Source organism: Amblyomma mixtum, chromosome 3 (assembly GCF_055824585.1).
Source record: "Amblyomma mixtum isolate Tamu chromosome 3, ASM5582458v1, whole genome shotgun sequence".
Lineage (NCBI taxonomy): Eukaryota > Metazoa > Arthropoda > Arachnida > Ixodida > Ixodidae > Amblyomma > Amblyomma mixtum.
In genome coordinates this window covers 310544909-310616228 of record NC_143014.1, presented here as the reverse complement: position 1 = coordinate 310616228, position 71320 = coordinate 310544909, and the positions used below count along the sequence as shown (strand labels likewise).

The window sequence follows — 71320 nt, the reverse complement described above, 5'->3', positions numbered from 1 at the left end:
AGTTTTAAACATGTATGTTGGTCACATGACGCATTATCAGCTCTAACACTCTCCTGTCTGCGACAAGAACGAGGAGGAATGATGCATAACACAATGCGAACAGCAGAGAGTGGCCTAAATCTTTCCCGTACAAAGTAAAAAAAAGCAGCTTTAGAGTTCTACATTCTGCAAAATAAGGCAATATTTCGTTCGCCTCTTTGTTGTGAATGGTGGTACCCAAAGCGGTCCCAATCACATTTTATACCCACTGTGTCCTCATGCCTATTGCGAAGTCATACATCTAAATCCACTAATGCTTGCAGCACGACCTCTCAAATTTTGCTGCATGGTTATGGAACCTTAAAGGGGTCATGACGCGGCCTATAGTAGGATACAGCTTAAAAAAACAGCAGTTGCTAACACTGTGCCACGGTCCGCGGCGTCCTGTATTACTCCGCTGGCCAATCGCAACAGTAAACGAAATCAGCTTTTTAATATTTGACTACATCAAACAATCCGCGTATTGAAATTCTAGAGCTCATAATTTTTTTTTTCTTGAGATAAGCTGCTTGTTTAAGTAACAAGAAACGATTAAGCAGCGGACTGCTTTTTCGTCGTGGAGGAATTCTGTGCACAGAGGCTCAGTGTGGGCGGAGCTTCACTGCAGACTTAAAGGGAACCTGCATAGGTTTTAGAAATCAACGAGCTTAAGAGGGTCGAATTTGTGAAACCTGTAGGTAAAGCATGCGAAGTCTTTTTGGGCTAGCACTTGAAATAGTGAAGTAATCGCCGATTAAAATCCGGACGCCATTCCAGCTTCTCCGCAGCGCACAACGCCAAGTGGGGGGCGCATGATGACGTCATCGAAGGTATGGGTACATCTCCAACGCACAAACGCGTGCTTTGAAGGAAAAAAACCAACGCCACCGAAGGCGAACCCTGCCGAGAGTTGTTTGGCAGCGTCTAACGCGTCAAGGCAGGGTGTGGCTGACGACAGCGGTAATTTGAAATCATACCTTCCATGACGTCACGCTGAGTTTCCCTGCACTTCTCCGGTGCATTGAGGAGAAGCGCAAAATTCAATCGTCGATTACGTCACTATTTTAAATGCTAGTGAAAAACCACTTGGCATGCTTTACCTGCAGCCTATAAAGATCTGTATCCTCGAATGTCGCGAAATTCTCAAAAAAGTGCTGCAGTTGCCCTTTAAGTTGTATCCGACTATAGCAAGAAATCGGGGTTTTACTTTGCGGCTACTAAGATCGGCGTTATTAAACGAGCTTAAAGAAAGAAGTAGGCTCTATGCGCACATTTCAGCAAGAAATTCCAATGACAAGAAATGGACTCTGGGCTGCATCCCCCGGAAGCGACGGCCGTATTGGAGCAGCCTGAGCGACGTCATGGCCTGCCGCGCTCACGGTCATTGCGGAGCAGAGCGCGCGCCTACTCGAGTCAGACCGTGGCACAAAGTGAGTAAGTCACCGAGATCGGGCAGAAGATTGACAGGAAAGGGCAAGACACGGGCCACTCCCCTGCGCTGACTGCGCGCAGTTTCTTTTTTTTTTTTTTGGGGGGGGGGGGGAGTGAAAGAGGAGAGTGAGAAGGAGGTGCCATAATGGAGGACTCCAGAATAAATTCGGCCAACTCCGCCTACGCATTGCCTCCATCATAGAGGAAGCTCTGCAATATTCCACCCAACTGGCCCAATAGAACTGGGTGCAGTTCTGTGCCTCCTTGAAAGGAACCCTCAGTGCTGCTCAAACCTTGTCCAGTCGGGGACACAATTCTCCGGACCACGTGTTCCTCAAACGAAGCTTATAGCTCTACTATCAGGCAGCGGCTGGAGACCGCACTTGTGGAGATGGAAGAACAAAAATTTAACTTTTACCTCCACAAGTGTGGTCTCCAGCCGCCGAATAATAGCAGAGCTATCGGCTTCGTTAAAGGAGCACGTGGTCCGGAGACTTTTGTCCCCGACTGTCCATCTGCCGCAGTCTCACTGAACCTGAAAAAGACAAATCGGCCTCAGATCGTACACTCCAAACGATATCTCAACAATTCCATGGGACCGATACGGAACTCACGGACGCTTTGTGGACGCGTTACATTGGCGACACTCCATTACCGTCTTGTCCAACCACCTACAACGGTCTTCCAAACCCCACACTTGATGCCCTAAAAAAAAAAAAAAGCCGAGGTGCAAGCCGCAGCCCGTGCATCGCAGCGCAACACCGCTCCTGGTGCAGATAAAATCACAAACACTATTATTCGTCTTTGGTTACAGGCGCGAAAAAAGACACAACACAAGGCAAAAAGACGGGGCGAAGCACCACTCACAACAGATTTGTTCTAAGGCAACATGCACAAATATATACCGTCTTACATGCAAGGAATACTATCATCTTCAAAGTTGATATGATATCGAACGGGTCAAAAAATTGTTCTCAGCCTTGTACAAAGATATGGATGTGTCGCTGACGCACATGCTTCCTTTCTTTGCAATAAAAAAAAAAGCTTCGATTAATTTCCTAGCTTTTGTATCTTTGCTTTTTGAGAGAATTCGCACACCGCGAAAACATGGCTCACAAGAGCGTGATGGGCACGACCTTACATGCTTAGACATAGTTGGGCCTTCTTTATTTTGCTCAGCGTTTCTTTCGTGTTCCCTGATTCGCTCGTTAACGCAGCGCCCAGTTTGCCCTGTATAGGAGCGGCCGCACGAGAGGGGAATCTCATACACAGCTCCTTCGGTGCACCTCATGAACGATCGCCCATGTTTGGTGCCGCAGCCTTCCTCTTTTTTACGTCCTCTTTCAATACGAGAGCAAAGGCGTGAAAGAGGACGTATTGAAAGAGGACAAGCCGACATTCCAGAGGAACGGTTCAAAAACATTGCTCAGTGTTTCCAAGCACTGGTTCACTTCCTGTGCACTTACATTCCGGCCGAAACGTCGCGATGCCTTTAAGCTCTACAAAAAAACTGGTACGAATTCGACCCTTTTCGTTGTTGGAACGTTAGTTTGTCACACGCGGATGCTTGTATTGGCATCATAATGAGCGTAAAAGCTCAAATTATAGATGTTATCAGCCGCCGCGGTGGCTCGGTGGTTATGGTGCTCGGCTGCTGACCCGAAAGACTGGGATTCGAACCCGGCCCATGGCGGCCGAATTTCAATGGAGGAGAAATTCTACAGGCCCGTGTGCTGTGCGATGTCAGTGCACGCTAAAGAACCCCGGGTGGTCGAAATTTCCGGAGCCCTCCACTACGGCGTCTCTCATAGCCTGAGTCGCTTTGGGACGTTAAACCCCACAAATCAAATATAGATGTTATCTGGAGCAAGGGAACGGTAAAGCCGTGTAGGGATTAGTGTTTTCCTGCAGTCATTCTCGTATTTGCATTAAAATGCCTTTTTTTCCCCCACATTTGGAAACAATTATTTTTTCACAGCCCTCGGTCCTTCTCTCCTTTTTATTATAACTCCTTTCTCTTCGGCCTGGTGTTTGCACTGATTCGTCTGGCCCTTGCCAGTGGGGCTAAATTTGTAAAATTTTCGAAAAAGGGTTTTGAATTAGAAGTTTTGGTTTCGATTTCATTTCAGTGGATTGTCTTATTTGGTTTTGTGCTTACAAAGGGCATCATTTTTAAACCTCGTGGTTTCGAGGTCACTGTGAGTGCTGAATTTGTCGCCAGGAGTACTTTTCATTCACTCCGAAGAAAACAAGGTGATCGCGAGAGCGCAGGCGCCACGCGCTGCATCCCGTACCTGGCGCACGCAGCAGCAGCGGCAGCAGCAGCAACGGTGCCGGCAACTGACCGAGTCAGGGCAAGAGCAGCGGAGGCTTGAGAGGCACTTCTTGCGAGCCAGCACACTCGAGTTCGAGCAACACAGCGACAGCCATGGCCGTGCCCACCGTCGGAACAACTGGATCCTGCGACGTCGCGCCAGGCTACGACGTGCCGGGCGTTGCACGCAGTGGAACCACGACCGCTTCTTCGGAGTCTGAGTTCGAGGCCTTCTCTGGTGGCCGGGGCATCACGATGTCGCAGGAGTACCTGCCCCCTCGTCGCAGCATTCGGGAGCTCATCCGTCTCCGATGGAAGTCTTGGCTGCCTGTGGCCCGGGACGCCGTCCAGGGTGACGTCCCCGTCGCCACCGGAGCGACCGCGTCTTCATCCGCGGCGCGTGACACGGCAGACGAGGTATGGAACAGGTCGTCGCTGCTCTCGATAAGTCTAGGTTAGGGAATTGATGCTTGAGTTGGCTACGTTGTCTGTGCTCATACGGACGGCAGGCCGGCTCAAGACGCATTACGGGCGCGCTGGAGGCAACAAGTGCGCTATGGACGATACTAGGTTCGAGGAAAGTTCGCTTCATGCCCTGCCGATGCTGCAAGCATGTAATGCAGGCAAGCCTCCATTTCTAACCGCAACGAATTCCCGGTTACACAGCCTGTCGTAGTGCGCAAAATGCGGCAGGATTGCGCCTGTCCCAAAATCTCTTACTTAATGTCATGTACAATTAATCACGACACCGTATCGAGAGCTGCGTAGCGTCAATTTCACACACTTTCCGAGCGCAGAATTTTCAAACGCATTATTCAGATGTACGCTTCTCATTTGTCCGGGCCTTGCCAATTCCGTCGCGAAAGCATGCGAAGACAGTTTTCCCTCGACGAATAGAATTTCTGAGCAGAAGTGGTAATAACCGATCGGTCGAAGCCAAATGGTGGAAGCCCATTATCTGCTTCGTGCGCCTTTTGTTCGCTCATGAAAGCAAACATTTGTTTCTCTTGTGGGAGTGAGATGCAACTCTCCTCTTACAGTGTGGGATAGGTCAGTGGGATGCACCCTTTTTCGTCGGTGACTATGTGATGATGGTGTATCGTTAAAGCTGCTTGTGTGTGTGTATGCGCGCGCGCGCGCGTGTGTGTGTGTGTGTGTGTGTGTGTGTGTGCGTGTTCGTGCGTGAGCGTGTGCGTGCGTGTGCGTGTGTGTGTGTGTGCGCGCGCGCTTAAGCACGTGGTGGTCTAAGATCGTTTCGTTCTTTTTTTTTTAAAGATCCTTAGTCAACATTGGCTTCAATACGGCACCCTACCGGTCGTAATTAGACAATGGCATCTTGTGGCTCATTTGTTCATGTCGTCGATCGAATACACAATCTACGATTGCTTTCATGCCATGTGCCAGGCGTCGCGTACAGTACACCTATGGCCCTTCTCAAAAGTCTGGAGCTCAAGAAATTTCGTTTTGAGCCATGCTGTGTGGCTTGTTATGCATCGCAAGTGTTCTAAATTTTTTGAAGGTGAGGGACCATTCTGGACTCTTCTTTTGACAAAGGGTGTGCATCTACAGCGCTCGCGGTGCTACTGGATCTATTCCACCTACTGCGCTGAGTTTTTATTTCTTGCAGTATTCGCAATCAGCGTCGTGAGCAGTCATGCCGAAATGTAGCACATCTGTAGTGCTACCAGTTCTGTATTCGTATGCCTGTTTGCCAAAATGCGGCCGGTGTAGGAAGAGGTGGCAGTACCACGCGGGTGGCAGCCGTTTCAGCCTAATGGTTACCAGCACTCGCAGAAGGCAACGTTCGCTTCGATGTCATGCAGTAGTGGATCAGCAACGTTTCTTGGTCACCATTTGGAGGGAGATTTCTGCTAGTACCCTTGCCGCTCTTTTTTTTTAACCTAAAATCGGCCCGTGGTGTGCAATACACATTTAGGTAAAATGTTCAAACGCCCCTTACGCTGTTAAAGAAGCTTTGAGGTGCGATCTTTCTGTAGTCTCTCCTTTTGAGTTCGCGCATACATTTTTTTAGGCTCAGAATTTCCCCCTGTGATACTATTTGACTGTTTCTTTCAATTGGCTGTGTTATCCGTTATAGGGCAGCTCCTGAAGTACTTATGAGTTTGCATCGTTATAATTAATATACCGTTTGCAACCTCATGGCTGCACAGACCGCAGTTGACGAATCGGCGACCGGTACGCCTTTTCGGTCAAAGAGAAAATCGGCGCTGGGCCGAGAGTCTTTATAGCGTCGTTTGATTTAACTTCTTAAAAGTCAGCTTTTTGTGGGGCTTTATCCGTAGTAATAGGCGTCGTTGACGGCATTTTATGACTTAAACGAAAACTCCCGCGCTCTCACTGGCCAAAGATATTATTCACCGGGAGGTGCTGAGAATAACGAACACGTGTTCGTGCCAGTGGGTGTTTTCGGTGGGGCAGCACTTCTTCTCACGTGTCAGGGCACTCAAGACTGTTCACGCGTGATCATTAGACGAGTCTGTGCGAGCGGAAATGGTGGTGACCGCCGTCTCTCGGTAGCCTGGGGAAAGCAGGTTGCCCACAACCAGGTGGGCAAGTGACAACAGTATGCCACCTCGGATATAACGACCTTTCGGGTGTTAACCTCGGGTATAACGAACGTTTATGTGCTCACCTCGGATATAAGGAACTTTAATGTGTAAACCTCGAATATAACGAACGTTCGGCTGCTTGCGCATTCAAACGATGCACCGAGGTTCGCCTAAGAGTTTTTATTTCTAGCTCCTCCGGCGTGCATTGTGCGGTTGACCGCGAATAAGTGCCGGATCACTTCGCCCATGTAGGGATTACAAGGCGGTCCGAGTTGGGATATTTCCGAACGAGGAAAGCATGCTCGGCGACGCCCGGCAACGGATGCCGTTTTAAGCCTCAGTTTGATAGGGAACCATATCGACGGAAAGGCGGGAGGCGAAGTAACCATATCATCGCCACAGTGTAGACGTCTATGCTTTATGTTCGAAACGGAGTTGCCGACTATAGGGACGCCGTCGGAATGCCCCGGAGTGCGGAAATCTTGTGCTGTCCATATAAGCATTCAGGTTTTGTTGAATTAGAGCTTACATAGAATTATTCCTGGACTATTTTTCGAGTTTCACCAGCTTTTTTAGAACCCGGAATAGTGGACCCCAAAAACGTATAGCCTTTCGGCTCCCACTTAGTCCGGCTTTAGCAAAACGCTAGGGGTGGAATTAAGAATAGGGGGCTGAGAGGGATGAACGCTTCCCTTCCTCTCTTCAAAGCGGGAATTTTGTAAATGATAAAATCGCACTGTCCCATTTTATGGGGAAGAATATGTTTAAGAAATGCTTTGTGGAAATAGGATCATACCCTTGCCATTTGGCCCTTCGCGTCATTGTTATATTTCAAATCTTGCACAAACCGACTGAACAAGGTAGCTATAGTCGGATACAACGTAAGTCTGCAGTGAAGCTCCGCCCGCATTCAGGACCGCCGCACAGAATTCCTCCACGACAAAAAAAGTAGTCCGTTTTCAGTTTTTCTTGTTACCTAGATAAGAAGCTAAATACAAAGAAATAATCAAGCTCTAGAATTCTAACACCTAGCTTCTTTAAAAAAGTGAAACATTAAAAACCTGATTTCATTTCCTCTTCACATACAGGACGCCTCGTGCAGTGTCCAAGTGTGAAGAACTGCTGGTTTTTTTAAGTTGTGTCCTAATTTTGGGGGGGGGGGGGGGGGGGGGGGTGCAAATAATACTTTTCAACACTAAATCGAATACGAATATTATTGCTAAAAGATGTGCAGAATATGAATCGAACTTTGATCGAACCTAATAGAATACGATGCGAATATTACAAATATTCGTTACTAGTGTGTATAATCGTAAAATAAGAATAATCGTGCGAAACACCAAAGTGCTAACGGCAGCTGCGGTACGGCTCTGTAACTTGTGGAGTAGCCATAGCTGCCTAAGGTGCAAAACTGATCTCCACTTAGGGGTAGACTGCACGAAGCCAGTATAATAACTGATCGTTATGTTATACATATAGGAAAATTACCTTCTCCTACTGATGACAGCGCCACAACTCAGTAGATGAGAGGTGCAAGAGCAACGCTTGAGCCATGACCTCCGAGATCGGGCGTCAATGCAGGCCTGCCTGAGCCCTGCTGCGTCAATCAATATTGGTGGTCATGTTTGAGCATTATGAAACCGCGAATCAAATGGACCATGTCGCGATAACTCTACCTCCCGCGCAGAAAGATGGCGGCAGAACGCTGTGAGGCGCAGGAGTGGGCCCTGCCCTTAAAACAGGCGACGAATAAAACTACGGCATGCCTTATTTCACCTTCATGCCAATTATTTGGAAAGTATTCGAAAAGTTTCGAATTTATTCGGCTCTTTTAAATTATCTTGAGGATGCGCTATTTGATTCATTCGACGAATCAAATAAGAGGATATTCGATTAGTTCAAAGCTCTGGTGAGACAGGGCAGAGCATAATTTGAGGCGTTTTACTAAATCAGATAAACTGCCTCTACTGTATCGCGGGTGCTCTGATGAGGCAGTAAATATTTACGCTTTTTGTTTTTATCGTGCGCAGGATCACGCCGGTATTGAAGTATTCGCCCGCCAAGGAAACTGCGGTATAAGCTTGTGGATTAAGGTGGCCTTACTAGGAACCACACTTGTCTTCGTCGCCACTCCAATCATCTATCTGATGGTTACGCAATGGATTAGCGTCCATCACGGCGACGTTTACCGCCCCAGTACAGCAAGGCTGCGCACAAACCCCGCGGATCTGCCCACTTTCCCTGGCTGCGACAATACGGCGTGCCAGATGTACATGGCTGGCATACGATCTTCCCTCAACTGGTCTAGAGACCCATGTGACAACTTCTACCGATTTGTGTGCGACGGATGGAGGCACCACCACCATATGGTCTCCGTTCTCGATGTTGCCGAAGACGGAATGTACACGCATGCCTTGAATTCCGTCAACTGGGCTCCCCGGTTCACCAAAAGTCACAGCACCCCAACGAGGTCTCCACGGAACGCCGAAGAAAAGGTAGCCGCTTTAGTCATGTCATGCATGAGGCATTCTGAAAGCGATTTAGACGAACTCAAAACGTTCATGGCCGAACGCCACCTTCCTTGGCCGATGACATCCCGCAAAGACCTGCTGGATATTTTGTTTGACCTCTCTGGAAATTGGAACATCCACCTATGGTTCCAGCTGACTCTCGATCTTTCCCCTTATCAAGCCGGCACGGGAAACCCCTTACTTAAGATCGAAAGAAGCGCCATGTTTGGAGCCTGGGTAGCTTTAATGCGGACATTCGCCGGTCAGCGAAGGGGAACCGAGCCGTCCCTCCGCTACCAAAAGTACGTCCAGAACATGCTGGCTCTTTTCGGCGTTTCCGAGTTGCGAACCTTCGAATTGGCCACTACAATCCAGGAAATGGATATGCTTACTCTAGAAGCTTTGACACCTGCCTTTGCAGACCAAGAACAGAAAATTCTGCGGCTGTCTATTCAGAACTTCAGTGATGCCATGACTCCCGGCTTCCCCACCGACCGCTGGAGTCTCCTCATCGACGCGCACTTCCCTTGGGCTCGCCGCTATTCCGCCAACATCGAGGTGCATGCGGAGAATCCCAGCCTGCTCAGGGCTGTTGGTTACCTTCTGCGGCTCAAGTCCGAGACGCGGGAAGCACTGACCCTCAGCCTGGGGCTCCGCGTCGTCACTGAGTTAGGCTGGATGGCGCACCGGGAAATCGCTGAGGCCACACTTCAACTCCTTGGTCTTCCTTGGTCATCGCACACCCGCCGCTGCCTAATGGAGGTTGAAAGCAGGACAGGCGTGGCCTGGTTCAGCCTTTTCCCCAAAGATCCAGGAGCCGACAGTCTGATTCATGATATCCGAGACGTTCTCCTTGGTGTCGGGATGCGTCGCAGCGGTGTTATGCTCCGCATGACCGCCAGGAATGAAACCTCTCAGTCGGACGTCCAAAAATATCTTTCCACCGTACTGCCAGAGCCCACCCCCGCCACTAGCTTTTTCAACAGCTGGGTGAAACTGATGAAAGTTCAGTGGAGGCTGCAGCAGCATGACCTGACCAACATCGTAAAGCCGAGCTCCGTGCTGAGCCACAAATGGACCCTGCATGGCGCCCTAACAGCCTCCCAAGTGTACTTCGTCTACCCTCTGTACCATCCGGACCTGCCGCCGGCAGTCAACTACGGCGGTGCTGGGAGGCTGCTTGCTGATGAAGTTCTTAGGGAGCTCTTCTTCGCGCCCCCCAAAGAGCATCAGCGAGTGGCTCGTGACTATTTCCTCAGTGAAGCCAACGAGACTTACGATGCTCTGCCGGAGTGGTCCCCTCATTACGTGGACATTAAAGCCCTTTTAGCCGCCTTCAAGGCCTACAGGCTTGGCATAGTGCGACGCTCCGTTGAAACTCATTCCGTGAAATCGAGCCTCATGGAGGACAGGCTTTTCTTCGTTGCCTCCTGTTATGCCCTGTGCTCCAGCGGAAACCGCATTGGCGAGTTCTACGGAGATGCGGAACAGCGTTGCAACGTCGCTGCGAGGGCACTCGTGGAGTTCAGGAGAACCTTCCGGTGTTACGGTGATAAGGGTTAGCCCCTGACACTGTGTTCTTTTTTTTTTGCAGCGGGCAGCTGTTTGGTGTCTTCGAACTAATGCACACGCCGATGTTTTTTTTTTTTTTACTACGTCATTTGTACATGTCGAGCTTCAGGGCTGGAAAACTGCAGTTTCGTGTACGCGCAAAAATTGCCTTGTGGACATATGCAGTGCCCGTCGACACATATGTGTGTGAATGCTGCAGGTGAAATGGACAGCGGTCGTCGGGGGTATTCCGCCCACGGGAGCTTCTCGCTCTCCCAACGCACTTTCCATGTGTAACGTGTAACGGTTTCACGCAGGCTGTACAGTGGCTGCCGACTGTACGGCATGCGTGATCCGCGTTTAGGGTAAACTCATGTGTGCGCGGATGTGGTCTTCGGAGCACAAGTGTGTCCGTCACAGCAGCGCGTTGACATGGTAGACTACGCAAAGTAGCACTTCCGTGTCCCTTTGAGCATGTTAGTTTCCTTGATTGCGCTTCATTTTAGAACGCACTGGCGCTTCGAAGCGCGCGGCCATGCATTCGCGTGTTCAACTTAAGAGTGTACCACCCTCTGCAGTGTGCTGTGTTTGCGCTTACCGCTAGTACTTGCTTTGTTTAGGGCATCAGTGATTTGCTGAAATTCCTGCCTTGAGTATCAGGTAACGGTCATCAGTAAACTGGAGATTCGTGAGGCGTTCTTGATTATCTCTGATACATAGCTGCTTTTCTGGTTAGCCCCCGTAACGTGTACCCGCGCTTGACACTATACGCCTCGACACGTTCTCGGAGCCTTCTGACACAACATCCAATTAGGGCTCAAGTGCACGAAATACAAAGACAAAGCACAGATTACACGAGCGCTTACACTCACGTGTTATCCAAGAAAGCAACTGCTTGACAACACGAGAGGGGTTCCTCGCACATCTCACCCGAGTTGTCTATATAGGAGCCATTAGTGTTTCGCGTGTCACCAAGTCACGATATTTGAAAAATACAGCTGTCTCTTCAGAAACCGGTACGCAAGACATCTCAGTGACTGGACAAGGGAGAACGTCTCGGTTACCAAAGCGTTCTTGCATGCTCCCGTAGTAGAGTAGCCTTTGGCGCAAAATGACCATGAATATACATACCAACAATCCCGACTGGTTACTTTAGCACATTAATGTATGAGAGCTTCACGAAGAGATCAGCTAGGCTAGCCTAACCGAACAAAGTCCTTGCGTTAAACGTAGCAGGTCCAGTTTCCAATACCGGTCTGTCCAGATGCAGATATTCTTGCACCTTTCGCCGTACTACATGTGTGGCAATGTAATACGACATGATCCTTTCGGCCCTCGTCGTGTCATTTGACTCCACTACACAAATGTACCGCTAGTGCCTTAGTAAAGGGCTAAAATGCTCTTAGTTCTCCTGGGATAGTTCCTCCATGATGCCTGTGTCTATCGGCATCACTGTTCTGTGACTGTTCTGGCATCACTGTGTCTATCGGCATCACTTCCACTGAGCTCTGTGATCTAAGGAAGAAGCAGCAGCCGCATGGTAGGCATGGCTGAAGAAGCCGAGGTGTACCAAAATGGTTGATTTTGTATTTAATAATCATTCCTTCTTTTCCGCTGAAATCTTTGCATGCTTTGTGAGACGCCTTTCCAAGCTCATATCCGCGTAGCAAAAATTATTGAGTTGTATATGTCTAGAGGCCCCGCCGCACCACGGCTTATATATGTGCCATTTTGACACCACCGGGGCTCTGCGGTTGCAAGCGCCGGCTACTCATCATCATCAACCTGACTACACCCACCTCAGGACAAAGGTCTCTACTATATCTCTCCACCCCGTCCTATGCCAGCTCCGTCAACCCTGTCCCCGCAAACTTCTGAATCTCATCCGCCCATCTAACTTTCTTCCGCTCCCTGCTACGCTTGCCTTCTCGTGGAATCCAGTATGTTAGCCTTAAGGACCCTCGGTTATCTTGCCTACGCATTACATGCCCTGCCCACGCCCGTTTCTTCCTCTTGATTTCCACTAGGATGTCATTAACACGCGTCGTTTGTTCCCTCCTCAAAAAAGGCTGTGAATACCATTAGCGAGATCGTGTTCCCTTGCCTTTCGCCCTTTCTGTTTTGGAATTTGATTGGGGACTTTAAGGAGGACTATGGTAGCTGCGGAACCATTATAGCTATCTTCAAGTATTTTTATATCAGGATCTTCTACACCCCGATTCCGCAATGACTGCATGACTGCTGCGGTTTCAACTGAGTCAAATGGTTTCTCCTAATCTATGAGCGATGCATATAGGTCTAGGAGCTGTTTATATTGTGCCCATTTCTCTGTCACCTGGTTGATAGTGTAAATATCTGTGTATCGTGACTATGGTCTATTGTCGAGAATCCGCTACGAAGGTCTGCCTGGTCATTTGGTTGATTGAAGTCTAAAGTTGTTGCCACTCTATTAGCGATTACCTTAGTAAATACCTTATAGATAACAGACAGTAAGCTGATTTGTCTGTAATTGTTGGAGTCCTTGATGTCTCCTCTCTGATGTATTAACATGATGTTAGCGTTATTCCAAGCTTCTGGTACGCGCGAGTTCATAAGGAGTTGTTTACGGGGTGGCTAATATTTCTAGCACAACCTCTCCTTCGTCCTTCAACAAATCTGCTGTTACCTGATCCGCACTAGCTGCTCCCCCCCCCCCCCCCCCCCCCCCGGCATTGCTCCTTAGGCTTTCTTTACTTTCTCTTTCGTTACTGGCGGGAGGTCCCATTGCTGTGCGCTATTGTCTCGCTCATTAACGTTCTGATTACATTGGCTACTGTGTAGATTTGTGTAGAGCTCTTCGGCTATGTTAACTGCCTTATCCATATCGCTAATCTCATTGCCCTCTTTGTCTCTTAAAGCATACATCCGATTTTTGCCTATGCCTAGTTTATTCTTCAGCGCTTTTAGGCAACCTCCGTTCTTTGGTGCATGCTCGATTCTTTCCATATTAAAGTTCCTTATGTCGGTTACCTTGCGCCTATTGGTTAACTTTGATAGCTCTGCCAGTTGTATTCTGTCTGTGGGGTTTGAGCTTTCTTGCTTTCGCGTTTCTTGATCAGATCATTCGTATCCTGAGAGCTTATCGGTATCCTGTCGAGCCATCCTACCGCCTACTTCTACTCTGCACTCCGTAATGATGGCTGTGAGGTTATCGTTCATTTGTCATACATCAAAGTCAGCCTCCTCAGTTAAAGCTGGAAACCTGTTCTGCAGCGAGATCCTGAATTCCTGTGCTTTCCCTCTCACCTTTAACTCGTTGATTGGCTTCTGCCTCAGTAGTTTTATTCCATGATCTCTTGAGGTCTAGGCTAATTCGAGAGCTTACCGTCCTGTGGTCGCAACAACGCACCTCTCCGGGGACCTCCCTATCCTGCACAATGCCAGGGTGAGCGCATAGTACGAAGTCTATTTCATTTTTACTTCCACCACTGGGGTTTTTACACGTCCACTTCCGCTTCTCTCGTTTGAGAAAGATTCATGATCGGTAAATTATTTCTTTCTGAGGACTCCACTAATAACTGGCCCATGCTGTTTCACGAACCTGTGCCATGGTCGCCTACTGCCTGGTCTCCAACCTACTTCTTTCCTGCCTTAGCATTGAAATAACTCATCAATTTTGCTTACTGTGTTTTTTCTTTGCTCATTCCTGATTCCACGTCTTCGTAATAGCTTTCTACATCCAGTCATCATGGCTGGATGTAAGCGCGTAGGCCTGTACCACCATCAGTTTGTACTTTTTGTTAAGCCCAATTACAATAACTGCCGCCCTCATGTTAATACTATAGAATTCCTCGATGAAGCCAGCTATATGCCGATTGATGAGGAATCCCACGCCTAGTTCTCTTCTGTCCGTTAATCCACGATAGCATAATGCGTATTCGCCGTTTAGATAGACAGATAGTACATATGCCCTCACTAAACCCTAGGACAGCCTCACTGGATAAGGTTCTAGCGTTAAACGGTGCCAGGTTTAGCTTCCAATGACGGCCTGTCCGGAGCCGGAGATTCTTACCACCCTCCGCGGCGTCGCAGCTCCGCCGCTTTGATCCATTGCTTCGCAGCCGCTGGGGACTTAGAGCGGAGCGATAATTTGGTTTGGTTTATTGGGGTTTAACGTCCCCAAGCGACTGAGGCTATGAGAGACGCCGTAGTGGAGGGCTCCGGAAATTTCGACCACCTGGGGTGCTTTAACGTGCACTGACATCGCACAGTACACGGGCCTCTAGAATTTCTCCTCCAAAGAAATTTAGCCGCCGCGGCCGGGATCGAACCCGCGTCTTTCGGGTCAGCAGCCGAGCACCGTAACCACTTAGCCACCGCGACGGGGCGAGCGATAATTTATTTAGTCATATAGATTTAGTCATTTAGTTATGATATAGGTATACTCTCTATAGAATAACCTGCTTGTCTTTTTTTGCGGACGCACCCCTGATTAGGTTTTTTAGACTGGCGCCATGATAATCCATAGTTAGACAATTAGTGTTTTGATTTACTGGAAAATGGAAATTTTCGCTATCATAGAAGGTGAATGTTGCGATGGAGCCAGGCAATGACAATGTGGATGTTGGCGAAAAGCAACCGGAGCAGAGGGACGGTAAGAATAAATGAACCCCTGACCTCGCGCTTTCATCTCTTTTTTTACCGCTCCCTTCCTCCTGTGAGCATCAGGAGCGAGCAGCTAGAAGCGACCGGGGCGTGCACACTGCAACTCGCGCACCAGCCTACGTGCAACACATGTGGCGCACCGTCAACTCTGGCAACAATGCAGTGTGTTCGGCTGCTTTTTCTAGAGAACGCTTATTCGGTGCAGCTCTCACAAACAAGTTCTGCTTTCTGCTTGGCCGATAGATATCCACGCCGCTTAGAGCTGTGGATGAGGTGGTACCTCTTGTCGCCTGTGCGGTATAGCATTTGTTCCAGATGCAGAGACTACAGGTTATACTCCAATTTACGAACTCGTCAACTGTGAACTCCTTGTTTGTAAACAGGCCCGAGCCAGGTGCACTGTGCCTCGTGCCTGATAAGCACATTGATGGGCTGCAATCCGCGCTAATCTTTACTGAAGCGCTTTATGAAGCTCGCCAGTAGAAAGAGTTACAGATACGTGGAAAGCTTTCATTTTGACTACAGTCGCCTTTCAGGAAGGCTCTGCAAGTTTTAAACATGCATGTTGGTCACATGACGCATTATCAGCTCTAACACTCTCCTGTCTGCGACAAGAACGAGGAGGAATGATGCATAACACAATGCGAACAGCAGAGAGCGGCCTAAATCTTTCCCGTACAAAGTAAAAAAAAGCAGCTTTAGAGTTCTACATTCTGCAAAATAAGGCAATATTTCGTTCGCCTCTTTGTTGTGAATGGCGGTACCCAAAGCGGTCCCAATCGCATTTTATATACCCACTGTGTCGTCATGCCTATTGCGAAGTCATACATCTAAATCCACTAATGCTTGCAGCACGACCTCTCAAATTTTGCTGCATGGTTATGGAACCTTAAAGGGGTCATGACGCGGCCTATAGTAGGATACAGCTTAAAAAAACAGCAGTTGCTAACACTGTGCCACGGTCCGCGGCGTCCTGTATTACTCCGCTGGCCAATCGCAAGTAAACGAAATCAGATTTTTAATATTTGACTACATCAAACAGTCCGCGTATTAAAATTCTAGAGCTCATAATTTTTTTTTTCTTGAGATAAGCTGCTTGTTTAAGTAATAAGAAACGATTAAGCAGCGGACTGCTTTTTCGTCGTGGAGGAATTCTGTGCACAGAGGCTCAGTGTGGGCGGAGCTTCACTGCAGACTTAAGTTGTATCCGACTATAGCAAGAAATCGGGGTTTTACTTTGCGGCTACTAAGATCGGCGTTATTAAACGAGCTTAAAGAAAGAAGTAGGCTCTATGCGCACATTTCAGCAAGAAATTCCAATGACAAGAAATGGACTCTGGGCTGCATCCCCCGGAAGCGACGGCCGTATTGGAGCAGCCTGAGCGACGTCATGGCCTGCCGCGCTCACGGTCATTGCGGAGCAGAGCGCGCGCCTACTCGAGTCAGACCGTGGCACAAAGTGAGTAAGTCACCGAGATCGGGCAGAAGATTGACAGGAAAGGGCAAGACACGGGCCACTCCCCTGCGCTGACTGCGCGCAGTTTCTTTTTTTTTTTGGGGGGGGGGGGAGTGAAAGAGGAGAGTGAGAAGGAGGTGCCATAATGGAGGACTCCAGAATAAATTCGGCCAACTCCGCCTACGCATTGCCTCCATCATAGAGGAAGCTCTGCAATATTCCACCCAACTGGCCCAATAGAACTGGGTGCAGTTCTGTGCCTCCTTGAAAGGAACCCTCAGTGCTGCTCAAACCTTGTCCAGTCGGGGACACAATTCTCCGGACCACGTGTTCCTCAAACGAAGCTTATAGCTCTACTATCAGGCAGCGGCTGGAGACCGCACTTGTGGAGATGGAAGAACAAAAATTTAACTTTTACCTCCACAACTGTGGTCTCCAGCCGCCGAATAATAGCAGAGCTATCGGCTTCGTTAAAGGAGCACGTGGTCCGGAGACTTTTGTCCCCGACTGTCCATCTGCCGCAGTCTCACTGAACCTGAAAAAGACAAATCGGCCTCAGATCGTACACTCCAAACGATATCTCAACAATTCCATGGGACCGATACGGAACTCACGGACGCTTTGTGGACGCGTTACATTGGCGACACTCCATTACCGTCTTGTCCAACCACCTACAACGGTCTTCCAAACCCCACACTTGATGCCCTAAAAAAAAAAAAAGCCGAGGTGCAAGCCGCAGCCCGTGCATCGCAGCGCAACACCGCTCCTGGTGCAGATAAAATCACAAACACTATTATTCGTCTTTGGTTACAGGCGCGAAAAAAGACACAACACAAGGCAAAAAGACGGGGCGAAGCACCACTCACAACAGATTTGTTCTAAGGCAACATGCACAAATATATACCGTCTTACATGCAAGGAATACTATCATCTTCAAAGTTGATATGATATCGAACGGGTCAAAAAATTGTTCTCAGCCTTGCACAAAGATATGGATGTGTCGCTGACGCACATGCTTCCTTTCTTTGCAATAAAAAAAAAGCTTCGATTAATTTCCTAGGTTTTGTATCTTTGCTTTTTGAGAGAATTCGCACACCGGGAAAACATGGCTCACAAGAGCGTGATGGGCACGACCTTACATGCTTAGACATAGTTGGGCCTTCTATATTTTGCTCAACGTTTCTTTCGTGTTCCCTGATTCGCTCGTTAACGCAGCGCCCAGTTTGCCCTGTATAGGAGTGGCCGCACGAGAGGGGAATCTCATACACAACTCCTTCGGTGCACCTCATGAACGATCGCCCATGTTTGGTGCCGCAGCCTCTCTCTTTTCTACGTCCTCTTTCAATACGAGAGCAAAGGCGTGAAAGAGGACGTATTGAAAGAGGACAAGCCGACATTCCAGAGGAACGGTTCAAAAACATTGCTCAGTGTTTCCAAGCACTGGTTCACTTCCTGTGCACTTACATTCCGGCCGAAACGTCGCGATGCCTTTAAGCTATACAAATAAACTGGTACGAATTCGACCCTTTTCGTTGCTGGAACGCTAGTTTGTCACACGCGGATGCTTGTATTGTCATCATAATGAGCGTAAAAGCTCAAATTATAGATGTTATCAGCCGCCGCGGTGGCTCGGTGGTTATGGTGCTCGGCTGCTGACCCGAAAGACTGGGATTCGAACCCGGCCCGTGGCGGCCGAATTTCAATGGAGGAGAAATTCTAGAGGCCCGTGTGCTGTGCGATGTCAGTGCACGCTAAAGAACCCCGGGTGGTCGAAATTTCCGGAGCCCTCCACTACGGCGTCTCTCATAGCCTGAGTCGCTTTGGGACGTTAAACCCCACAAATCAAATATAGATGTTATCTGGAGCAAGGGAACGGTAAAGCCGTGTAGGGATTAGTGTTTTCCTGCAGTCATTCTCGTATTTGCATTAAAATGCCTTTTTTTTCCCCCACATTTGGAAACAATTATTTTTTCACAGCCCTCGGTCCTTCTCTCCTTTTTATTATAACTCCTTTCTCTTCGGCCTGGTGTTTGCACTGATTCGTCTGGCCCTTGCCAGTGGGGCTAAATTTGTAAAATTTTCGAAAAAGGGTTTTGAATTAGAAGTTTTGGTTTCGATTTCATTTCAGTGGATTGTCTTATTTGGTTTTGTGCTTACAAAGGGCATCACTTTTAAACCTCGTGGTTTCGAGGTCACTGTGAGTGCTGAATTTGTCGCCAGGAGTACTTTTCATTCACTCCGAAGAAAACAAGGTGATCGCGAGAGCGCAGGCGCCACGCGCTGCATCCCGTACCTGGCGCACGCAGCAGCAGCGGCAGCAGCAGCAACGGACCGAGTCAGGGCAAGAGCAGCGGAGGCTTGAGAGGCACTTCTTGCGAGCCAGCACACTCGAGTTCGAGCAACACAGCGACAGCCATGGCCGTGCCCACCGTCGGAACGACTGGATCCTGCGACGTCGCGCCAGGCAACGAGGTGCCGGGCGTTGCACGCAGTGGAACCACGACCGCTTCTTCGGAGTCTGAGTTCGAGGCCTTCTCTGGTGGCCGGGGCTTCACGATGTCGCAGGAGTACCTGCCCCCTCGTCGCAGCATCCGGGAGCTCATCCGTCTCCGATGGAAGTCTTGGCTGCCTGTGGGCCGGGACGCTGTCCAGGTTGACGTCCCCGTCGCCACCGGAGCGACCGCGTCTTCATCCGCGGCGCGTGACACGGCTGACGAGGTATGGAACAGGTCGTCGCTGCTCTCGATAAGTCTAGGTTAGGGAATTGATGCTTGTGTTGGCTACATTGTCTGTGCTCATACGGACGGCAGGCCGGCTCAAGACGCATTACGAGGGCGCTGGAGGCAACAAGTGCGCTATGGACGACACTAGGTTCGAGGAAACTTCGCTTCATGCCCTGCCGATGCTGCAAGCATGTAATGCAGGCAAGCCTCCATTTCTAACCGCAACGAATTCCCGGTTACACAGCCTTTCGTAGTGCGCAAAATGCGGCAGGATTGCGCCTGTCCCAAAATCTCTTACTTAACGTCATGTGCGATTAATCAGGATACCGTATCCAGAGCTGCGTAGCGTAAATTTCACAGACTTTCCGAGCGCAGAATTTTCCAACGCTTTATTCAGATGTACGCTTCTCATTTGTCCGGGCCCTGCCAATTCCGTCGCGAAGGCATGCGAAGACAGTTTTCCCTCGACGAATAGAATTTCTGAGCACAAGTGGTAATAACCGATCGGTCGAAGCCAACAAAAGGCGTGGGCCTTTTGTTCACCCATGAAAGCAAACATTTGTTTCTCTTGTGGGAGTGTGATGCAGCTCTCCTCTTACAGTGTGGGATAGGTCAGTGGGATGCACCCTTTTTCGTCGGTGACTATGTGATGATGGTGTATCGTTAAAGCTGCTTGTGTGTGTGTGTGTGCGCGCGCGCGCGCGTGTGTGTGTGCGTGCGTGTGCGTGCGTGTGCGTGCGTGTGCGTGTGTGTGTGTGCGCGCGCGCGCTTAAGCACGTGGTGGTCTAAGATCGTTTCGTTCTTTTTTTTTAAAGATCCTTAGTCAACATTGGCTTCAATACGGCTCCCTACCGGTCGTAATTAGACAATGGCATCTTGTGGCTCATTTGTTCATGTCATCGATCGAATACACAATCTACGATTGCTTTCATGCCATGTGCCAGGCGTCGCGTACAGTACACCTATGGCCCTTCTCAAAAGTCTGGAGCTCAAGAAATTTCGTTTTGAGCCATGCTGTGTGGCTTGTTATGCATCGCAAGTGTTCTAAATCTTTTGAAGGTGAGGGACCATTCTGGACTCTTCTTTTGACAATGGGTGTGCATCTACAGCGCTCGGGGTACTACTGGATCTCTTCCACCTACTGCGCTGAGTTTTTATTTCTTGCAGTATTCGCAATCAGCGTCGTGAGCAGTCATGCCGAAATGTAGCACATCTGTAGTGCTACCAGTGGTGTATTCGTATGACTGTTTGCCAAAATGCGGCCGGTGTGGGAAGAGGCGGCAGTACAACGCGTGTGGCAGCCGTTTCAGCCTAATGGTTACCAGCACTCGCAGAAGGCAACGTTCGCTTCGATGTCGTGCAGTAGTGGATCAGCAACGTTTCTTGGTCACCATTTGGAGGGAGATTTCTGCTAGTACCCTTGCCGCTCTCTTTTTTTTTACCTAAAATCGGCCCGTGGTGTGCAATACACATTTAGGTAAAATGTTCAAACGCCCCTTAAGCTGTTAAAGAAGCTTTGAGGTGCGATCTTTCTGTAGCCTCTCCTTTTGAGTTCGCGCATACATTTTTTTTTTAGGCTCAGAATTTCCCCCTGTGATACTATTTGACTGTTTCTTTCAATTGGCTGTGTTATCCGTTATAGGGCAGCTCCTGAAGTACTTATGAGTTTGCATCGTTATAATTAATATACCGTTTGCAACCTCATGGCTGCACAGACCGCAGTTGACGAATCGGCGACCGGTACGCCTGTTCGGTCAAAGAGAAAATCGGCGCTGGGCCGAGAGTCTTTATAGCGTCGTTTGATGTAACTTCTTAAAAGTCAGCTTTTTGAGGGGCTTTATCCGTAGTAATAGGCGTCGTTGACGGCATTTTATGACTTAAACGAAAACTCCCGCGCTCTCACTGGCCAAAGATATTATTCACCGGCAGGTGCCGAGAATAACGAACACGTGTTCGTGCCAGTGGGTGTTTTCGGTGGTGCAGCATTTCTTATCACGTGTCAGGGCACTCAAGACTGTTGATGCGTGAGCATTAGACTAGTCTTGGCGACCGTCGTCTCTCGGTAGCCTGGGGAAAGCAGGTTGCCCACAACCAGGTGGGCAAGTGACAACAGTATGCCACCTCGGATATAACGACCTTTCGTGTGTTAACCTCGGGTATAACGAACGTTAATGTGCTCACCTCGGATATAACGGACTTTAGTGTGTAAACCTCGAATATAACGAATGTTCGGCTGCTTGCGCATTCAAACGATGCACCGAGGTTCGCCTAAGAGTTTTTATTTCTAGCTCCTCCGGCGTGCATTGTGCGGTTGACCGCGAATAAGTGACGGATCACTTCGCCCATGTAGGGATTACAAGACGGTCCGAGTTGGGATATTTCCGAACGAGGAAAGCATGCTCGGCGACGCCCGGCAACGGATGCCGTTTTAAGCCTTCGTTTGGTAGGGAACCATATCGACGAAAAGGCGGGAGGCGAAGTAACCATATCATCGCCACAGTGTAGTCGTGTATGCTTTATGTTCGAAACGTAGTTGCCGACTATAGGGACGCCGTCGGAATGCCCCGGAGTGCGGAAATCTTGTGCTGTCCATATAAGCATTCAGGTTTTGTTGAATTAGAGCTTACATAGAATTATTCCTGGACTATTTTTCGAGTTTCACCAGCTTTTTTATAACCCGGAATAGTGGACCCCAAAAACGTATAGTCTTTCGATTCCCACTGAGTCCGGCTTTAGCAAAACGCTAGGGGTGGAATTAAGAAGAGGGGGCTGGGAGGGGTGACGGCTTCCCTTCCCCTCTTCAAAGCGGGAAATCTTGTAAATGATAAAATCGCACTGTCCCATTTTATGGGGAAGAATATGTTTAAGAAATGCTTTGTGGGAATAGGATCATACCCTTCCCGTTTGACCCTTCGCGCCATTGTTATATTTCAAATCTTGCACAAACCGACTAAATAAGGAAGCTATAGTCGGATACAACTTAAGTCTGCAGTGAAGCTCCGCCCACATTCAGCCTCTGCGCACAGAATTCCTTCACGACAAAAAAAGTATTCCGTTGTTAAAGTTTTTCTTGTTACCTAGATAAGACGCTAATCACAAAAATAATCAAGCTCTAGAATTCTAACATCTAGCTTCTTTAATGAAGTCAAACTTTAAGAACCTGATTTAATTTGCTGTTGCAACACAGGACGCCTCATATACAGTGGCCCAGTGTCAACAACTGCTGCTTTTTAAAAGTTCTATTCTACTATGAGGAAGGGGGGGGGAGGTGCAAATAATACTTTTCAAAACTAAATCGAATGCGAATATTATTACTAAAAGATGTGCAGAATATGAATCGAACTTTGATAGAACCTAATGGAATACGATTCGAGTATTACAAATATTCATTCAAAAATATTCAAAAATTACAAATACTCATAACTGTAAAATAAGAATAATCGTGCGAAACACCAAAGTGCTAACGGCAGCTGCGGTACGGCTCTGTAACTTGTGGAGTAGTCATAGCTGCCCAAGGTGCAAAACTGATCTCCACTTAGGGGTAGACTGCACGAAGTCGGTATAATAACTGATCGTTATGTTATACATATAGACAGCGCCACAACTCAGTAGATGAGAGGAGCAAGACCAACGCTTGAGCCGTGACCTCCGAGATCGGGTGTCAATGCATGATTTGTAAGCCTGCCTGAGCCCTGCTACTTCACCCAATATTGGTGGCCATGTATGAATATCATGAAACCGCGAATCAAATGGACCATGTCGCGATAACTCTGGCTCCCGGGCAGAAAGATGGCGGCAGAGCGCTGTGAGGAGTAGGAGTGGGCTCTTCCTTTGAAACAGGCGACGAATAAAACTACGGCTTGCCTTATTTCACGTTCATGACAATTATTTGGAATGTATTCGAAAAATTCCGTATTTATTCGGCTCTTTTAAATAACCTTGAGCATGCGCTATAAGATTCATTCGACGAATCAAATAAGAGGATATTCGATTAGTTCCAAGCTGTGATGAGACAGGGCAGAGCATAATTTGAGGAGTTTTACTAAATCAGATAAACTGCCTCTACTGTATCGCGGGTGCTCTGATGAGGCAGTAAAAATTTACGCTTTTTGTTTTTCTCATGCGCAGGATCACGCCGGTATTGAAGTATTCGCCCGCCAAGGAAACTGCGGTATAAACTTGTGGATTAAGGTGGCAATACTAGGAACCGCACTTGTCTTCGTCGCCACTCCAATCATCTATCTGATGGTCAGGCAGTGGATTAGCGTACATCACGGCGACTTTTACCGCCCCACTACCCCAAGGCTGCGCACCAACCCCGCGGATCTGCCCTCTTTCCCTGGCTGCGACAATACGGCGTGCCAGATATACATGACTGGCATACGATCTTCCCTCAACTGGTCTAGAGACCCATGTGACAACTTCTACCGATTTGTGTGTGACGGATGGAGGCACCACCACCATATGGTCTCCGTTCTCGATGTCGCCGAAGAGGGAATGTACACCCACGCATTAAATTCCGTTAATTGGGCTCCTCCGTACGCCAGAAGTCACGGCATTTCACGGAACGCCGAAGAAAAGGTAGCCGGTTTGGTCATGTCATGCATGAGGCTTACTAAAAGCGGGTTCGACGAACTCAAAACGTTCATGGCCGAACGCCACCTTCCTTGGCCGATGACATCCCGCAAAGACCTGCTAGATATTTTATTTGACCTCTCTGGAAATTGGAACATCCACCTATGGTTCCAGCTGACTCTCGATCTTTCCCCTTATCTTGCCGGGACGGGGAACCCCTTACTGAAGATCGGAGGCAGCGCCATGTTTGGAGCCTGGATGGCGTTAATGCGGACATTCGCAGGTCAGCGAAGGGGGACCGAGCCGTCCCTCCGCTACCAAAAGTACGTCCAGAACATGCTGGCTCTTTTCGGCGTTTCCGAGTTGCGAGCCTTCGAATTGGCCTCTACAATCCAGGAAATGGATATGCTTACTCTAGAAGTGTTGACACCTGCCATTGCAGACCCAGAACAGAAAATTCTGCGGCTGTCGATTCAGAACTTCAGTGATGCCGTGACTCCCGGTTTCTCCAACGACCGCTGGGCCCTCCTCGTCGACGCTCACTTCCCTTGGGCTCGCCGCTATTCCGCCAACATCGAGGTACACGCGGAGAAGCCCAACCTGCTCAGGGCTGTTGGGTACCTTCTGGGGCTCAAGTCCGAGACGCGGGAAGCACTGACCCTCAGCCTGGGGCTCCGCGTAGTCACTGAGCTAGGCTGGATGGCGCATCGGGAAATCGCTGAGGCCACACTTCAACTCCTAGGTCTTCCTTTGTCATCGCACTCCCGCCGCTGCCTAATGGAGGTTGAAAGCAGGACAGGCGTGGCCTGGTTCAGCCTTTTCCCCAAAGATCTAGGAGCCGACACACTGATTCAAGATATCCGAGACGTTCTTCTTGGCGTTGTGATGCGTCGCAGCGGTGCTACGCTCCGCATGACCGCCAGGAATGAAACCTCTCAGTCGGACGTCCAAAAATATCTTTCCACCGTACTGCCAGAGCCCGCCCCCGGGACGAGCTTCTTCACCAGCTGGGTGAAACTCATGAAAGTTCAGTGGCGGCTGCAGCAGCATGACCTGACCAACATCGTGAAGCCGAGCTCCGTGCTGAGCCACAAATGGACTCTGCATGGCGCCCTAACAGCCTCCCAAGTGTACTTCGTGTACCCTCTGTACCATCCGGACCTGCCGCCGGCAGTCAACTACGGCGGTGCTGGGAGGCTGCTTGCTGATGAAGTTCTTAGGGAGCTCTTCTTCGCGCCCCCCAAAGACCATCAGCGAGTGGCTCGTGACTATTTCCTCAGTGAAGCCAACGAGACTGACGGTGACCTGCAGGAGTGGTCCCCTCATTACGTGGACATTAAAGCCCTTTTAGCCGCCTTCAAGGCCTACAGGCTTGGCTTAGTGCGACGCTCCGTTGAAACTCATTCCGTGAAATCGAGCTTCATGGAGGACAGGCTTTTTTTCGTGGCCTCCTGTTATGCCCTGTGCTCCAGCGGAAACCGCATTGGCGAGTTCTACGGAGATGCGGAACAGCGTTGCAACGTCGCTGCGATGGCACTCGTGGAGTTCAGGAGAACCTTCCGGTGTTACGGTGATAAGGGTTAGCCGCTGACACTGTCTTTTTTTTTTTTTTGCAGCGGGCAGCTGTTTGGTGTGTTCGAACTAATGCACACGTCGATGTTTTTTTTTTACTACGTCATTTGTACATGTCGAGCTTCAGGGCTGGAAAACTTCTGCAGTTTCGTGTACGCGCAAAAATTGCCTTGTGGACATTTGCACTGCCCGTCGACACATGTGTGTGAATGCTGCAGGTGAAGTGGACAGCGGTGGTCGGGGGTATTCTGCCCATGGAACCTTCACACTCTCCCAACGCGCTTTCGATGTGATGCGGGTAGCGGTTTCCCACGTGCTTGACAGTGGCTACCGACTGTACAGCATGCATAATCCGCGTTTAGGGTAAACTCATGTGTGCGCAAATGTGGTCTTCAGAGCACAAATGTGTCCGTCACAGCAGCGCGTTGACGTGGTAGACTACTGAAAGTAGCACTTCTGTGTCTCTTGGAGAATGTTCAACTTTCCTTCAAATCGCGGCATTTTAGAACGCATTGGCGCTTCGACGCCCGCGGCCATGCATTCGCGTGTTCACCTTAAGAGTGTACCACCCTCTGCAGTGTGCAAAGTTTGCGCTTACCGCTAGTACTTTCCTTTTTTATGGCATCAGTAATTTGCTGAGATTCCTCCATTGAGTTATGAGGTAAAGGTCATCAATAAACTGGAGATTCCTGAGGCGTTCTCTTATACATAGGTGTTTTTTTGGTCAGCCCCCGTAACGTGTACCCGCGCTTAACACTATACCTCTCGACACGTTCTCGGAGCCCTCTGACACCACATCCAATTTGGGCTGAAGTGCATAAAAAACAAAGAAAGCACAGATTACACGAGAGCTTACACTCAACTTAGGTTTTCATCAGAAATTAAAAAAATATGCTACACGAAACACACACGCACACACGCAAGTCACGTGTTATCCAAGAAAGCAACTGCTTGCCAATACGAGAGGGGTTCCTCGCACATGCCCAAGAACTCTAGTTTGGGCTAGTTGGTTCATGATTCAGGAGGAAAACGGCGCAAAAAAACGTGGACAAAAGAGACAAGCACGACAGGACCAGCGCCATATCCTGGCGCTGGTCCTGTGGTGTTTGTCTCTTTTGTCCACGTTTTTTTGCGCCGTTTTCCTCCTCGCACATCTCACCCGAGTTGTCGATCTGGTAGCCATTAGTGTTTCGCGTGTCACCAAGTCACGATATTTGAAAAATACAGCTGTCTCTTCAGAAACCGGCACGCAACACATCTCAATGACTGGACAAGGGAGAACGTTTCGGTTACCAGAGCGTTCTTGCATGCTCCCGTAGTAGAGTAGCCTTTGGCGCTAAATGACAATGAATGCACATACCAACTGTCTCGACTACTTTACTTTAGCACATTAAGTAATGTCTAAGAGCTTCACAAAGAGATCAGCTGGGCTAGCCTAACCGAACAAAGTCTTTGCGTTAAACGTAGCAGGCCCAGTTTGCAATACCGGTCTGTCCAGATCCAGATATTATTGCACCTTCCGCCGTGCTACATGTGTGGCAATGTAATACGACATAACCCTTACGGCCCTTGTTACGTCATTTGACTCCACAACACAAATGTACCGCTAGTGCCTCAGAAAAGGACGAAAATGCTCTTATTTCTGCTAGGATATTTCCTCAATGATCCCTGTTTCTATCGGCATTACTGTTCTCTCATTTGCACTGAGCTCTGTGATCTAAGGAAGAAGCAGCAGCACCATGGTAGGCATGGCTGAAGAAGCCGAGGTGTAGCAAGTTGGTTGATTTTCTATCTTACTAATAATTTCTTCTTCCTCGCTCACATCTTTGCATGTTTAGTGAGACGCCTTTCCAAGCTCATATCCGCGTAGCAAATATTATTGAGTTGTATGCGTAGAGGTCCCGCTGCCTCATGTTTTATGCATGTGCCATTTTGACACCACCGGGTCTCAACGGTTGCAAGCGGCGGCTATTTATCATCATCATCAGCCGGACTACGCCCACTACAGGGCAAAGGTCTCTACCATACCTTTCTAATTAACCCCGTCCTATGCCAGCTGCGTCAACCCTGTCCCCGCAAACTTCTGAACCTCATCCTATAGTGACGCAAAACTATCGAAAAATTGACTATCGATAGTATAGTTTTTTGAAACTATCGATATTGTAAAAAAAACTATCGATAGTATTACTATCGATAGTATTACTATCGATAGTATTGCTATCGATAGTGTTGCTATCGATAGTACTACTAGCAATAGTACCGCTATCGATAGTGAAACTGTCGATGGTAAGACTATTGACAGTAACAATATTGATATGATGCATTTGTTGGCCAGCGATATATCCAAAACATTTGCGATACCTGTTTGGTTTGACGGTCTCATGTGGCTTAATGTCCAAAAGAGACGCAAGCTATGAGGGATGCCGGAGTGGGGGTCTCCGGGTAAATTTCGACCAGCTGTGGTTCTTTAACCTGCACTGGGACAGTTCGGAAAAATACCTGGAACTGCATCCGATGAAAGAACAAACAGCCCAATTTGTGCTGGCTTGCTGATGTAACCGCTGCAGAAATGGTTTTCGTACACATGCTTCGCAACGACATTCTCACGCTAACATTTTACCCGGCCAGCAACTTTACGTATAGGGAACGTTTGCAGAGCTCGGTGTCGCGTAAGCGGCGAAAATGGGCGAGTCCTATCAGTTACTCATGCCATCACCTCCATACCACACACTCGGGAAGCCAAGTTTAGGATGCAGTAGGCACGCGTGGTTGATTTTATAGTATCGATAGTACTATGTATAACAAGTAGTATCGATACGACTATCGATAGTACTATCGATAGTCATTTTTACCATCGATAGTTCGATAGTTGCTCAACTATCGATAGTTCGATAGTTGCTCAACTATCGATAGTATCGATAGTATTATCGATGTTTTTGCATCACTACCTCATCCGCCTCCTGCTACGCTTGCCTTCTCGTGGAATCCAGCACGTTACCCTTAACGACCATTGGTTATCTTGCCTACGCATTACATGCCCTGCCCAAGCCCGTTTCTTCCTCTTGATTTCCACTAGGATGTCATTAACACGCGTCGTTTGTTCCCTCCTCTAAAAAGCCAGTGAATACCATTGGCGAGATCGTGTTCCCTGCTTTTCGCCCTTTATGGAATTTGATTGTTGAGTTTATAGAGGACTATGGTAGCTGTGGAGCCATTATAGATGTCTTCCAGTACTTTTATATGAGGCTCTTTTACACCCTGATTCCGCAATGACTGCATGACTGCTGAGGTCTCAACTGAGCCAAATGCTTTCTCATAATCTATTAACGCTATATATAGGAGCTGTTCGTATTCTGCCCATTTCTCTATTACCTGACTGATAGCGTGAATATCTGTATGGTGTTACTATAGTCTATTGTCGAGTATCCGTTACGAAAGTCTGCCCGATCATTTGGTTGATTGAAGTCTAAAGTTGTCTTGGCTCTATTATCGATGACATTAGTAAATTCCTTATAGACAACACACAGTAAGCTGATCGGTCTGTCATTTTTAAACTCCTTGGTGTCTCCTGTCTTATGGACTAATATGATGTTAGCGTTATTCCAAGATTCTGGTACGCTCGAAGTCATAAGGAGTTGCACATACAGGGCGGCTAATATTTTTAGCACCATCCCTCCTCCGTCCTTCAATAAATCTCCTGTTACCTCATCCACACTAGCTGCTTTCCCCCTTGGCATTGCTCCTTAGGCTTTCTTTACTTCCTCCTTCGTTACTTGCGGGAGGTCCGATTGCTGTGCGCTGTTGTCTCGCTCATTAACGATCTGTTTGGATTGGCTACTGTATAGATGTGTGTAGAACTCTTCGGCTATTTTAACTATCTTATCTATATTGCTAATGACATTGCCCTCTTTGTCTCTTGAAGCATACATCTGATTTTTGCCTATGTCTAGTTTATTCTTCACCGCTTTTAGGCCACCTCAGTTCTTTCGTGCATGCTCGATTCTCTCCATATCAGACTTCCTTACGCCTATTGTTACCTTGCGCCTATTGGTTAACTTTGATAGCTGTGCCAGTTATATTGTGACTGTGGGGTTTGAACTTTCATGCTTTGGCGTTTCTTGATCATCGTTCGTATCCTGAGAGAGCTTGCCGAATATGTCGCCGCTGCTCTCGGCTCTATTTGGTGGACGCAGTGCATGGTTGCAGCCTTTATCGTTTGCTCGATGATGCGCTGTCTTCTTTCGTGGGGTACAACTTTCGTTTCACCTGTCCTATAGGCCGGACAGGACGAGGCTGCTTGCAATTGATTTCGTCTTCGTCCGTGGCCAGTGTCTGCGCTGCAAATGATCCGACACGAATACCTACTCGTCCAAACTGTAGCGCTTACCAACTTCCGTGTCTACAGCAGCGTTCCGGAAACGTTTCAGTGTGGGCACCGAAAAACTGGCTTTCTTTCGATCCTCTGCTTTTTGCAGGAATCTGGCATGTGTGCGTGAAAACGGCTCTTCTGCAGACATTTTCTAGAGCATACACGTGTAATAGCAGCTTTATTCCCTTCCTTTTCTCAAGTCTGGAATGACACGTAGCTGCTAGCCAGCAGTGCCTCTCTTCTTAGTTTGTGGGGCGCAGATCCGACAAAGGTGTTATAATTGTTGTACTGAGGCCAGAAGATCAGAACAGTGGACACCTATGTTGGCTGCCAAAGGGTTTATGTGGACTCATTTTCCACGTACATGAATTCGAAATTCCTGCGCCCACCTGCGTTGCTGCGTGTCCTCATTCGGTTTCTTGCAGGATCATCTAGCAAGAGAACTAATTTCCCGCCCTTTAGACGGATGCTTATTGTAGCGTGCGCGCTATAAAAAAGTCGGGTAGCAAAACAAGCACGCGTTTTGACATATCTAATATAAAAATAATCCACTGAGTTGTCCGTGACAAAAATGCAAAAGGATGGTATGCCAAAGGCATTCGATCGTGTCTGGCAGAATTAAGGCGGGAGCCGTGCGCGCGGATGCAACGCAGCTCTGAATTGTGTAACAACCTTAATATAAATGAATGCTACGGGGCCATGAAATTTCAAATGAAGAGTTCAGCAAAGACGAGACATATATACGCAGTTGTTTTAAAACGCAGTGTTTGACCGGGACAGAGTCGTTTATTGGCACTCTCTCTGCACGCACAATCTACGTAAAAAAAAAGCCTGTGGGCTCCGAGGCCCGACAGATTGCTTGAAGGGAGGAGGGAGTGCCGCGGGTGGCCGCCCCGGGTGCCACCCGCAACCGGGTGCGTGCAACCTGCAACCCGGGTTGCACGAGTGCCGCTTCTGGTTGGAGCGTTCGATACGGGCTTCTTTTTGCCGTACCGGGTGCGTGCAAAGGCATAGCGAAAGGGCGAAGCAGTAAAGCTTTGGGAGAATCACAGTTCTCTTTGTCTCAAAAAGAGCGCGCACCACCGTGAAAAGCTGGGCACCGCTCGGTGACTGGCCGGCGGAAGACAAGTCCGAGAGCGCGCGTGCGTCCCCTCATCCCAGGTTCACGTCCCCCGTGGTGAACTTGCAGACTAGAGTCTTGATCTCGTCCCCTTCCAGTTCCAGCGACGGGTGGAACCGGATCGTCAGGCTGTTGGTGAAGCTGCCCGCCGCATCCTGCGAAGCAGAGAGAGCCGCACTGCCTCAGGTGCACCCAGCCCGTCAGCCATTTTGCAATGTCTTGCAGCGTGTTTTCTTTTTATTCCGCACAAATACGCAAGATGTCTATTAAACGGGTGTATATTAAAAGCATTATGAAACACAGCAATCAGCTTATCGTAAGCCCGGGAGTTTTCACTTTCGATAATCCAACGGCTAATCTTTTTATCGTTAAAGGCTCGAAAAACATTGCATATTTCTGCAGTATCGTAAGAAGCGGCCTGTGGTGCCGCGGGCAGCTTCTTGCGATGCTTGCTTCTATTTTCATACTTCATGACGTCCAGCTTAAGAATAGCCCAGTCCCGATCTATAAGTACGGTGCAGCATACCCAGACATGATTGGGCCATTAAGGAAGCAGGTTCACAAAGCACCACCAAACGAAGACGCCGCAGCTCAACACTGAACTCAGCAAAAAGCAAAAGCTCTCGTATCACTCACAAGCAGCGTATGCTCCGCTATCACCGGTCTTTGCACGTCTGTTGAAGGACCTACACATGACCGTTATTGTGCAGCCTATTCTGTGTCGCGAACAGCTCGCGGCGAGGCTTAGGGAAAGGAGAATGCCTGACTTTGCTTGATAACCTTTCCCTCACCTTGAGCTTTATTCTCGGTCCCTTTAGTCTCGGGATAATACAGGGTTGCCGCGGAGGTGCATGCTGCTGGCCGCCAAATCTGAGAATGAATAGGGTCTGTACACCCTAAATTTGCCTATGACGATGTGGCACAGGCGGAACAACTGCAGACGTATTAGCCGTAAGACTATCCCGCTTGCCTCTCAGCGTCCTCGCCACACGATTTACAAGTCCGTAAACAGGGAGTTGCACCGCCGTGAAAGGCCGAGTGGCGTATGGGGAACTTAGCTGTGAATACTAATTGCGAGGCATGTAATGCGAAGGCAAGATAACCGCTGGTCGTTAAGGGTAACGATGGTGGATTCCAGGAGAAGGCAAGCGTAGCAGGGGGCGGCAGAAAGTTAGGTGGGCGGATGAGATTAATGAGTTTGCGGAGATACAGTGGCCGCAGCTGGCAAAGGACAGGGTTAATCGGAGAGACATGGGAGAGGCCATTGCCCTGCAGTGGGAGCACTCAGGCTGATGATGATGAAGCAGGGAGTGGGTGTAAGGTGCACAGGCCACTGACGTTGTGCGTCGTGCTGCAGTCGTTGAGCGGCACAGGCAGCGTGTAGCGGCGCGAGCCGTCTCCCCGGATGCGGCAGCTGTCTCGCTTGTCGCCCGCGTGCACCACGCCGCGGAAGGGCTGCGTGAAGTTGATGCGCACCAGGAACCGCTCCGGCTCGCACGTCAGCACCACTGCGAGAGGGACACACGGCGGCGGTGAATTATTCTCGGCACTGCTTCTCAAGTGGGAAAGATACGATTGTATGGGGCGACCGCCTGTCAGCGGACGCTGCCCAAATTTTTTTTTTAGGAGAAATTTTATTGAGTTAAAACAAGAAAAATGTAGAACACTGTTTGGACCGATCGCTTCAAAGGCTACTGGCCGGTCCAATGAGAGAATTACCAACAGGCTCAGCGGTAGAGGGTGAAGGGCTGAATAAATAAATGACAAAGTACACGCAGCAGTACTACATTAATAGTGCGGTTTTACAAAATACGCAGCAAAAATTTAAAAAATACAGGAGACTCCAAAATAAAAAAATCACATGCGCGCAAAGAATAACTCTGCCATAGAAAAAAAAATACGCAACAAAAATACGAACACAAAAAAAAATCAAGCTATCAAAGCAGAATTCACAAAGTGAGAGTTTCAGGCAAAATTTGATTAGACTTGTAATACAATTCACAGCCCAATTTAAAGTTCCTGGCTATTTTTACCTTGATCGGCAATTCGTTCCATATTTTGACTCCATTGAACTCAATCAGGCGTTCAGTATATACACTGCTACATTTGGAAAGGTTAAAATTACAATTAGACCCTTGCCTTGTACTGCGAAAAGCCTAGGGCGAAGAGGCGCAACGCGATTGGAGAATTAGTTCTTATTGTGCTTATCAAAAGTGAAATTTTGTAGTTGCGTTAGGAGAGCAACGATAGCACATGATTAACACAAATATATTGCTCCTAGAATCATCGAACTCAGAAGTTATCACAGTTAAGAAGGCACTGCCATGTTTTATACCGCCCTGCCATCCATAAGCGTGACGCACTCAGCAGGCCTCAAAAGTCGTGTACACGGTAAAAGGACGAGCTAAGATTACGCTTTAGTGCACCTTTAACAAATAGTGCCATGTTTATGCAAGGATGCCTCAATATCTGTGCACGCCGACTTGTTTACTTCGGACTTTTGGGAGCCAAACCCGCCCTCGTCAACGCAGCAGAGATCCGCAGGTAAGTGGATGTTGCATGTTCGATCATTTGCTATGCATGTAAACTTTTGAGTTGCTTGCGGTGTTGTCATACTCCCGTCCTGGTATCAGCTTCAATGACGGCGTTTGTTTCTCTTGCATTAAACTGCGCATCTTGTTTCAATCTTCAAACCTATTGCTTAGCTTCCATTTCTCTGGCACCAGTACTATAGTTTGAATGCAGCCTGCATCGTATGAACCAAGTTTTTATGTTTCAGCCAAGTTGTTGATATTTAGGCACTCTGACAGCAAAGCTGAGGGCAGTGAAAATATAGCTTTCAGCAAAACTGAGCCACATGTTCTCTTATTCTGTCTATACACCTAGCCTGGCGCCTTTGTAGCTGGCACCATTGATATTGAGCAACTAATGGAAAGACGGATTCAGAGTTGCGTGACTAACAGGGTTCTTTTACGTTTTCCACGTAACCATCATAACGTAGCGAGTATATTTTGCAGTCGTTACAGGTACACTGCGCACCGACACTTTGTGCGGGTGGATTTGATGTCGCCTTGGGAGAAAGAATGGTAGGGTTGTGTCAAGCTGTGTGGTGGCTGATATCAGAAATGCTATCCCCGAACAGCGATACTGTGGGTTTTAGGTTGGTTTAATATTACGGGGTTTAACGTCCTAAAGCGACCCAGGCTATGAGGGAGGCCATTGTGGAGGCCTTCGGGTAATTTCGACCTCCTGGTGTTCTTTAACGTGCACTGATATCGCACAGCACACGGGCCTCTAGAATTTCGCCTCCATCGAAATTATACCGCCGCGGCCAGGATCGAACCTGCGTATTTCGGGTTAGCAACTGTGGGTCTTTTACCCTGAATAAATCACTATATGTCATCAGATTGGCTATACATGTTGAACTGGGTCGAGTGATGGTAACAAGCTGTACAGTCAGTTATTGCACATCAGAATGCAGAGCAGGACAACGAAAATACCAAAGTAGAAGCCTGGGCTAGTTGGTAGGTACTCATTGTAAAACAGCGAGAACAGGAAACGCACAACAAGAGCGCAGTTGTACATTTTCTTCTTCGTCCGTGTCCCGTTTCGCTGTTTTAGAATGAATCAGGACAATGGACTACAGGTAAAAAAGAGGAAGAAAGAAACTACGCACTTGTGTGAATTATCATTGATATTTTGGACAAATGTGTACTTCTTATACATACATGTATGCATTGGGCTGGCCTAGCTATACATTTAACATATGCCTGAAATGCTGCCTCCAGCAATACAGCTGCCTGTACTCCACACCAAATAATGGGTTTTGTGCATGTGTTACGATATCAGATCGCTCTGTAATGACTAGGAATTAACATACGCATTTGCTTATGCAAAAATGAAATGGCAGAACAGTTGTACTTGCATTAACTACCATGCATAAATACAGAGACCCTGGCTAAGCCAGTTTGCACCATGCTTGTATTGGTACAGTAAGAGACGTCGCCATAAATGGAGTGCAATTTTTGCACTAATTCCTTGGAAGTGCTGCCCTAGTTAAGCCCGTGTATGTGCAGCAAATATTCACTGCTCCTAATTGAATGAAATAAAGCCCACAAACTGTGTCATGCCTTGCTTTCTGTACAGCACAGATTGTTAGCCCTGTCAGCATCTCCCTAATACCAATGCTACCTAAAGGAACCAGTTTTACTGAATAAAACGTACCCTGTTCTATTACCATTCCTCCCCCTCCCATTTACTCACCTTTGAGCCTGTTGTGCACATGCAGTGAAAGAGAGAACCCGCTACCAGCAAAGAATAGAGAACTAGCGAATCGCACATTCTTTTTCTGCGACGCACGGTTTTGTTGGGACCATTCACCTGAGGTGTCAGTGGATTGTTCTAGGATGTATGCCACTGCTAGTGCAATAGCGGAACAAACCCAGAGTCCGAACAATGGAATGATTCCAAAGCCAATCCCTTCCGTTTCAGAAGTTCCTGTCCACCACTGGCTGTAGCGATTCCCCGCCCCACTTTTGCTCTGAAGCCCAGGGCATGGCGTCACTTAAGAATGACAGAAGGCTGGGGATTCAAAGATGGAACACATTTCTGAAGTAATTTTTATATCATACCGACACAGATATCAAAAGGGATCCCAAAACAAAGTGCGATGCATTCAGCACTGACACAAAGGAACTGCTAGCTATATACTTGTGGCACTTATCCACGGCCTGCACTGGAATACTGACGTTGTCTTTCTGCTGCCTTCGGTCTGTAAATTGAAAAGCACTCACAGAAAGCGGTAAGCACCCGGTGGCCATCTGTTGCAGGTTCATTACACGACAAGGAATTCGCAACGTAACGAGTTCATAAGTCTGCTGCAGTGCAGGTGTTGGGAGCTGTGCCACCAAATAAAGTTGTCAAGTTTTAATAGAGTAATCGCTCCTTGACATCCACCTGAGCGCAGCCATACAGCTACACACTGGATACAATTAACAATGTTCCCACTTCGAGTTTATCCATTCGGCCTCACCCCACCGTCTGCTATAGCTAGCCCCGTTGGTAGGGGGAGAAGAGGGAAGGCAGGTACGTTAGCCAGGCAACGGCTACCCTATACATGGGGATGAAGAGAGAGGAAGAAGGACAGGAGGCTGGGAAGAGCAGAGCAGACCACGGCGCGGAACGCTTTGTGTCCGTGCAGCTATCAATTAGACAGAGCAGAGATCATCCATCTAAAGTTGTTTGCTCTAGCATGTGTCCTTTGAGTATCACAAGAGCGCCCAGTAGCTTTTTTACTCTAAAGATAAACTGGACCAAGGGCAGTTGAAGCGCTCCGACGGAGACCCATGCATGTGCGAAGGGTATGCTAACGATGGTGCCCCAGATTTCGAGAATGAGCATTTGCGCAAACTTTAAAATAATATTAAATATATTCTAGACCTCATTTGAGTAACCTTACAATTTGGTATATCTACCTCTTCAAAGGGCGACTCCGGCAGTCTTCTGAGCAAACTAAATTGATCGTCAATCTATAATGCTGAAGGTTTCCTCATCAGAGTAGGCGACTTTACTTTTTTAAATACTAAAACAATAATTTTAAGTAAACAAAAAACTTTGAACCGAAACTCCCGCGTGGGGCCTGAGGTCTGCGTTGCGTGACATCAGAGATGACACCAACCTTGATAAGCGAACTCTCCCGAAAGCGAATCGGCGACATAACTGCACGTGCAAAGACAGAACTACGTATAATATGGCATCCCTACTCCTCTGCTGTCCACATGGGCACCCACAGAAGCCCAGAGCGCTATCTGCGCAAGGGCCCGATTAACGACGTTCGGCGTCCCCACCAGTACGCAGACAGGCGGCAGACTGACCCTTACACAGGTACACCGTAGTGGACGGGTGGATAGAAACGAGCAGGCACGGGAGACTGGTTGCGGAAGAGAGAATGTAACTGTAGAGTGAAATTCATTTCACGGTTACATCTTGTTTCGCATCGTATGGCTTAAATTTTGTGTCATAATAGTGTTACATGTCCTGCTTCCAGTGTGCCTCCTAACTGGAAATAGTTGGTGCACGGTAAGAAGAGAACAATGAGAAACACGGGGGGAGCAGGCGCGGCCAGCACCGCGTACTGTCCTGGCTCTTTCGTCTGTTGTCCCGTGTTTCACTCGGCTGGCATTCAGCCATGGATACCTCATAGCGACACTGCATGTGAAATGAAAAAACTCATAAGCATCGGCTGGAACTGGCTGGAAAAGAATAATTTTTAGTTGCAGGCGCCAGTAGAATCAAATTCATTCTTCTCCCTTCTTTTACTGTTTGTGTCACACTGCAGTAATCCAGTCTTCATAGCATTAACCGTTCTTGCTAGCTTTTTTTCTAAAAATCACCGAAGTGCGTCAGCTTTGAAGCGGGATGGATTGTTCCACCTCAAGTTCCAATTTTTTTTTTGTGGTGCTGTAGGATACTCACGCGAAGTTAAACGACTTATTTCCATGGGCTGTGACTCGAGAGCACGTGCATTACAAAAATCGGCCGTAAACCGAGGAAAAACAAAACGGAGGATGGTCCACGGTGATAGCTCTGCCCTGTAGAGATATGAAAGCACGTGGGAGTGAGTTGGTCTTTCGGGGCCTCGTTATCGGTAGCCAAGGACCTGGAACCGACAGCGCGGAGCGGTGACTGAAATATGAGCACGACTGGCACTGGACGTGGGCGACGGAGCGACACGCGGTAGGTCGCCGGGGGAAGGAGCCGCCGAAATCCGGCGTGGCTGACTGCGGCGCAGTGCGCGAGACTACTACATCTCGCTCTGCGCCCTGCTAGCGACAGGCGAATGCTGCAGCAAGTGCATCACTGTGTCCTCCAGACCACCCAGCTCATGGGGCCCTATTCTGCAAGGTTTCACTTTGGCCTTCCGCCATTGGCTGTTGCTGGTGACGTAGGGTGTGCGAGATTTTTTTTTTCTTTAAGAGTAAACTGGCGGCGCTGCATTTCATGGAACGAGGGCGTGCCGACAAGATGAGATTTATATTTGGCTTGGTTGGGCCGAAAACGTGGATTCAGTCGTAACAATATAACTTTTCCCGAGGCAAATCTCATAAATTTACTGATGCTAAATTTATGAAATAAGTAAATAAATTAAAGGGGACACTTAAGCTCCCCCGTAATGACATGATATGATAGCTAATGGGTTAATGCCCATATATGCACAATTGGACGCTCTCTACTTTGCGTTAATAGATCCCAGGGAGTCGCCATACCATTCCTGGTGCGGTGGTGCAGCGGTTAAGGTGGCGGTTCCACTGCCGCCATCTTGCGAGTAGTTCATATTCTGCCACCAGGCTACGACACTGATCCATCACTGAGAAAGTGTGTACCCGTCTTGGCCCCAGCGACCCGAGACTGGTTTTGGTTGAGATGTTGAGATACGTGTCCGGTCCTTTCTTGACCCGTGCACCCGTGCTGCTTGAAGGCTTTTCTTTTGTTGCTGCGCCTGCCTTCAGAGGATTACAAACGAACCATGGCAAGCCCGGCTGCTAGTCCCCGTCGTGCGTGGGGGGAGGTGTTGGCTGGGGTGGTTCCCCATGCTTCTTTCTCTGCCTGTCCCTCGCCAAAGCCAAAGAGAGTGGGGCTTCCTTTATTCGGTCTATGGTTCCGGAAGGGTGAAGGGAAAAAGTTGGAGAGCCGGGGCAAAGAGGGTACCGTCTTTGTCCAAACGGCGTCAGAGGTGAGGTGATCCTTGTTCGGGATAAGGATGCCAGCACGGGAACAGAGGACCGTTTCCTTCTCTCTCTTGTTTAGCCTTGGCTAAATAGCCGCAGAAAGCTGTACCGTCGATGTTACTATCTGGAGGGCCTCCTTTGAGGGAATGTGCCGTTTCGTTCTTGAGTTTTACGCGACTACAGACTTTCCTGTTTTCAATGTCGTGACATATATTAGTGGGAGCAAAGAAAAAGAAAAAAATAATGCTGCCCAGCCCGCATCGCAAAAGGCACAACGTCGACACAGTGGAAACTTGGGAGAGTTAGTGATAATTGTCGACATAATTGCACAGAGCAAATTAGTAAGTAAGCGAAAAGAGGAAGCGGACGCCAAAAATAAGGGAGGTGTGAAATAAAGAAAATTAATTATGTTTATGTCCCATGTATATATTGTAACGTAGCAGTTGGTACAGGTAGCGCCGCGTCCAGACGGCAGAGGAACGCCAACACCGAGATGATGCCAGCGCACACCGAGACGGCCAGGATGGAACGTCGAGCTTCGTCTTCTTCAGCAGCGAACCGCGTGGCGCACGAGCTGCGTGCCGAACAGCCGCCGAGCGGCTATTGTTGTAGACGCGGCATTACCCTCCCTCTCGGAAAGAGCATCGGCCCGATGCTTTAACAAGAAAATAGGGAGAAAGAAACAAAAAAAAAACAGAGTAACGCACAGCACGTAGTCACTGAATGTCTCGCGAAAAATAGGGCTTCATCCGCACTACATGAACAATCTCTGGTCTCTGCTGACGGCGAGTAGTCCGGGAAGCCCCGTCAGGGAGGACTTCATAGGTTACGTCGCTTAGCTGACGGAGAACTCGGTAGGGGCCGAAATACTGCTTGAGCAGTTTTTCGGAAAGGCCACGGCGTCGAATGGGGGTCCATACCCACACTTTGTCGTCCGGGGCGAACGTCATCAGTCTGTGGCGGCGGTTGTAACGTCGGGCGTCACGGTCTTGTTGGTTCAGGATGCGCACTCTTGCAAGTTGTCGAGCTTCTTCTGCGCGAAGCGTGAACTCCTCGGCGCCAACGTCGGGGTCGCGGCCATCATGGGGCAGCATTGCTTCCAACATTGTGGACACTTCGCGGCCGTACAACAGACAGAAGGGCGTCCTCCGCGTGGTTTCCTGTTGAGCCGTGTTATACGCGAAAGTAATATATGGCAGGATATTGTCCCAAGATCGATGCTCAACGTCAACATACATGGACAGCATGTCGACGAGAGTTTTGTTGAGGCGCTCGGTCAGGCCATTCGTCTGGGGATGGTAGGCGCTCGAAGCTCGACGTTCCATCCTGGCCGTCTCGGTGTGCGCTGGCATCATCTCGGTGTTGGCGTTCCTCTGCCGTCTGGACGCGGCGCTACCTGTACCAACTGCTACGTTACAATATTTCTAGCGTTTTTTTTTTCAATGAACCTTATAGTTGAAATCGGTGCCTTTCTTGTGTCCTTCCTTCTGCCCTCGTCTTTTGCGCGTTCAATCACTTCGTCACTGTTGATGCATAGTAATATTAGTAGTAGTCGGAACACTCCTGGTCTAGAGTGTAACCTGCTAACTATAGCGCTGAAAAAAAATATTTTTTTATCAAATGATATTGCATCTATGATAAGAAAACTATAACAAAGACAGCTATACAATTTAGTCAACGCTCAGCGTATGCCTGTCCAACCTTATAAACTATGGTTGGTAAAGAAAAAGGCAGAGAGAAGTGGGCAATTGTCAATTTCTGTTTACCCTTGAGATGAATCGACATTGCGCAAGAGACGTGAAATTGCTATTGAGAGGGTTAGCACCGCAGGGTGTCGGAATGTGTTTTCCTCAGAAGCAAATATTCGTCGTACATGCGGCGGCACCTTGCAACCAATTCTGATCAACTTCGACGGAATTTTGCCAAGGCTCACAAAAATGCAGTATACAGATGCATACCATTCACGAGGCGGACTCGAGACTTTTTTATAGACATTGTACGAAGAAGAACGGGGGGGGGGGGGGGGAGGTGTGCAGGAATGCTGCCAAAAAAAAGGGGTCGGCTACAAAGCGATAGTTCTGCAGGCACTTAGGGCGACCCCCTCCCCTCTCTCGTTTGGACCCTCAACTGCGTGCTCTTATTCATTTTAGACGTACGTCTTTCTTGTATCCAGTTTGCATCATTAGGTTGCTTATTCCCTCCAGAATTTTCCATCGCGTGCTGAAATGTATATCTTTCTAACCTTGCGTCGATTTGCCTCGATTTGGTTGGATCAAAGATTGAAAAAGTGCGCCCGCGTATGTGTGTGTGTGTATGCGTGCGTGTCCACGCGCGCGTACCTGGAAACTGTAGGAACAGCTGCTATTTTCACACCGTCTATTGTCAGGAAACTATAGCCTCGTTTACATGAACCCGACTTCGGCGGGTCGAGCCAGGAGATCGAGTTGAGCAAGGTCAGCCCAACTTGACTGCATGTTTACATGAACTCGATTTTAGCGAGTCGCGACCGGTTCAACAGCAGCGGCACCAAGCGTCGAACGGCGCAGCGGGAAAGGGCAGTGGCAGCCGGGAAGATTGCGGCATGCACGGCTGCCTCGCAGGCGCTACGGCGCAAGCGAATAACAGGTTCGCATTTATCACCCCTCCTTCCACTAACCCGACTCAGACCGGTTTACGTGCTATCTGCTGTTGGGGTCGAGTGAGTCAACCCACCCCCTGCAGCGGAGTTGACTGGACTCGCTCCCTCGACTCCCGGACCCGACTCGTTTACATGAACCCATTAACCGGTTTTCAGCTCAAATCCTCCACTCAACCCGTCATGTAAACACCGCTTATAACGTGCTTGTAATCATTTTCCGAGAATTCCTTTTCCTGCGGCGCTAGTCTACCCCGCCTGCAGGAGGGGCACGCAGCAAGGGGAGGGGGCGGTCCTTTGTGCCAGTTCCCGAAAAGGGGACTTCTCAGCACTATAGTCGGTTACAACAAAACAACAAAGCGGCACACGCAACTCAGACGGAACTCTCCAGCCAATCACGTCGACTTGTGTGGCTGTGCATGCAGCCAAGCCTGCGAAAGAGAACGAAGGAGTCGGCGCTTTGTCCCCGTGTCGCCGACGGTGGATGTCCTTTGTTCGGGATAAGGCTAAAAGAATAATAACGCAAAAAGAAAGGAAGAGATTTTGCTGCCCCGGCATCCGCCATCGTCTCTAGGAGCACCTGAGCAGGAGCAGGGGAAAAGACAGGGAGAAAGGCGAAGGTACTAGTAGGTGTGGTGCCCCCGTTTATTGTCTCAGCTGCACTGGCCACTAAAGGGGGAGGGGGCGGGGAGAGAGGGCTGGGCTGCTCACCTTTCGCATAGATCCGCGCGAGAGCGTCTTTTTCGCAAAAGCGCTGAATGTTACAGGTGGGGTCATATTCGGCAACAGACGGTCGTGGCAGCTTCAGTCTCCACTGCTGTCGCGGCGCACCTGTGGAGACCGAACAGAAAACTGTTCGGTCGACGCGCTTGGCTGGGCGGTCTCCTTTGATGGGCATGTGCTGCTTCGTTCTTGAGTTGTACCCGACTTATATACCACATGGATTCATTTCAGCGGTGGAACATGGCGCCCTCTGAACCACGGCATTCGTTTGAAAGAAGTGCGAGTCTAGTTCAGGAAAACTGCACCTGCTCCATGGTTAGTGCTGAAATAGTGCAGCTGCAGCCGTCATGGAAGCAGATGATGGTTTGCGGGTTGTGATAAACGGCGGAGACTCAAGTAACTTTCACTCGTCGACAAGCTAGAACGCTGCTCGAGTTCTCCAAAGAAACGGATCGAGGCTGGTTCATGGCAACATGATATTGTGATGTGCGGTTTGCACATTTCTTCATGAGATACGAGAGGTTGGCTGCCGCTGGTGTAGGCTGTAAACAGCTGGCTGCAATTCATTGGCATCGCAAAGGCTAGCGACGACCAGGCCTGCACTCGACCATCCGTTTTGGAAGCAGACAGTGCCAAACTGCGCTCAAAGTGCCGGAACTAGCGGTACACACCCGCCGCACCGCCGCTGCCGCAGAACTTTGCCGAACTGGTGCATTGAGTGCAGGCGAATCGAGCGCTCTCCAACTTCCCCTCCACAGCGCTAGCCGGAACAACGAACAACCGGCAGCACGAAGCGAAATCCTGCCTCTTCCCTTTTCTGTCGCTTTAGCAATGCCAAAGCTGTCCTCGAAAAATAATACGACGCCCAGAATGCGTTTCGTAGCGTCAGGTGAAAAAAATTGGCAGTGGCTTAGCTCTGCTATGCCTGGATATACGTAGCGTAAAGTGATCCGGTGTTTCGGCCGCACGTTTCGCCTTGGCTGCTCGACGGCAAACTGCCAGGCGACAACCTCGGGATCGGAAGAATTTACATTTTCCAGTCTTCTGCGCCGTTTGGCAGCGGCTCGACTCTCTTTAGCTTACCAGAGATTACATGTTGAGCGCGACCGTCATTTCTCCGCGCACCCTCCTCGCGCATGCGCAGTAGCGCGCGGCGCAACTGTCGTAAACACGAGGTCACGCTAAAGTGAGCTAGAAGGGGGTTCTAGCTCACTTTAGTCACGCGTCGGAGAGGTGCGCACGCGGCGCCGGCAGCGAAGAGCTCGCACCGGCTGTGGCGAGGAGGCGACGCACCTGCGCATGCACCTGCGCCTCTCGTGACGTCACGCGGTTCTCGCGCATGCGCATAACAGCACAGGCGGCGCACACTCGCGCAAAACTCGGCTCTGACCCGCGTAGTGTGGCTTTACTAGCTTTACGCTACAAAACAATCCAGCAAAGCAATATGGCGGAAATCTGCTTGGAAGTTCGACACACTCTACATAGGGCAAAATCGAGGGAAACGTGCGAACATCGTAGAGGTATCGTTCCCTCTCGTGAACACCTCCTGATTGTAAATATTTAGCAGCGCCACACTCGTTATTTTTTTGAACTGTGATTATTTAGTACACGTGCATGTGTGTAGATGGCGCTACTTACTAAATTTATCTACATTTATCGCATGTCGTTGCGTTATTGCTATTATTGTTTGTATTCTGTGGACTTTGCTCTTGGCAATTGTTACAAGTTGATTAAAGGAATGAGAGACCGACATTTTAAGAGTATATTTGCCAGAAAAAAAGAAGCCGCCGAACGTTTCAAGAGCTTGTGTCCTTCATGAGGAGAACAAAAAAGGTAGCTAAAATCAACTAGACATTGCGCATTCCCCAAAAGGCGTAGAGTAAAGGCGATGCTTAGCCGCGTAGAGCGAAGTATTAAGTTTCTTCACGCAAAATCTCAAAACTGCCACGCGCTGGTTACCTGAACAATTTTGCATTCCGTTTTTAACTATTTCGAAAAAACGCTAATTTTGATCAGGAATAACTTTTAAACTAAACAAGGCAGACGGATGAAATTTTCAGAATGGAAGGGCGATTAGACGATCTCAAACTGTACAAGAAGGCGCCGCAGTGCAATGCATATCCAAAAAGTTATTGCAGATTACATTGTTCTGTTTTCTATGCTTTTCAAACATGCGTGGCTAATAAACTAATCTATACACGTACTTCTAAATGCTTAAATATGTTGATTAGCATCCGATCTCAAAGTATCTCGAAAGATATTTCTCTAGGTGCAAGAGGTTTTTCACAATTTTGCATTTCCTGAGACAAGTTGAGCTCAACTGCCAGTTTTCATCTTTGCGTTTTCTTTTACAGTTGAAACAAATTTGCAGCTACCGTTAAACAAAATGCATCTTTTGAAAGCAGAGAAAAGTAGCTTTTCAGAGATATCTGAACCATATTTATGAAGCGAACGAGCGAGGTACAGTCGACGTACAAATATCACCAAAAATGGTTCCCGCTCACCGTCAGAGTGGGACCGCCACCTTAAGCGATGCGCACAGTCCTGCGGGGGCAGGTTGCTGCCACCGGTGGGGCTTGTGCGACCCAGGTTGATTTTCCCGAGCGACCAGTCATTAATTTAACTGCCACCTGCCACGGCGGGAAGTTCGCTCACAATTCGGTGGGCAGGTTGTGATGACACCGCAAGGTCACGTAACCCAGGTGGCCCACCTGCCTCCCAGGTTGCTTCCCTGGGGATTTTGTGTGGATTTTTCGCTCCCGGTCAACGACGCCGACGAAGGCGACGCCAGATTTTCCGCGACATGACTTCCTTAACGCTATCGCGTTAAAACGCTGTATTAAAACACTTTGGCCTGCACAGGGTTGACAGCATCGCGGCTACGGTGGTTAGATCCAGCGTAGACGCAGCGTATCGAGACGCAGCCATGATTCTGATTAAGTAGTAGCTGTAGTATAAAACTTTATTCCGTAAAATGGGACGGGGTTTAGGGGTTGGGGTCTTGAGCAGCAGGTGACGTTCCTAGGTACAGGATCCCATTGGTTCTTTCTGCCTCCTCGGCCCGCTCAACCAGCGCAAGCTGATCTTGCGGGTCGGAGCTGGACAGAAGCTCCTCCCACTGCTCCACTGACGGGTTTGTAATGTTGGGCTCTATCGGGCTCGCCCGACAGCCCCGTGCTTGTTTAAGAATCCACCTTTTCGGCCCAACGCTATAGCCAAGACAAATAGCAAACCTCATCTTTCTGACATTCCCGCCGTGGATATAGCGCTCTTTACGAAACACGCAGAGACGGCAGCGCCACTTTTTCCCCTGGGTAATTTTGAGGAACTCTGTCCGTCCTGGAAGAAACACGCCCTTGATGCCACATGCCTGAGCGTAGCACGCGCCCGTGTCGCGCTGACGGGCGTCGACGCTGACGAATGGAAGAGCACGACGACGCGTTTGACACACTTGACGAAATTTTTTCGGACCTCTTCCATCTCGGGAGGGAAACTGCATGGTTGTTGCGTGACGAATCGGCGCAGCACGGCGGGACTGGATGTGGCGCCAGGGCTTTGGCTAGCGGCGGCGCCGTGTCCAGACCGACCGAGACTGTGACTGGTCGTTTGCTTCTCACGTCTGTCGTCACAGTAGACGTCACGCCCAAACAAAACGTGAATGGAATAGGCCCGTGGTCTCGATTTAATTGGTGCGGCAGTAATTTCGATGAGGACGCCAGAGTGGGGTCAACACAGATATGCGGCGTCAGAGCTAGCAGTAGCGACAACAGTGGCGCGAAGGCGTATGCTTCGAGATGGGTCTCCCAGCTCCATCTATTCCAGTTTTGATTGTAGCGTTTTCGGGTTGCTTTCGGATCATACTCGCCGACGAGAAGGCACGTGCGAAACATGTGTACACCGTAGTCACATTTCAAGCGACCAAACAGATAAGTAACTCCCTTCTCATGCGCATTTAGGCTCAGTGGGTGCGAGCCATCACCAGGAAACAGTCTGTATCAGGTTCAGCGGAACGGCGCAGTCTGGGGCCAGTGGGGAGGCATAGCTGTCGTCTGAGATTCGAGGAAGCGGGGCGAAACCGCATTCATTTCATTTGCCAGGTTACAGGAACAGTGTGGTGAGAAGAAAGCTGCTGTGCCAAGCAATGGAACAGTGACTGACTAATGCGGGAAGTTAACAACGGTGCCGACAAGGGGCCTCGGGTCACGGCTTACATGGGCTGTCCACTTCGCGCCAGTCCTGTCCACTTCTTCGTTTCTCCTTGTCTTTTCACGCTGCATTCTTTAACCATGATCACTGACCAACAAGCCCAAGCAGCCACTTTAGTAGATCATAAAGTCAGCAGAAGCTGACCGAAAGGGCAAGAGCGGCTGCAAGATCCAACGACTGCCGCAATAGCGGGACCGACCACCAATTTTAAGCCCGATTAAAAATCTTTTTGTCATCATAATTCGAGTTCCGTCTAATAATATTAACTTTCACAGGAAGAAGAGGGGGCATCGATGTCTCAGAAATGAGCAGGACGTAAAACACTTTGTGACGTCGTCAGAAGTGCGCTTTCAAGGTCATAGTTGAGCTTTTAGAGCCAACAGTTTACATTCGCGCTCGTTGTGCGTACACACTCGCGCAGACTTCAATGCAGCCCTAGTTCGCCACCATGATCCAAAAGAAGGTTGATTAGAGAGAAAAAAATGTGCCTCTACGACTATGCTTTCTCATAAATGCTTTCGACCAGCTCAGCTTCTTGGGCTTTCTCGATTTCTGCGGTGCACTTCTCCAACACCTGTAGAGACCGTGTTCGGACGACTCCTCGTTGCCGGTGACGTCACCTGTCACGCCACGTCACATGGCCGGCAGCATGGCGGTGACCTCACAGTCACGTTATAGTGACGTCACATCACGTGAAAATGTGATCAATGGCTGGGCTGCGTCTACGACGACGCTGTAAAATGAAAAAAAAAATCCACAGCGAGTAATAAGAAGTCTACATAGAAAGAAAGGTTCCCCAGGAAGGCCCCATCGTTTCTGCCTACGTCTGTTTGCATCTGCCAGTTTAACTTTCACAACTTGTGACCGGTTAGCATGAGAGGTCACAACGCAACCATCGCAGCCGCACCCATGAATCCGTCCGTCATCTTTGCGCAGGTTCCTATCAGAGACGCGCCGAGCTGCTTTCGCCAGTGATAACAGATGTGTGTGATGCTGCTCGAGGAAGCGTAAGCAATCGCCCCGCTCTTCAGTGCGGGCGGTCTCGAGCGCAACCCTGGATCGTCCAATGACAAGCCGGCTTCAGTGGAAAAGGTTTCTTCTTCACAATCGGAAGAATGAACACAATATTTCTCGAGTTGAATGAACTGTGTTCCATTCAACTCGAGGAACCTTCTTCTGGGTTCTATACTACGCACGGTTTCTCGAATATCACACGACACTAAGAACCCATACATCAGCTCTCTTCAGTACCCATCGCAGAAAAGAAATTCGAATTTCTAGTTACTAATAAAATTAATTGAGATTAGCACATTCAGAATGTATTCACGGAGGTTTATAACAACTTATGTTTCTTGCCTAGGAAGCAAAAAAAAAAAGCGCCCGCTCCAGCTCAAAGATTTTCGCACCTTGTTTCGTCCGGCTCTCGAGGAGTGGGCGGGTGTGTGAGATATTTGTGTTAGAGATGCTGCCAGAAAGGAAAGGAGCTAGCAACTTTAGCCCATTTAATGTTACTACCGGTGTTTAGGATGTTGAAGCAGCTTGCACCGGAGCCGCTCCACTTACGAAGGCAGATAACAAATTTAAAGTTCACTCCACGACCTCGAAAAAGATTTACAAAGTGGTAAATACTTGTATTTTCTTCAGAAAACACCGTCGTGACTTAACCAACCGTAAGCAGCGCGCCTGTACCTTGCAAGAACTAACCTCTTTCAAAAAGTCGACTTTTTTTTTACACCACTGAACATACGAGTTCTTTGCCTACAGCCACTGCTGAATGCGCGGTCGTCTCAGTTCGGAGAATCGCAATGACGCTCTGGGTGTAACCTTTCTTGCCTGGGCTACGCAAGGTATGAAAAAATTCTGAGGGCACTGCAGTCTGCTTACCTGGACGAATTTGAAAGCAAGTGTTTGAGGAAAGGAAACGTTTGTGAGGAAAGGAAAGGATGCTGTAGAAATGAGTTCTCGGCATCTCGGTGGACACCTCGACCGCACCTTAAACTTTTGGTAACCCATTTTGTGACTCATGACTCATGACTTTGGTGACATATGACTGCACTCTTCGTGAGCATGACTCAGCATCTTTTCTATGACCACGCCTGTGAGTCATGACGCATGAAACATGACTCATGACTCACATGACGATGACACTGTACTCATACACCATTTTCATTCGAAGTGTCACACGCATTCCGTCATGACTGCTGATGCCACCACCTGATGACTTCACATCAAACGACACATTGCGGACACTTCCGCTGCCGACATAGCCTAGTAATGCTTTCGCATAAATAAATATTTAAATAAACAATGGGAAGCAGTGCATATCTGCCATTTACTGTTTGGGGGAGTTTATTTTACGGGCACAACACACGGAGAAGAAAAGCGAGAAGGAATGAGGACCACTCGTACCTCTTGTCCTGTCCGTGGTGAAGTGGTTCTTGATCACGGGTCTCGTGGGACCTCGCAGGATCTCCCTCCCGCCCGGGTTGCAGACCGCCGTGGACGCCATCAGCTGCGCTCAGAGGCAGAAGAGGCCGCGTGAGCCTACAAAGGTTGCGACGTTGCGCTGTTTTCCCGCGACTGCCTCATTGCATATTCCAAGAGGAAGTCCACGTAAACCCCGCCCATCAGCAATACTCGCACGTAAGTTTCGCTCAGAGTTGTTGAAATATCGAGGAAGGAAAAAAAATGTGCACTTATTTTTTTATAAGTATTACCACACGTTTTGGGGCCAGGTCCTTTAGAAGGCCCTGGCGATCGACAACGTGCTTGGTTGCAGACGGGCTAAGCTGCGCTGCATAATTTGCGGACACGATTTCTCCAAGGCGGTTGAAAAATGACGAAACGTGAAACGTGTTCCAGCGGTGCACATTCAAAACACGTGAAAAGAGGCCTGGCTTTTCAGCTGCCCTGAAGAAATCTTGTGCGCACCGTGTACACACAGGCAAGTTTCAAAAAATGACCTTCTCTGGTTATCCTGAGCACTCAGCCGAGGAAGTTGCGCCGAAGGATAGCGAAATGGGAAGTTGCTAAGACTAGAAAGAAGCAGGACAAAAAAGGAAGCTCCTAAACGTCCCGCGTTGGACCTTTGGGTTGTAGTGCACACATCGTGCAGGCCTGCTTTGCTGGGAGATAGCGCAGGCATCCCAGTGTGCGAATAATGCTCGGACGGTGCAGGTAACAAGATTGGACCTTCTCCAACCTCCTAAATCTAGCACTCTGCCGCATACACTACAGCAGTCTGAACGGGGTAGGCCTATGTGTAAACGCTAGTGCGGGGGAGTTGACAGGGTGACAAATTAAACTGTCAATGCGAAAAACACTGCAATATACGGGGCAAGTGCTGACTTGCGTGATTTCTTTTTACTTCGTCCGTGTGCTTTTGCGTCGCCCCTTTGAAACGTCCGTGTAGCCTTTCCATCGTTGTGCAAGCAGTCGAATCTTTTGTTGTAAAGTTAATCGTGCAATGCTTGAACTGTAAATTGTGGGGCTTAACGTCCTGAAGCGATGCACGGGCTATGGGGACGCTTTAGTGGAGAGCTCCGGATTGATCTTCACCGCCTGGCGCTGAAAGAGGCCGACACGCGGGCGGTTTTGCATTTCGCTTCCATCGAAATACGGCCGTCGCTGCCGGGGGACTTTGGAATCGGCAGCCGAACGCCAAAGCCACTCAGCCACTGCGGCGGGTCACGTGCAGTTCATAATGCGGACAAGGCGGTTTTAAATGCGGTCAGGAGCGACTGAAGCAAGTGAGTGGGGACCGAACACTAATACAATGAAATCTAATCTATGTTTCTGACTTTCCCAAATGAAGAGCTCGGTTAGCATTTCGTTTACTCCTTGTTTTGCTCATATTCTATTGCCAAAAGAACAAGTGTTTTGAAATTATTTGCTATCTTCATTCTGTACACTGATGTTATTTGTATGCCCCTCCTGCTTGGGCCGTAAAGGCCTGCAGTATTAAATGAATAAATAAATAAATAAATAAATAAATAAATAAATAAATAAATAAATAAATAAATAAATAAATAAATAAATATTTCGAAAAATCAATAACCAATAAAAACCAAAAACCAATAAAACAAGAATAAATATTTTGATTTATAAGTCAAGCGCAGTATTTTATTAAAAACAATATGCTAAATTTTCTAATTTTATAGCAACTTGCTAGTTGCGCCCTCTGTTCATGACTGTGGCTGCTTTGGCAGCGTAACTTTGCAGGCCTTGTTGCAGTTTCCGGTCACAGTGGCGGGAGCTTACGAAGCAAGTTACGAAGCCGTTTCTTGTCGCTGCCGTCCCGCTGTCTGCACTGGTGTTCCCGTGAAAGTGTATAGCGTTATTATAAAGTAGGAAATATGAGAAGGACAGGAGACATAGGAACGAAAACGACACCACCCACCCCATGTGATCATCGCAACGTGTGAAAGTTTATTACTGAAGTTACGAGGCCGCGAACCGACAAAAAAAAATTTTCTGCCGACACTGCCTCAGTGTTCAACTTCAGAGCGTTAGCTACGGGAGCTTCAAATGTTTACATGGGTGTGCTCAGCAAACGTGGAGAAGACCAAATCCAAACATTCGCGGAGGTTTTCTTTTCGGAAACATCCCTTCTAAGACACAAGCAGAGCTATCTACCTCGTGGATTTTGCACTACTATTACGATTTACAGCCATCTTCGCTATATCTGGTATACTTCCTTGTTATATCAGTTGATGAATTTTAAAAACGTGTGCATCACAACACGACGAATCGTTTGACACTATCCAGAACCCCCTGCGACAAACGGTTCGGCCGTAATAGTCGGCTGAAGGCCCTTGGAATCCATAGTTTGGGGGCGGAAAGGTCGTCGTTTGGAATCCCACACATATTTGGGCTTCATCTCAATTAGTAATTTTATCCTCAGGAGCATGGTCATTTGGCACACTTGGAACATTCTGCGTCAAAAGGGTGGCCCCCAAATTTTAAGCAAATGGGTCCCAGGGGGAGTCCAGTTCGATGGCGGCTATACTGGCACATATATAATGGATCGAAAGTGTACGTATCAACTGGGGCGCTACACGCCCACTGATGCTATGTGATATAGTGTGGTTACGTAGTTGCTGTTTTGGGCTATTTGATTTTCATTGCAGACAGACGTGTTCTTGACAGACGTCAACGGTAAGAGTTAACGCTCGTGGCGTCGTTTTCGTTCCAATGTCTTCTGTACTTGTCTTATTCGCGCGGCCCTATGTTATAATGAAATGAACCAGCTAGCCCGCAGAAACGTTCTACTGCAGTACAGAGTACGCTCACAGGTCTCAAAATGCTCAGGTTGCGAAGTTTTCGTCTCGCACGCTGTTTTCTCCTCTAACATTGCCGTGTGGCATGGATTAATACCCCGCTGCTGCCGAATTTTCCATCGTTTTCTTGCTCTGCGGGCTGCCAGTGCAAAGTATTTTTTAGATCTGCCTTGGCCATTGTAGCGCACTTCTCGTTATTTCTTTAAAGCGCTCAGCGCTCTATGACACGATGAACTTCCGGCACGTAAAGAAGCGGTGCTTCGTGGCAATTGCGGCAGCGTGGACTCCACCTTCGGTGTCACATTACATCGCTTCCCGCTGGACTTTAACAAATTGTGTGTATTCGCTTGCAGTGGTAAGCGTAGCTTTTTTCTTGCTGCTGAACAAATACAGATGTGAAGAGTGATACGACCGCTCTATGCTCCATGTATAAATCAATATAAGTAAATAAATAAATAAAAATAAATAAATATTGCCGTTAAATGAAACATAAATAAAATGATGAGTTGATTCATTCGTCTTTGAATTCCACTTTATCTAGTAAATAATATCCGCCTTGGTGTACAGTCCACCTGCATAGACCACAACGACGCATCTGTCACGGCTTTCCAAAGAAAAATGAAAGACCCGGTATATGTGACGCTGTGAGTTTTTATGTATGCATGCGCAAAAAAATCAGCAGGTTTTCACTCCGCCGAAGCCTACTGATGCATAAATGTAGTGTGGAGGCATCTTGCACAAGACTAACTAAGAAAAAGAATAATTGAGTTCGTTACCCAAATCTGCATAAGTCGCGAATCTCAGCGAGAGCCAACATAAGCTGTGTTTACGTGTCTGTATCTATGTCCATTTTATTTCTCCTTTAACGGCTTCTTTGAAAGATGCACCCCAGGTGAGTACCCCCAATGACGCCTACTGTTATCGCACATTTGCCAATTACATAGGACGCCTACACAGCGGTGCACAGGGCGTTCGAGAGACATTTCGAGACGCTTGGCGGTGTCTTGCGATCGCGCGTGCCATTGGACGCGGCTAACATTGAAACCTGCCACTTTTTGCAAGCTCCGGAAGTATGAGGCGGACGCTAGCAATTCATTTCGGCATTAATAAAGCACTTTTGAGGACAAGGGAAATGACGCGAAACTCGGACCGTTGATTATAAAGCTGTTCTGTTGCCAACCGCAGCGAGTGAAAATTTACAGGGTGCAGCAGCTGTGCCAAAGAAAGAAAGGAGGCGCTGTAGTGGAGGGCTTTGGAATCGAACACTTTTGAAGCGAAAAGCTTCACTACCCGCAACACAGCCGTGCTTCGCGTGAGCCGTCGGAGCCAAGATTTGCCACAGCTGCGCATGCGCGAAACCGAGTGACGTCACACGCGGTACAAATAAAAAAATAAGCAAAAGACAAACAGTGCGCCAGAAAACTCTCATATCTCGGTGGACACCCGAACCGCGCCGTAAGGGAAGGAAAATGAAAAGAAAATTGCTTTTAAGGAAAGCAAACGACGCCTGTCTCTCTCATATCTCGGTGCATACCTTGAACCGCGCCGTAAGGCCTTAAGGAAAATGAAATGAAATGTTAAGGAAAGCAAATGTCTGTCTCTCATATCTTGGTGTACACTCGAAAGGAATGGACACCACAGTGCGTGTCTCTAAAGCACCCTTCTAAGAAAGCACCGTATTCACTACACGCGCGTCTCCTCCTCCGCCTCCGCACAGGCAGTGTGTGGACGGCCGAACGCCTCCACCGTTATCGTGGTGCTCCCAGTGCATTGTGCGCCAACTGCGCCAGCCATGACGTCGAACAAAGCACAACTGCAGCTTTTCGCTTGTATATCCAGGCTTAACCAGAGCTAAGCCACTGCCTAGTTTTTTTCTTTTGCCAGCTCAGCAACCGATTTATCAAGAGGCGCGTATCTGTACAGATAGAAAAGGAAATGAGAGGAAACTGCATGGGCCTGTAGACTGGCACCAAATGGGCCGCCATCACTGCCTCGTGCTGACAGAAGGCTGAAAGAATCAAGATGCGAGAGAACGAGAGATAATACGGACACGCAGCGCAGCCACTTGCCGTTGTCGGATGGGAAGGAGACTTGGCGCCCGAAAGCGCCGACGACGACTGCGGCCAAATCAAGATATCCTGTTGTGCTCTCTCTAACCGCTGAGCCACCGTGGCAGGCACACCATTCTGGGCCAGGGGCTCAACTTAGCAACACCGAAACACCATCGCAGACAGCAGCATTTTCGCAACTTCGGGGCTTCAAAACGTTCAATACTGCTGTCGAAGCCTTATTCAAGATCGTAATTTAAAAGCGACGCTGGCATCGAGGTACCCTTTAGCGGGCACGGATTAATGGGAGGGGCTGAGAATCATTCGGACGCCCGACGTGGAAAGTGCAAGGCGTAGCCCAATAATCCCACTGGCTGCCATGTATCTTCGTTTGAGTGGGTACTGGGAAAAGACTGGCTGCATTTCGGAAGCTGGCCGAAGGAAACGGAGTTGTATTGCAATGCCTGTATCTGCATCTCGGGCTTGCCACCATTGTTTGTTTAATCTTCGCAGTAAACCTTCTTCTCCAGGCTGGTTGGCTGGAAGAGCTAAACCAGGGGTCCAGGCGAGAGACTGCAATGATGCCTTGACTCTTTCGTTGCCCAAAGCACTGGTCATCAAAACGAATTGATGGAGAAAATACCGAAGGAACTGACGTCATATACGACCTCGCACTGCCAGCATCCTGAAAACGATACCAAATCTCTCATCTCATGGCGAAGACCTTTGCCAGCATGTTGTAACAGCATGCGCAGTCCGATATTTTCTTATTGATTCGTGGAATGGACGGCCAGAGCATTAAGTTACGGCTCAACAGCTTAAGTGTTTAAAGGAATAACGGAACGACCTAGTGAAACCTGCTATGTACCTGAATCCTCGAGGTCGTGGGTTCGGATCCCACCAGCGGCATGTGACTGTTTTTCTTCTGCTTTGCAATCAATTACCTTTAAAATAATTACCCTACTGACCTTTCATTGAAACACCACAAATTAAAAATAAAGAAATCCCCTATGCATCTTGGTTTCGGTGACTGTTGGCGTCCTTCATCTAATGCGATAGTTCAGTCAGGAGTTTCTAAGGGAACCATGTTGGGAGCCCTGCTATATGACCCCCCCTCCAAACTCCCTTCAACAATGCGTCTTTTTTTGCGAACGACTGCATTTTACATAAAACTGCAAAAACTCTATTAGACAGGAAATGTATTTAAAATGACCTCGACAGGTTACCTTCATGTTGCTGTGAATGGTTAATGGTTGTTGATAAATCCAAAAGCATGCGCATGACCAGTTATACTTGCATCCGCCGCGGTGGCTCAGTGGTTATGGTGCTCGGCTGCTGACCCAAAAGACGCGGGTTCGATCCCGGCCGCGGTGGTTGAATTTCGATGGAGGCGAAATTCTAGAGGCCCGTGTACTGTGCGATGTCAGCGCACGTTAAAGAACACCAGGTGGTCGAAATTTCCGGAGCCCTCCGCTACGGCGTCTCTCATAGCCTTGAGTCGCTTTGGGACGTTAAACCCCATAAACCAAACCAACCAACCAGTTATACTTGCAGAATGCCTATTGCATACAATTACACCCTCGATGAAACGGAAGTGATGTTCACAGTCTCGGAAAGGCGGAACAGTTTACGATTGCCAGCAAAGCACTGGAAGTGCTGAGGGCAGGTAGTGACCACAGATGAGAAGGACCTTGAGAAGGAAATATCTCGGAGACTAAGAATGGGGTGGAGTGCATTTGGCAAGCACTCTGAGGTCATGAAGAGTAGCTAACCAGTATCCCTCAAGAAGTAAGTATACAGCGGTTGTATCTTGCCAGTATTCACCTATGCGGCAGAAACTTGTATGGAACAAAATGGCTTGAAATTAAGTTGAGCACAACGCAGCGAGGTATGGTAAGGAAAATGATAAGTGGAAAGGGCCTCCTATGAGGCACATCTGCCACTTCGTTCTTGAGTTGCATCCCACTACAGCTCAAATCCAGAATAGAAAATGAGCATGGGGAGGGCATCTAATGAGAAGGGAAAATAATCGAGTGTGCATTAGCAGAGATGCACGAAAATATTAAACATTTTCGAATACCGAGTCGAATATCCTCGCATTCGATTCGTCACACGAGTTAATTTGTGCAAGATCAAAATTAATCGAAACGAATCAAATATCTTCTCAAGCTTTCAAAAACTTTTCGAACAATTGGCACCAAGTTTCAATAACTCATGTCGTAGTTTTCTTCGACGTCTGTTTTAAAAGCAGGGCCCATTCCGACGCCGTACACCATGCTGCCGCAATCGGTCTGTGCAGGGTTCAGCGCCACGAAGTGGTCGATTTCAGTAGTCCAAGATTGGGCGATGTGGCAGGGCTCAGGCAGGTCCAGCAAACCCTGCTTTGATGCCCGATCTCTGAGGCCATGGCACATAGGCAGCTCTCCTGTACTGATATGTGGTGCTAGATTATTCACTGCCATCGGCAGTAGCAAAAGGTAAGGTAACATGCATAGAATAAACAGAGGCTTTTAGCATACCGGAGACGTATTATCGTATGCGTATCAAGGCATTTGCAAGGAGGGGGCCAGGCGGGGCCACGGAGCGTGCGTAGCTGGCATCCGGTCAACCGTTACACGTCTGCGCTGATGCGTCTCTGGTATGCCAAATGCCCGCAGGCTTTCAGCATAGCGGAGACGTACGCGCAGTGGCCCCGCCTGGCCGCGACCTCCCCTGCACGTGCGCAGCCAGCGTACGGTAAACCGGTATATGCCTACGCTATAGTCGGATACAACTCAAATGCCCCTCAAAGGCGGACCTCCGGCCAATGGCGTTGACCGATTGTCGTGACGTCTCTGTTAATCCCCTTAAGCCATGGTTACTCCCCTTGCACCTGAAAGCTCCCGCGGCGTCATGCTAGCCAGTGCAAGGGGATTAAGCACGACGCCATTAGCTGGAGGGCCTCCTTTGCAGGGCATTGGCCGTTTCATTCTTGAGCTGTATTCGACTATAGTACGTATCCGCTATGTTAGAAGTCTCTAATATACTGACTTCGTGTTGCGTACCCCTAGTGGGCATCACTGTTGCGTCTTTTGAATGCTACAGAAATAGGTGCATAAGTGATATAGCCATACCGCAGTGTTGCCACCAGCGCCTCGCTGTTTTGCACGATTATTCGTTTTGTACGGATATTTGGACAAGTGGTGAGTATTTGTATAAATATTCGATTCGTATTCCGGTAGTTTTTTAGCAGCCTTATCCTTACTAGATTCTGCAGCCAAGCTACGCTATTCATATACGACTCTGTTTTCAAAGAGTACTACTATTCGCATGCTGCTATCCCTTATGGCAATGGAGTGGATTCCATGAGATAGCAAGCGCAGCAGGAGGCGGCAGAGAACCATGTGGGCGGACCACCCTTTCTCTCTTTCTTCTTTCACTCCCACCTTCCCCCCTTTCCTTACGGCACAGTTCGGGTAGTTCGGGTGTCCACCGAGATGTGAGGATTACTGCGCCATTTCCTTTCCTAAAAAAAAAAAAAAAAACATATGGACACCAGCGCACTAGTCCGTTTAGAGGAACGAGGGCGCAGACGCCGCAGCCCAAGCACTCCAACATGCGCTTTGCTCGCATGCATTTCGGCTTCCATGGTGTCCTTCAGGATCTTAGCGTCTGTCTGCCCTCTCCTGCCATTGATGTAGTTTCAGCATGCTTCTTGCGATTCCGTTATTATATTCGTATGTTTCTGTGTGGTTATTACGAGCGCAATGGATGCCTCTTCTGCACCTGGTTGATGCGCTCTTTCTGAGGTCGCCATTGCCATCCGAGTCTGGCTGCTATCGTCCTGATGCCTTTAACCCGCCCTACCCTGTCTGTGTATAGTGTGTGTTGTTCTTTGATTGTTTTTCTATGGCTTGAGCTCTGGCCTCTCCTCTTCCTCCGTGATGTATCGGGTGCATGTTACTTGCAAGAGGTTGTTGGGCTCTTTGGGGGCTTCATATCGGGCTTTATATTGTGCTTATGTATGAAAGTTTGAGTCTAACACTGCTCTGTCTGTGCTGCTGTTGGCGGCAACATTTCTGCGATATTGGGTGAACTTGGTGGGCGATAACTCTTACAAAGCCTTTCTTCCAATCATTTTCATCGTCTACATTTTTTGTAGCCACCCGATCTTGGAGCAAACGCAGCTGTTGCCATAATTTATACCGAAAAATTTCGCTTTGAAGTCACCAACATTTTCAAATGCTTCTAGTTTTTGTGTTTGTTGTATTACTTGTTACGTTATCTTGTAAGCTACATTGTGCGAAATTTAGCGAAACATTTCCTGCGTTTTAACGCCCTCCAGCCCCTGAAAGGGCTTTAAGGACATCTCCGTCGTTCTGGTGTTCTCGGTGAAAATCGATTATGCGGCTCTTGCCGGTTACGTTGATGTTTGCCTGCCTGCAGAGCACTCATTTGTTGCCGAGAAAATTTGATTTACAATCCCTGGTGTCAAGACCGAAAATGACTCTGCGAACACCTTTAGGAAATAAGTGCTTGTGTAACCTATAGCCTCAGCAACCTGCTGTTGGTCTATTGGTCTATTGGGGTTTAACATCCCAAAGCGACTCAGGCTATGAGAGACGCCGTAGTGGAGGGCTCCGGAAATTTCGACCACCTGGGGCTGTTTAACGTGCACTGACATCGCACAGTACACGGGCCTCTAGAATTTCTCCTCCAAAGAAATTCCAGCCGCCGCGGCCGGGAAAGAAGCCGCGCCTTCCGGGTCAGCAGCCGAGCGCCATAACCAATAATTAGGGCGCCCGTCCGAGATGGCTTCATGTAAGTGGTCCCTAAGCACAGTTACAACGCAGCCCGAGCGCTCCTCACGTTGTTGCGGCCGCTTCGCCTTCTTTGCGGCTCAAAGCGGACGTCGTGCGGGGGGCTCATATATAATGCTAGCGTAGGAACGCCTTACATATGCTTGATGTGGAGGTGCCTGATGACTTCGTGAATGACACTGTGGAACGCTTGAGATAGGAGTTTATATAGAGCCCTAAATGTTCCTTATGGATCAGCCGCAGACGGCAGCCGTGACCCGGCAAGCTCGTGAGCGTTAGAAACTGCAAAATCCGGCATTATATACGTGAGGCGGAGCGCGAAGCCGCCAGGCGTCGCCGTCCACCCGAACATCGTCCCCTGAAGTTCGCAGCATACGTTCGGGAGAGTGAGTGAAGCCCCCTTGGCCGTGCATGGCCTTGCATGGTCGTGCCCGGACTGTCGGTGGAGCCGCCGTTTGCGAAACTTTGCTGACGGATGAACAGCGTGCTTGCAAAGAGATACAGCAGCGGGAACGCCGCCACGGAGACAGCCTTTCGCTAATCTGTTCGTGTTAAGCAATAACAAAGGTGTTTTCTTTTTTTTTCAAGTGCAGTCAACCAGTCACATGTACTAAAAATTTTCACGCGTGTGCGCTGGAGGAAAGGGGGAGAAGGTTGAGCCACATCACGTGCTTTCTACCTGTACGACCGGGTTAAAACAGCATAAAATATGCGTGAACAGGTTCCGAAGGTGTCGGTACGAAGCTTCATAGTATATATATTTGTTTTTCCGTGTCCTCTTTTTACTGACGCTGCCTTATCACTTTGTATTTGCAACAGCGCGAAACGCAACCAGTGCGCTCTGGAACGACCGTGATAACGTGCGCGGCAGTTTCTGCGATGTTCGAGATTGCGTTCGGCGTCTTAGGCGCCCCGTGCCGAAAGTTCGCTATCACATTCAAATGGATCGCAGCTGAGAGCGACGGGCTCTTTGACTTGGGACAGGCCTCGTTCTCTTGGGGGCACGTGTTTGAAGAGCAGAGTTCGTTCTATAGCTCCCAGACAGCCTAGCTTGCTTGTCTGCCATTCACGCCGGCGTCAATGCCGGTCGGTACCACCACGTAGCAGTGTGCTACCGCAGGCTAGGCCAACGTGAGTCAGCTAGGCTAGGCTAGCGTCCAGTCAACCCTTTAACACCCAGTGTCGCGCACATGCATACCAAAGCAAACTTGGGCTCAAAAGATTTAGCTCAGCCAGTCAACATTTTATGCCAGAATGTAGGCCGAACTTTCTGGTAAAAATGTATGAGCTGGGTGAAGGAAAGTCGGGAACCATTAAGCAAATATAATTCCATCCGATTTAGGCTCAGAAGCAGGAGCGCCCAACGATGCGTCCTCGGCAGCTGGGGAGCCCTATCGACAGCGCCGGCCGTAGCTGTTGCCATGGCACAACTAGGACCTTCGTGGTACTCTGAATAGTTTGTCCAGTGGCTCTATGGAGGGTACAGTCGCGAGTAAAAAAGATTAGCACTAGTGTCGTGCCACCGGAGCGGCAGATAGCAACGCTCGGCGCTGCAGTTACGAGCACGCCGATAATTAAAGTGCCAGGTGCGTTCGCAAAGCACGGCGCCGCGTCAGGTGCGCGGTGCGATTTTCGCCGCTCCGATGACGTCATCGCAACTACACATCTGCATCTGCAACTATACATCTGATCTGTACATCCTGCCGATGTACGGATCAAAACGAGCCATATACACTCGTGAGAGCCTTCTTTGTTAGCTTGACCCACATAAGGCGGGCGGTTTCGAGCATATACTTCCTCATCAACCGCGAAGTATATAAAGAGATCGGCGGAAGATCTGGACCGACGACAACAATGGGACCATTAGCCCCGTCGCCGATGAATCAAGGATGCAACTCTGCTACAGTGTACGTTAAAGCGTTTAGTTGGGATAGTTGGCAGTGGCTTTCTCAATTCATTACTACAAGCGAAATAGCAGAGGCAGACAGGAAACGACAATACTATAGCCGCTGTCTGGTCGCTTTTGTGACCTGTACGCGTCTCCCATTTCGCTACTACTCATGAATTTAGTATGCTACAGTGAAGGAAAATATATTCTAGGTCACATACATTCTAGCTAGTTCACTTTTTCGCTTCCGAAGTGTGAACCCTCAGAAAAGAAGGCTGTCACGTAAGTGCGTGCGACAAAGTCTGCTTTCACATTTACTTGCTTGTGTTGAAGCACAGTAGTTCCCCTGATTGCACACAATGAATGTTGCAATTGTTTCTCTACTGCATTCTCAGCATAACCATTTTTAAACATTACGTGCGTATACTGAGCTCAAAAGCAAATGTAGGAAAAGTTTTCTGAAAAAATCTGGTTCAGATCCAGCGTTCCACATCAAATGAAGTCGAATCCAAAGTTAACATGCTGATATGGACTAAATTATTTGCATAACTTCTCATTACATGGTGGTGTAAAGTGGCCCTAGCTAGCATGTAAAGCCTATTATATGAAAGCTTGCATAGCGCTGCGGTTTGCGCAGATTTATCAAACTTTTGCGTTTAGATGGATTTGGCTCATTTCGAAAAAAAAAAGCAGCTCTTCAACTGTTTCTGCGATTTTTATTAGATATCTTCGAACCGGCATTCAAAATAGCTGCTGAAAAAGGACCAAATGCCGATTGTCGCGCAGTTGTAGAAACAAATTACTGAATAAATTCTTGGTTAGTTTTCAGTGTGGGTACATCAGTTCTCATAATAACAGTTAGGGTTTTTTTTCGTTGATTCGTTCATAATTTGGTCGGGAAAGGGTTGAGATGCTGCGTATTTCAGCGGTATTTTTAAATTAAACCTTCTTTCAACTAATCATGATAATGATAATGTTCAGTGAGCTACGGTCGCAACGCTGAGGAGCAGATAAAGTAACGCCCAGTACATGACTGCACAGGTTTCTAGAAAAGTTATTCAGCGCTACTTTATTTTTTCCAGACGATCACACATACGGACATGAAGAGACGGGCACTGTCCCGTCATGTCTGTCTTTGTGCTCGTCTGAAAACAAAAAAAAAAAGTACCGCTGAATAAGTTTTCTAGAAACAATGCATAGCCAACTATTCTCGCAACGTGTTTTAATAAACTGCACAGTTAATCTACGCTTATTCCAGGATGACTATTCATGGCTTTACTATCAGAGGAGCGAGCGGATTCGCAGGATTTTTTTCGTACTCTAGCGTGGATGCTTGAGAGAGGAATGATAGCGCCTCCGCTGTTTTCCTCGCACGGTGTTTGGGGTGGTATGCAGCATTATCACAACAGTCCATGGGTGCCACGCTATTCTCTGCAGGACGACTTTTACCCGCTGGGGAACCGGATATTCGGAAGGGCACTTTGCGCTCTCATCTAAGATGCCCGGAGGACACTGAACTCGCGATGACAGACTCCTCTCTGAGCGAGTGGCGACCGAGGACTGCTAGATCAGAGAACTGTGACACAGGTTGTGAACCCTAATCCTTATCTGAGCGTCATTGCGGTGGAGTAAAATAGCCAGCAGAATTACGCGAGGCTACTGTTCCACATGCAGCTTACAATAACCTCAACAACGGCGTTAAGAAAGGGCTGATTCGCCTGCTTTTTTTAACGTCAGCAAATGACATTGCACCTTTTTATATTCGAATTCAAACTTTATTAAATTTTTGTACATGGCCATTGCGTGACCTAAATACGAGGCGAAAATTTGCACGCATTTAGGGACTCATTTGTTCACAGGAATGTGAAATTTAGCCTACTATATATAACGACTGGACACTAGCCAGCAGTGATGCAAAACTATCGGGATATTGACTATCGATAGTATCGATAGTTTTTGAAACTATCGATAGTACTGCTATCGATAGGCTATCGATAGTAGAATTGATAGCATGACTATCGATAGTATTGCCCTTACAAAAATGCTTCTTGAGACAGTGTTGAAGTTCTCATGAGCAGACTCAACACGCCATGTTGAATTTTTGTTGTGACCAGGATGGGCTAGTGTTGGTGAATTACTGAGGCCAAGTTGAAACTCTTTGGAAAAGTGGCCACCGTGCTAGAGTTGAGCATTTTCAATGAAATTTCTGCATTGCGTTCATGTTGAAATTACGGGGGTGAATCAACACATCATTCTGAATCTTGGCTGGGGTAAAAAAGCAAAAAATCCTGGGAATACATTCGTATTGCGCCAGATGGACCGACTACCAATGTAATTTTCGGTGGTATATTCATATCTATTGCTGCAATTTCTCGTTAACGTGAAGCCGTCATCCCCTGTGAGGGCCGCAGTGAATCCGAATGTAAATTGAGGCTCAGAATATATATATATATAGACTCAAGAGCTTGAGTTCTTTCAGTCGAGCAAGACTAAGCAAATCTGGAATAACAAATGCAAGAAATTCTCGCGAGATAACATCCAGCTTGAGGAAGGAAGAGAGAGCGCCGTGGCATCGCAACAAAGAGAGGACAAAATACAACCTATATACACCCGCATTCTTGCAAGCGATCATGCAACCCCATTTAGTCAAACATTGGAGGGTTCGGATGTACAGGAGAACATTATTAATCTCTCAAACGCACCCCTTAGCAAAGAGGAAAAATCGGTATTGTCACGTGGACTGAAATTCTGTCCAAATACTGGCCGATATGACGAATACAAATTACTAAAGGATCTCGACAATTTTTCTCGAAATCTGAGACTCCAGGAGTACTTTTCTGATAAGCCGAACCAAAATTGCAACTCATTCCCTCCCTCTCAGGAACAGTGGACACCGAGATCCGGTAGGGATAAACATCTGGACATGTATCTAAAAGCGATTCAACGAGACATCATTCAGGCCTTCGAGGCACACAAACCGGGACCACCGAATCTTTCCAGGGAAGAGCGTGACGCCTTGGAATCACTCAGCAAGCGAACGGACGTTGTTATCAAACCCGCTGACAAAGGAGGCGGATTAGTAATTTTAGATAAAGAAAAGTATATCGAGGAGGGATACCGCCAACTCAATAACTCCAATTTCTATCGCTTGCTTTCATCAGACCCCACCACTGAGCACAGCAAAATTATAGAAAAAACCTTGAAACAACTCACCAACGAAGGTGAATTACCGCCACGAGTAAGAAAGGCGCTGACGCCATTAAATGCGTCTCCAGGGCGCTTTTACATGCTCCCAAAAATACATAAAGAAAATCATCCGGGCCGACCGATCGTTTCCGGCATTGGCACACTCATGGAACCAATCTCCAGCTACATTGATTCTCTGATCAGGCATATCCCTCCTAAACACACATCTTACATTCGTGACACTACTCATTTTCTAAAGGAATTAAGTCAATTTACTGCTCCAGAAGGAGCTTTTCTGGTAACCCTGGACGTGGTATCCCTGTGCACTAATATACCGCATGATGACGGCATCCGGGCTCTGATCACATCGTATGAGAAATACAAAAGCCTGGATTCTCCCAGCAAAAGTACCCTCGCAGAACTGACTAATCTGGTTCTCAAACTCAACTCCTTCGAATTCAACAACTCGTTCTACCTACAAAGGAGTGGCACCGCTATGGGCACAAAGATGGCGCCAAACTATGCCAACATATTCATGAACAGCATTGAATCGGACTTTCTCCGGTCATATCCAACAAAACCGGCTTTCTACAGACGCTTCCTAGACGATATATTCATGGTATGGACCGGCACTGAGGACCAGCTCATCCAGTTTATCTCATCATTTAACAACATACATCCAAACCTCTCTTTTACGCACACCTATTCAACCAATCAAATTAACTTTTTGGACGTCTTGATTCGAATAGAAGAGGGCATCTTAATCACCAGTGTCTACAGGAAGCCCACTGATAGACAACAGTACCTCCATTACAAGAGCTGCCACCCACGCCACTGCAAAACCTCTATTCCATACTCTCAGGCCATCAGATTCAAACGAGTGTGCTCACGCTCAGAAGATTTTAAGGATAATTCTAATCGTATGCGGGAGGTTTTGAATCATCAGCGCTATCCGCTCTCTATTGTCCACAATGCAATTAGAAAAGCGGAAGAGAGAAATCGTAACGAACTGTTTGGGGATCCCGCGTCAGCAGCTCCCAATGAACACCGCTCTAATCTAGTCTTAACCTTTGCGAACAACCTTCCGAATGTAAACAAAATTCTAAGAAAACATTTTAACATCATCGAACAAAGCGACCGACTCTCAAAGATTTTCCCAATGGCTCCACGGGTCACCTACCGACGACCAAAAAATTTGCAAAATTATGTGGTTCACTCTACTATCAGTAAACAAGAGCCTGTAGGTTGCGTGCCTTGCGGGAAGAATCGGTGTCAAGTTTCCAAGCACATGCAGAGAACGACGTTGGCTCAGAGCACACATTCTAATTTCAAACACTCCATTCGAGAGAACTTGAATTGTGACAGTAGTAAAGTACTGTACATGCTCGAGTGCAGCAACTGTCAAATGCAATACATTGGCCAGACCGAGAATCCCTTCCGAATTCGATTCAATAATCACCGCGCGCATGCCAAATCACTTCCTCTCCTCCCCCTGTCGAAACACGTCCGTCAAGAAAATCATGATTTCGACAAAATTAAAGTCACTCTGCTACAGAGCGGTTTCAAAAATACCCGTGAGCGGGAACAACGGGAGTCATACTTTATTTTCAAATTTAATACGGTGCAGGCCGGTATAAATGAGAACCCCGGAGCTCTCTCCGCACTTCAGAAATCAGAGGCCCAGTGAGATTCACAGCCTCTTCGACTGAATCGCCTGAGGTCATGCCATTTTGAGTGTTTGCGTCTACATGCCGCCTGTCTCCTACCCCAACCTTTCTTTTCTTCCTTATGCCCAAACATTGCTGCTGAAACGACTTCTGCAGTAAACCATAAGGGGGCCTTCCATCCCCCCCTTTTTTTAAATGCCATTTCAAATAGAACGAAAAGAATGATACTCAATACATTACATTGGTTTGCGAACGAGGATTAGGAGTGTTGCTATACACTAATATGGTTGTGGATCACTGTGAATCCCGTTCGTCGGTCGTCCAGCTAGATAGCCCAATTTTCTACTTGCCTGCCTTACGAAGGCGCAGGGCGCTAACAAGGGGCCGTAAGTGAATTTGGGCTACTTCGTGTTTTTCAAAAAGGTGAGGTAGATGAGGGAGGTACTTAGCAAGCCACCCTTTCCGCCCCCCCCCCTCCCCTTTTTTCACTTTATTTGCAAGTTCTCATGCCTCCTTTTCTTTCCTTTTTTTTCTTTTTTTCTTCTTTTGTGTTCTTGTTTTTTTTCTTGTTTTTTCTTTTAATTTTTCCTGCTCTGCGTACGCACTCTCTTTCTCTCGTTTTTTCGTTGCTCTGCCCCCCACTTCGCTCCTTAGAAAGGGCACCTCGTCGGCGGCGCTGTGTCTTTGCAAGGGGGCGCGCGGCTGACGAGTGGCGGCCGGGGGCTGGCGCTGGGTCTCCGCGGGGCCCAGCCACGGGATCAGGTTTCCGTCCGGCGTCTGGCCGGTTAACTCTCCGTCGATGTGATCGCGCCGCCGCCGTAACTCACATTCAAACAGCCAGTAACCACACTTCTGTCGGGCGGTTGGCACTGTGATGCAACGGGCGCGATAATGTTTTCTTCCCGCGTGTTCGAACGTACCGCTCCCGCCGAAGGAAGCCTCCGCCCACAATATTTCTTCTCAACGGTTTTCCTCGCAGACAGCTCACTCCTCTCCACTTCCGCTACAACCTTTTGCCTCCTTCCCTTCCCCCCCCCCTCTTTTCCCCTTTCTTGAATTCGTTCTTTTCTTTTTTGTCTGCTCGCTTTGCAGCCCTCATTTCCCCCTTAATCGGCAGGAACACCCTTGTCCGCCACTGTCTTGCTTTTCGTGTTTTGTTTTGTTTCCTCAAAGGAGAGCGTCTTTCCCTCTCCATCTGTGTGCGGTGCCGTGAGCAAGTGGATCGTTTTTGTTCACAAACAACCTTACCCTGATGAAGGACGGTCCACCGTCCGAAACCGTCGGTAAATAAATGTTTCTCTAAGAAGTGTACTTCAACTCTTTTCTTATGTTATCAGCAGTCGAGCAAGTGTTTTCATCGTAGTATATATATATATATATATATATATATATATATATATATATATATATATATAAGAGTCTGTTTACACGATGCATGTCGAAATGATTTCATTTAGTCAGGCTTAGAAACGGCTGCCTTGAGAATTCAACAGAAATTGCTCAACAGTTAATCTCTTGACTAAGCTCAACAAACATTTTGTGTAGCAGGTGTTGAGTAGGCTCAACATACATTGAGTTCATGTTGGTTTCCAGTTGATTCAATATATATATATATATATATATATATATATATATATATATATATATATATATATATATATATATATATATATATATACACATACAATCTAGCCTTACACATTCATCAGATAAGAGCATGGAACATTACTGCACACGGGGCTATAACAGGAACTAAGAGTTCATCTTACGATCTTACGGGCAATCTCGGCTTCGCCCTTGTATAGTCCTACTCAGGGGTGTCCGGATCTGCGCAGGCTGTGGCCTGCCGATCAGCAAAGTTATGTCAGTTATTAATTTTAATATTTATTTATTACATGTGTAGTAGAAGTGATCAAGTTCACATGCAACGATTTATTTTTTGACGACATTGATTCATTCATAAACAACATAAATAAAACACTAATTAAGCGCCCTTTTTCATGAGCGCACATACGAATCCTCCAAAGTAGGTATGCCTGAATGAGCATATTGCACCACTAGCATTTTTTTCTACGCAAGAAAATGACTGAGCGGTTTATGAGAGTTTTAACGGGTGCTGCATGCGTTCTTAATATGTGTAATGTGATCAGGTTCTGTTTACACGATTCATGTCGAAATGATTTCATTTAGTTAGGCTTAGAAACGGCTGCCTTGAGATGATTCAACTTAAATTCAACAGAAATTGCTCAACAGTTAATCTCTTGACTACGCTCAACAAAAATTTTATGTAGCAGATGTTTAGTAGGCTCAACATGCATTGAGTTCATGTTGGTTTCCAGTTGATTCAACAGGAGCTCAACAAGGCGTGAACTGAAGCTCAAAAGTCATTTTTGTAAGGGTAATATCGATAGTATTGATATCGATAGTATTGCTACAATGGTACCGCTATCGATAGCAAGACTATCGATAGTGAGACTGTCGATAGTAAAACTATCGATAGTAACACTGTTGATATTACGCATTTGTTGGCCAGCGATATAGCCAAAACATTTGCGATACCTGATTGGTTTCACGGCCTTACGAGGCTTAACGTCCCATAGAGACTCAAGCTATGACGGATGCCGTAGTGGAGGTCTCCGGATAACTTTCGACCAGCTGTAGTTCTTTAACGTACACTGGGACAGTTCGGAAAAAGCAGCTGGAACTGCATCCGATGAAAGAACAAACAGCACAACAACTTCTGCTGGCTAACACGACACCATCTTGCATTGCAGACTTCTTGCTGATGTAACTGCTGCAGAAATGCTTTTCGCACACATGCTTCGCAGCTAGGACATTCGCATGCTAACATTTTATCCAGCAACTTTACGTCGGGAACGTCTGCAGAGCTCGGTGACGCGTAGGCTGCGAAAACGGGCGAGTCCTGTCAGTTACTCATACCATCACCTATGTACCACACACTCGGAAAACCAAGTTTAGGATGCAGTGGGTACGCGTGGTTGATTTTATAGAATGGACAGTGCTATATATACCAGGGAGTATCGATACGGCTATCAATAGTGCTATCAATAGAACTATCGATAGTACTATCGATAGTTTTTTTACCATCTATAGTTCGATAGTGACTCAACTATCCATAGTATCGATAGCACTATCGATAGTTTTGCATCACTACTAGCCAGGCTTTCCACTGTACTACCGCACCCTACTCTTCCCTGCACAATAGACTGAAATTTTCCAATTTCCCTCATACATTACACGCTGGAATAAATTATAATGATCACAATGAGAAGGCACGAACGTATTTTTTGCACTAATATTCCGTTGCGTTATTTGCTGTTTCTGCTGTCCTGTGTTCTGTGCAAGCTGGTAACAATATGTATGCATGAAATTGTTCTTAGTAAATTAAATTGATCCTGTATTTGCTAAATGATTGAACTGAATTATGCCTATGTTGGATGTTTTTTTTTTCTACTAAGGCGCCAATAAACGTTATCCTGAATGCTTCTCGAGGAAGAGACAGCCCACGCTGCCGCTCTGCTTAGTTATTCCCTCTGCAGGACATGTTGATCATTCGCGAACCCGCTAGAGCCGATCACTTGTCCCACCTTCAGTGTTGTAATTTTTTTTTTACTGAACACTATATATGCGATGTTAACGCGCACGAGTAAAACACAGCTGTGAAGAATAAATATGTTAATTTTCAAGTGCATAATGTTGTGAAAAAGCTTTTCGTTTTCATTTGAATCTATCAACGTTCCTGCTACACGATTTTAAGAGTACTGATCTGATTCGGAGCCAATTTTGCGCGTAGTATGCAATCGATCGGGCAGTGTTTTTTCTATTCTTTTATCAAGTGATGGAATTGAAAGTTGTCACTCTGGCGTCTCCCCTTTCCTAGCGGCCCCTTACTTTTCGATACCCCGGCCACGGCAATTTGCTTCCATCGCCACACTCTGTCTATGCCGTCGTACGAGATCGAGGGCGCGACACTGCATCTTCGCCGGAAGCGTAGCCTTGGGAAACGGTCAGAAGGCCGACGGCGCCAGAACAAGGCTTCCAGGCAAAGCAGCCGCCCTCAATCTCTCCCACGACGGCAGCCGGAGCTACCCCGGTGGCGTGAGTGATACACTGTCGGGAAAGAGATCACCCCACGTAGCGCCACGCATTACAGTAATGTTATGCAAAGGTTGTGAAGTTGCCGTAACGTTACATGTTAGTTCTAAACATTATGCTATATCAAAAATTTACATGACGTTTATGATATTATATCCTAAGTATTGTTTTCACGTTCAAATGTGTCCAAAGGAGCGTTGAAAATGTTAATAGCTTGGTTTATTGGGGTTTAACGTCCCAAAGCAACTGAGGCTATGAGGGACGCCGTAGTGAAGGGCTCCGGAAATCTCGACCACCTGGGGTTCTTTAACGTGCACTGACATCGCACAGTACACGGGCCTCTAGAATTTCGCCTTCATCGAAACTCAGCCGCCGCGGCCGGGATCGAACCCGCGTCTTTCGGGTCAGCAGCCGAGCGCCGTAACCACTTAGCCATCGCGGCGGGGCGAAAAAATGTTATTATAATGTTCAAATTAATGCTATATAATAACGACACAAGCATGTTGGAAGCGCTGTGTACCAGCTAGCTAGCTTTTTTGTCTGCTCGTGCAGTAATGATGTTCGTCAACTCACACAAGTTTGCAGTCATATCTCTTAGATTCGGCCTGCCATAGACAGCACACATAGCACCAGAACCTCATAAGGAAAATTTACTTTCTGCCCATTCACCACTGTCACTTAGCTTGTGGTAGCATTTCGAAAGTAAGTATATAGTCGCATATGCATTTTTGTGCTGTACGGTATAGTGCTCTACTGACGCCGTAGCTGCCCTTTGCTACTTGCAGTGTGCTGACTGAATCTGCGTGCTCTCAGAACTGACGGGTCTGGTCCTGAAGGGTTACTTTACTGTTTTAGCGAAAGCTGTGCATGCGTTGTTCAATTGTTGCATGGAAGTTTAATTAAAATTAGAAGAAGATTCAGGCTTTATCCGCAATGCTTCATAAACATCACAAAAAAGCAACATTCGGAATAATGTATTACCATTTCACCACAACAAATATTTTTTTTCGGTGCGACTCGGACCCATCGGTGCTTTCGGTGCTATCCGGATATATCAGTTTAATCGCCTCATAAAAGGGTTGCATCCAAGGCGGCGAAACTTTTCAAACACACCTCGCGTTGTTCACTCACTCGCTCTGCAATTAAATGTAATCATTAGTACACAACGAGAATTCCTCCTTTGCCGATCGGAGGGAAGCCCGCCGTAAAAAGTCTAGCACCAAAAACCCGTAGTGGCTGCGCGAAGAGTGCGTCAAATCATTTCTGGCACCTTGTGCCAGGTCAGTTGTTACATTTAGTGCGGTTCCACTGCCCGAACTCCAAACTGCGTGTTAGCATCCGCGACGATACGCATTCACAAGTTCTCTGTAAAGCGTCAGCGCATCTCGGACCAGAAAGAAAGAGAACGCTCCGTCTGCGGCAGCCATCCTATACTGGGTTCAAATGGGGCGTCCAGGGTGAGAAGCGACTTCACAACAGTCGCACAAGATTTATCTAAGACATGGGTACGGGGCGAAGTTGGTAGGACACGGTAGAAAACGGACCAAAGTGGGTGGCAAGACAATGAGCGACAACAGCACAGACAAGAAGCGCTTCCAGTCGTCCTACGCGCTGCTGTAGTAATTTGTCGTTTCACCAACTTCGCAGCGCTCTCTATTTCACCCTGGAAGAAGACACTGACTGCCCGGGGGATCCGTCGCGAGGCAAGCAATCAGCAGCGGCATCCATTAGCGGCGGCGGCAGGCACTCACCGCCAGAAGGGCAGCCGCCGGTGTCCGCTGCATGGTGGCTGGGCGACTGGCGGCCCTGACTCCTCCGGCGGGACCGGTCGGCGAAAACTGGTTCCCCTGCTGTCACTCAGCGTGGGCCGTCGGCTGAGGTCATCGGAGAGTGCGATACTCCCGAGGCGCGAAACACTTGGCGCTGGCTGCCCTCCGACGCGAGGTGACGTCATCGTTAACAAGATGGCCTCGCCGATAGGCGCACGGGAGACTCGGAGGGAGCGTTCGCGGCTGCTGCTGTCTTCCAAATCGTCACTCGGCATTGTGGGCGGACCTTGCAAGTAGCTCTTGGGCGTTTTCACAGGCGCCACAACGGGAGGCGGAGTGTACAAGTTCAAACTGCACGAAACGCCTCACACTCTGAGTGGAAGTCGAGGCGTTCTTGTTCGCTTCAGCGAGTTCTTTAGCGTAG

The 71320-nt window shown here is 48.1% G+C and overlaps 3 protein-coding genes across 4 annotated transcripts; 2 read left to right on the top strand and 1 right to left on the bottom strand.

Moving 5' to 3' along the window:
* The first annotated feature begins 3877 nt into the window (after nt 1–3877).
* LOC149355584 (endothelin-converting enzyme-like 1) lies at nt 3878–10406 on the top strand. Its single transcript, XM_089576139.1, has 2 exons — nt 3878–4180; nt 8364–10406. The coding sequence occupies exons 1-2, from the start codon at nt 3878–3880 to the stop codon at nt 10404–10406; spliced, it is 2346 nt and encodes a 781-aa protein (XP_089432265.1).
* An 8503-nt stretch (nt 10407–18909) lies between these two features.
* Nucleotides 18910–25449, top strand: LOC149355583 (endothelin-converting enzyme-like 1). The gene is made up of 2 exons (XM_089576138.1): nt 18910–19212; nt 23346–25449. The coding sequence occupies exons 1-2, from the start codon at nt 18910–18912 to the stop codon at nt 25374–25376; spliced, it is 2334 nt and encodes a 777-aa protein (XP_089432264.1). The 3' UTR covers nt 25377–25449.
* Nucleotides 25450–30499: 5050 nt separating this feature from the next.
* On the bottom strand, nt 30500–71091 carry LOC149355582 (uncharacterized). Of its 2 annotated transcripts, none has more exons than XM_089577669.1 (4): nt 70879–71091; nt 48554–48688; nt 32192–32361; nt 30500–31008 (listed from the first exon to the last, which is right to left on the bottom strand). In XM_089577669.1, the coding sequence occupies exons 2-4, from the start codon at nt 48651–48653 to the stop codon at nt 30886–30888; spliced, it is 393 nt and encodes a 130-aa protein (XP_089433795.1). In that variant the 5' UTR covers nt 48654–48688; nt 70879–71091; the 3' UTR covers nt 30500–30885. The 2 variants fall into 2 exon arrangements, with proteins under 2 accessions (XP_089433795.1, XP_089433794.1); XM_089577668.1 differs by having other exon boundaries at nt 48554–48656; nt 70879–71081.
* Nucleotides 71092–71320: the final 229 nt, after the last annotated feature.

Bases quoted from the DNA above. Each gene is read 5' to 3' on its own strand.
- LOC149355582 (XM_089577668.1), bottom strand. From the start codon at position 70,911: ATGCAGCGGACACCGGCGGCTGCCCTTCTGGCG. The intron at 48,657-70,878 runs GTGAGTGCCTGC...CTCTGAGCGCAG, and splicing joins CGGCGGCTGCCCTTCTGGCG to CTGATGGCGTCCACGGCGGT. The intron at 32,362-48,553 runs GTACGAGTGGTC...TCCCTCTCGCAG, and splicing joins CACCACGGACAGGACAAGAG to TGGTGCTGACGTGCGAGCCG.
- LOC149355584 (XM_089576139.1), top strand. From the start codon at position 3,878: ATGGCCGTGCCCACCGTCGGAACAACTGGATCCTGCGACGTCGCGCCA. The intron at 4,181-8,363 runs GTATGGAACAGG...TATCGTGCGCAG, and splicing joins CGCGTGACACGGCAGACGAG to GATCACGCCGGTATTGAAGT.
- LOC149355583 (XM_089576138.1), top strand. From the start codon at position 18,910: ATGGCCGTGCCCACCGTCGGAACGACTGGATCCTGCGACGTCGCGCCA. The intron at 19,213-23,345 runs GTATGGAACAGG...TCTCATGCGCAG, and splicing joins CGCGTGACACGGCTGACGAG to GATCACGCCGGTATTGAAGT.